This window comes from Myotis myotis, unplaced genomic scaffold (genome assembly GCF_014108235.1).
Source record: "Myotis myotis isolate mMyoMyo1 unplaced genomic scaffold, mMyoMyo1.p scaffold_m19_p_2, whole genome shotgun sequence".
NCBI lineage: Eukaryota > Metazoa > Chordata > Mammalia > Chiroptera > Vespertilionidae > Myotis > Myotis myotis.
In genome coordinates this window covers 119142127-119214215 of record NW_023416324.1, presented here as the reverse complement: position 1 = coordinate 119214215, position 72089 = coordinate 119142127, and positions in this window count along the sequence as shown.

The window sequence follows — 72089 nt, the reverse complement described above, 5'->3', positions numbered from 1 at the left end:
ATTAGATTCCACATACAAGTGAAATCATATTTATCTTTCTTAGACTGCCTTATTTCACTTAGCATAATACTCTCTAGGTCCATCTATGCTTTTGCAAATACTTTTTTTTTCTCTTTTTACAGCCAAGTAGTATTTTATTATGTAAATTACTACAGCTTTTTTATTCATTCTTCTACTGATAGGTACTTGGGATGCTGCTTCCAAATCTTGGCTATTTTATAATAACACTGCAATGAACATAGAGGTACATATATACGTTGATCAGTGTTTGAGGATTCTTCAGATATATTCTCAGAAGCCAAATTGCTGGGTCATATGGCACTTCGTTTTCTAATTTTTTGAGGTAACTCCATACTGCTTTCAACAGTGGCTACACCAATATCCATTCCCACCAACAGTTGATTTATTGATGAGAACCATGCTGACAGGTGTAAGATGATGTCTCATTGTGGTTTTTTCCAATAAAATGAAGATTTTGTATTGTTGACACTATTACAGATGACTCCCCTCTCCTTCTGCCCACCTCCACCAGGCCATCCCTGGCCTTCACCACACTGCGGTCTTTGTCCATGGGCTATGCATATGTGTTCTTTGGCTATTAATTTGTATTACTCTGATGATTAGTTAAGAGTGACATTGAGCATCTTTTCATATGTCCATTGATCATCTGTATGTCCTCTTTAGAGAAGTGTCTATTCAAGTCCTTTGTCCATTTTTAATTGGATTGGGTTTTTTTTTTATTGTTGAGTTATGTATGTTTTTTATAAAATTTGCATATTAAATCCTTATCAGATGTATCATTTGTGAATATATTCTCTCATTCAGTGGGCTATCTTTTCATTTTTTTGATAGTTTCCTTTTCTGTGCAAAACTTTTTAGTTTGATGTAGTCCCATTTGTTTATTTTTTTTTCTTTTATTTCCCTTGTATGAGGAAATATATCAGAAAAAAATATTGCTAAGAGAAACGTCTGAGATTTTTCTATTTTTTCTTCTATCCTTTTATAGTTTTGAGTCTAACTTTTTATCTATTTTGAGTTTATTCTTATATATGGTGTAAGAAGGTGGTCTAGTTTCATTTTTTTTTTGCATGTATCTGTCCAATTTTCCCAACACCTTTGTATGTTCTTGGCTCCTTTGCTAAATATTAATTCACCATAAAGACATGAGTTTATTTCTGGGCTCTCTATCCTGTTACATTGATCTTTATAAGTGTTTTTATTCCAGTACCATGCTGTATTGATTACTATGTCCTTGAAGTATAGTTTGATATAAGGTAGTATGATTCCTCCAAATTATTCTTCTTTCTCCAGATTGCTGTGGCTATCTGGGGTCTTTTGTGATTCCATATAAATTTTTGGAATATTTTGTTCTAGTTCTGTGAAATATGTCATCGGTATCTTGATAGGAATTGCATTAAATCTATAGATTGCTTTGGGTAGTATAGACATTTAAATGATGTTGATTCTTCTAATCCATCAAAAATTGTATATGCTGCCACTTATTTGCATGTTCTTCAATTTCTTCAGTTTCTTATAATTTTCTGAGTACAGGTCTTTTACATCTTTGTTAAATTTATTCCTAGGTATTTTTTATATAATTGTAAATGGAATTGTTTTCTTAGTGTCTTTTTCTGATAGTTCATTATTGGTATGCAAAAATGCAACTGATTTCTGAATATTTATTTTATATCCTGCTTCTTTGCTGAATTCATTTATTAGTGCTAGTATTTTTTATTTGGTGGGATCTTTGGGGTTCTCTACCTATAGTATCATGTTATCTGCAAATAATGAGAGTTTTACTTTTTTCTCTCTAATTTAGATATATTTTATTTCTTCTTCTTGTCTAATTGATATGGGTAGGACTTCCAGTACTATGTTAAATAAGAGTAGTGAAAGTGGACATGGCTATCTTGTTTCCAATCTTAAGGGAAATACTTGTAGTTTTTGCCCATTGAGTATGATGTTGGCTGTGGGTTTGTCATAAATCATCTTTATTATATATTTTTTAAAATATATTTTATTGATTTTTTTACAGAGAGGAAGGGAGAGGGATAGAGAGTTAGAAACATCGATGAGAGAGAGACATTGATCAGCTGCCTTCTGCACCCCCTACTGGGGATGTGCCCGCAACCAAGGTACATGCCCTTAACCAGAATCGAACCTGGGACCCTTGAGTCTGCAGGCCGACGCCCTATCCACTGAGCCAAACTGGTCAGGGCCATCTTTATTATATTACAGTATGATCTCTCTATTCCCACTTTGGTGAATTTTTATGCTAAGTGGGTGCTAGATTTGTAAAAATGCATTTTTTAATCTATTGGTATGATTATGTGGTTTTCATCCTCTATTTTTTATGTGGTGTATCACATTTAATGATTTGCAAATATTGTACCAACCTTGCATCCCTAGAATAAATCACACTTCATTATGGTGTATGAACTTTTCAATGTATTTTTTTAATATTTTTAATTTATTTTAGAGAAGACAGGAGGGGGAGAGATAGAAACATCAATGAGAAAGAAACAGCACTTGACTGCCTTCTGCCAGCCCCAGTAGGTATTGAGCCTGCAACCCCAGCATGTACCCTGACTGGGAATCAAACCAGTGGCCTCTTCATTCCTGGGTCTATGCTCAACCACTGAGTCACACCAGGACAGTTTGTTTATATTTTGTTAAGGATTTTAGCATCTGCCTTTGTCAGGGATATTGGCTTATAATTTTCTTTAATTGTTGTGTTTTTGTCTGGTTTTAGAATTAAGGCAATGCTGGCCTCATAAAATGACCATGGGGATCTTCCCTCCTCTTGACATTTTTGGAATACTTTGAAAGGATAAGTGTTAGCTCATTTTTGAAAATTTGTAAAAATCACCTGTGAAGCCATTCATTATAGGACTTTTGTTTGTTGAGATTTTTTAAAATTTTTTATTATTGCTTCAATTTCATTAGTTGTAATCTGTCTATTCAGATTTTGTGATACTTCCTGATTCAGTTTTGGAAGATTGTATATTTCTAGGAATTGTATCTATTTTGTCCAGATTGTCCAATTAGTTGGCATATAGTTATTCATTATATTTCCTTACAGTACACTGTAGATTTTTGGGGTCAGGTGTTACTTCTCTTTAATTTCTGATTTTATTTATTTGTGTTCTCTTTTTTTCTCAATGAGTCTTGTTAAAAGTTTATCAATCACATTTATCTTCACAAAGAACCAGGTCTTGGTTTCATTAATCATTTGTATTGTTTTTTTTAGACTTTATTTTAAAAAATAATGTATGCCCGGATCTTTATTATTTCCTTTCTTATACTCACTTTGGGCATTGTTTGTTGTTCTCTGTCTACTGACTCTAGTTCCTTTCAGTGTAAAGTTAGGTTGTTTATTTGAATTTTTCTTATTTCTTGAGGTAGGCCTATAATACTATGATTTTCCTCTCATAACTGCTTTTGCTATGTTCCACAGACGTTGGGTTGTTTTATTCTAATTTTCATTTGTTGCAAGGTATCTTTTAAGTTTTCTCTTGATCTCATAGTTAACCCATTCATTATTTAGTAACATGATATTTAGCCTCTATGTCTTTATGTGTTTTTATTTTTTTCTTGTGATAGATTTCTAGTTTCACACCATTATGACCAGAGATGCTTGATATGATTTTAGTCTTCTTACATCTATTGAGACTTATTTCATGTATTAATATGTGGTGTACTCTGGAAAATGTTCAATGTGCACTTGAAAATAATGTATATTCTTCTTCTTTAGGGTGAAATGTTTTGAAGATATCTGTTAAATCCATTTGATATATTCTGTCACTTAAGGCCACTGTTGTCTTGTCTTCCAAAATGCTGATTGATTTTCTGCTTCATCCAACCTACTATTTATGCCTCCTAGTATATTACTCATTGAAGATATTGTATTCTTCATTTCTGAGTTTTTAAGTGTCTTTTTTCATGCTGTTGTAGTTCTCACCAAGTTCCTTGAGCATCCTTATAACCATTTTTTTTAACTCTATATCTGTAAATTGCTTACTCCATTTCATTTAGCTCTTTATCTGGAGATTTCTCCTGTTCTTTCATTTGGGGTATGTTTCTTTGTCTCCCCATTTTGGTTGCCTCTTTATGTTTGTTTCTATGTATTAGGTAGGTCTGCTATAACATCCAGTCTTGATAGACCAAGTGGTGCACTCTTCTTCATCACCTGAGCTGGGTGCTCCAGGAATGCCCCGTGTGTGTTATGTGGGCTTTCCTGTTCTTACTGAGTCTTGATTTCTATTGGCCTGTTCATTTGAGGGGTCAACCCTCAGGCTGACTGACTGTATCAACCCTGACCAGAGTGTACACGCTGCTGTGCAGATGCTGACCACCTAGAGCATAATTCATCTCAATAGGGTGAGGTGCCTGCCAAGATCTCCCTTGCCAAGTTAATTGGATCCTGCTCTAATGTTGTCTAACCTTGGCCACTGAGTGTGCTGGTTATTGAGCCTCTTGGGAGCAACTTTGGTGCAGGCTAATGTCAGATGCTGCTTGTGACCGGCCCTGGGCAACCTGTTTAGAGTTACAAAGTGATCAGCAGTTTGTGGCTGCCTCCACTGGGTCTGGGTGTGTGTGTTTAGGACCAAGCTATGTACCAAGGCTAGCTTTTACCAGCACCAGCCTTGAGGCAGGTCAGGAAAAGTCCCAAGACACACCAAGATCCATATTCATCTGCCTCTGCCTGTTGGCTGTCCATTAGGCTCAGCCACTGAAAAAGCCTCTCATGGTAGTTAAGTTGCATAATGTAGGTTCTCAGTGAGTCAACAGGTAGGAGCAAGTGGTGTTTAGCAGACTGATACTAGTTCAAGCCATTGCCAGTGCTATGTCTGAGGCCTCTCAGCAAATGTCCCAGGGGATATTAAGTCTAGCCGCCACTTACTGAGTGCTTACATACCTCAGGAAGTTATCATGGTGAGGCCAGCAGAGTTTATCACGCCCACACAGACCAAGGTTTGGCTGTGAGAAGGGAGGGGCTCTGCACCAGTCAGGTGTGCAAAGGAAAAATGCCCTCGTCCTAGGGCCACACACCTCAGTCTTTCCCTGATTCTGCCTGGAGTCTGGTCTCAGCAGGGCAGGCCACCAGGGGTCAGGAGGATGGGGTCAGTGGCTCTCCTATAAGGGGGATGTTCCTGTCAGACTTGAGGGAAGGTGGAGGGAGTGGCTCCCACCCCAAAGCTACACCATTTAGTCTATCCTAGATTCTGCCCAGACATTGGCAGGGCAGGGTGGAGACACCAGTAGATGGGAGGGTTGGGCCTCCGGAAGCCCTGTGTTGGGGTGGTGCCAGTCAGGTTTACAGGAAAGTGAGGGAAATGGCCTTTTCCCCAAAACTTGACTTGGTCATGACACCCCCTGCTTCTTCCTAGACTCCTGTACCTCAGCTTAGGTAGTTGAAACCTCAGCAGGGCTCTAGCTTTGCAGGATGGGGTGTCAGGGAGTTCAAAGGGTTGGGCTATTGCATGCCCCCAGGATGATGCCCTATGGAGGGGTGTGCTTCACCTAAGAAAGCTGACCTGTGTGGTTTGGAAGAGAAACTCAGCTCAGGGATCCTGGTGGTTGTCCCTTCAGCTCTCTTCCCGGAGCCACAAACCCCAGTCTCTCCTTATGTGATTCTAGTCTGCTCTGCCCTCCCTCCATTTGTTGTGAATAAAATTTTATGCATTGGCCCTTTAAGAGGGTACATATGTCTTTAGAAGACTCCTTTCTCTCCCTGGCAATCAGAATCCCCAATGATTTTCTTAGCCAGATGTTATGTGGGCACCTCTTCCTGGCTCTGATGCTCTGTGCAGTGGAACCCAGCTTGGCGTTGAGATCCCACACTTTTCAAGGGAAACATTTGCAGCTGAGATATCCCTCTGGAATTTCAGCTGCCATCCATGGGAATGGAGTCAACCCTTTTTGCGTCTGTGCCCTTCCTACCTGTCTCAATATGGCATCTTCTGTACACCTTTGGTTATAAGATTTCTTTTAGCTATTCTTCAGTTGGTTATTCAGGTAGATTGTTCTATATTTTAGTTGAAGTTCCAGTTTGGTCCTAGAGGAGATGAGTGTATCATCCACTTAGTCCATTGCCATCTTGGATGCCCTAGCATTTTCTTTTTTTGAAAATAATAGCCCTTTGAATTGTTTCCTTAATAAAGATGCCTTTCTTGGTTTTGGGGATTTTAAGTGAACCAAAGAGAATCAGAGAGGGCTGACAGATAAACTGGAAAGATCTTTACTAAACTCAGCAGTTTCTGCTCTGTAAATGACCTAAAAATTGCAGCCATCCCTTACTGCCGGGGTTCTTGTTCCAGCATTAAGAAGAGTTCAGCAGTCTGTAAAAGAGGCTGGTGTAACTTAAGTAAGAGTCCAGAGACGAAATATAATTTGAAAAGCATTTGGGAGTCAGAAGAGCCTAGCTTAAGAAACTAAGATCTCCTCATCTCAGGACCCCATGCTTGTTATTAACACAAATTGTCCTGAGGGGAGGCAGAGATATACAATTCAAAGGGTAGGGTTTCATATACAGAGTCCATTGTCAGATTGGAAGAATTAGCCTAGGGCTGTTCAAGTGTTTGGCCAGTAGGAGCAGTAGAAGGCAATAACACTTAGGTTAAGATGCCCTGAGCTGTCTGGCAGCAAACAACCATCCCTTTTCAGGTTTGGGGAAATGCCTGTAGCCATTCCCAACAGGTGACAACATATGTGACTCAGCCCTTGTTGAATCCCCAAGTTCCATCAACATTTTGATGAAACTCTTGCAATTATGACATGCTGAAATTGGCTTCCGGCACCTTACACTGTAAACAGCAATTCTACAGTGGGTTTAAATAAAATGAAATGTGAAGAGATGACATTTGGGCTGCTCTGCAGAAAATAAATGATGCCACTATGTTGGCTTCTGCTAACAGGACCCTATGACCTTTAGAAAAGACTCTGATGTTTGCTTAGAACAATAGACAGCAAAGAACAATCCTATATAATAAAAGGGTAATATGCAAATCTACCGAATGGAGGAATCACTGGAATACCCACGGCCCCTCACCCAGGCCGGCCCCACCCAGAGCCCTCTGCCTCAGCTGGCCCACACCTGATGGCCCCCATTGGGGTGGGCTGGCTGGACCCCACCAGTGCACAAATTCGTGCACTGGGCCTCTAGTACAATATAAGGGCAAAATTATTGGTGAGTATGCTAAAAATGAAAGTTCAGTGAAAATCTGTAAAAAAAAAAAGAAGTTTATACTTCTAAGGAACCAGCACTGTAGAGTTTTCTAGGAATGATGGAATTGGTTGTGATAATGATGACAGTAATATTGTTGATTACTGATTACTTACTATGTGCCAGTCCAAGGCACTTTGCTAAGAATTTTACATGTGTTGTGTCATTTAATTCTCATAACAATCTTTTATGATTGTTATTATTATTGTTTTTTTTTTTTAATAATGGTAAAAAATAAAAACTAAGTTGTAAGAGATTAAGTAACTTACCCACAATAATATTAGTAATTCAGGTCAAAACTAGATTTAAAATCCAGAGTGGATTCTAAAACCTGTGGTCTTAATAGTAGACAATAACTTAAAATTTAGGGGCTAGGTATAAAAACCTTTATTAAACAGGAAGTTCCAGTAAAAGGATTCAGTTTCCAGAAATTAGTGATTCACAACTGGAATGGTTTTAACCCCCTTCCAGAGAACATAGAGCAATGTCTGAAGACGTTTTTGGTTGCCACAATTGAAAGGAGGTGCTATTGGCACCTAGTAGGCTTAGGTTATGGATATTTCAATACACCCTACAACTCAGAGGACAGTAACTCACAGCTAATAATTATCTGGCCCAAAATGTCAAGTGCTGAAATAGAGTAATCTTTAACTAAAGTATCAGGGCCAATTGCATAGTTTGTGGGGCCCAGGACAAAATAAAAATGTAGGCATCAGGCCCAAAAGCAGAAATAAAAGGGTTTTTTTTTTTTTCCTTTTTTCCCTCCCCTAATTAATACTATGTTTCCTTGGACAGATTAGTGACTGAGCAACTGCAGATCCCCAGAGACATCCAGGGCTCCACCCTGAAACTGAGCCCTGACTTTGAGTTTCTATTTGCCCACCATAGACTGCCAAGGGAGAAGGGTGACATAGGTTGCTGGGCAGAGATGAGGGAGTAGGTAGCAGAGAAACCCATCCTAGGGAGGCAGAGAAGCATTAGGAGTCAAGTACACAGTGAATCAAGGCTCTAAGCCATTGAAGTGTTTGCTTCAATTGTTCTAGCTGACTTTACTAACAAAACATAAGTTCAAAGATGGTTATTCAAATTTTCAAGAAGGCTACCACACAACATTACACACCCAGCACTCCCCCTCTGAATCCAGGTCCCTGTGTGTGACTGCATTGGTTCATCACCCATGAAGTTGGCTCTGTAGACTTATAATGACACCTGGAAGTGATGAAAGAGGTGACTGCATGGCTGGTGCAGAAATCTTAAGAGAGCAAGTTTAAAGGATCATATAGGAATTGCTTTTTAAATCCAATGGTTTAGAAACCACAGCAGGAAATCAAAATTTGACTGTCAAAGTCTGTCCTCGTTAGGGACATCAGAGAGCAGCAATCTCTTATAGGGACCAAAGATAGATGGAGAGGAGAGCAACAATAAAAAAGTTAAACTAGGGTGTTAACAAGGTAGGATAGAAGGTGGCAGTCCCTAGAATGCATTTAGTGACAAGCTGTGAGTCTGAGCAGAGATAGTAGAGATTCAGAATAGATCCAGGCAGGAATGGAGGCTTTGGAAGATCTAATCTGAAAGATGGTGCAGTGATGGCTTTATAAGCTTGGATAATGATACTTTGGGTCATTCATTCCAGGATGCCATTGGAAGCAGGAAAAGGGGCAGAAATATTTGATTTCTTTGGCTTGATTTGATGCTACCATAAATAAAATGTTAGTGTTTCTCAGAAACATATTGTGATAGACACAATGATGCCCCTCCTCCCAAATGCCCACACTTTGTGACTATGTTACCTTACATGGTGAAGGGGGTATTGCAGGTGTGATTAAGGTAACAGTCATTGAAATCAAGAGATTATCCTGGATTATCCAGATGTGCCCAATCTGATCACATGACTACTTAAAAGTGGAGAACCTTTTTTGTTTGGCTACAGTGGCCAAAGAGATGCAAAGAGAGAAGGATTTGCCCATGAACCAAAGGATCAGGTTCCCTTAAAATTTGGAAAGTTCAAGAAAAAAGATTCTCCCCTGGAATCTCCAGAAAATGCACAGCTCAGCTGACACCATGATTTTAACCCAAATGGAACTATGTCAGACTCTGCTCTACAGAACTCTAAGATAATAAATTTGTCTTGTTTATAGCCATTTAATTTGTTTTGGCAATAATAGGAAACTCATACGCATGTACTCAGCTTTCGTGGTAGACTGATAACTGTGAGAACATATGGAATCATGGAAAATTAGAGCTGGGGTGATCATTGAGATAATTAAATCTAACACTCTCATCTTATAAGAAAGCTGTTGTTTAAAGGAGGTCATCGGTGTGCCAAAGGTCACACAGCCAGATCCCTGCCAGCCAAATCCTTGCCCTTTCTACTGTGCTATGTATTTTCTGATAACAAGGTTCTTGGGCAGGAGGGCAAGCATAGATGTATATAGATGCAGAACTCGCATTATCAAGAGAAAAGCTATAAAAGTCAGGGAGAGCATAAAAAGAAATGAGGGAAAGAAAAGAACCAAGTGAGAAGTAAATCTTATTGGTTCCAAGACAAGTTCCAGTTAGAACTGGAAACACTTAAAACATAGCATGCAGGGGGAAAAGATGAATGGGCCCCTAGAAACAGAGTAAAGCATGAAAAATGTTCAAATGAGACGGGAGGGAGAAGCCCTCGCCTGTGTTTCTGCACCATCTAAATCAGAGTAGCTTCCTTTTTGTAGTTGCTCCCAGAGTTAACGTCTCCTTGATAAACTAGGTGGTGAGTCTGCGAGGTGGCTGGTGTTGCGGACCTGCGTATCTCATTAGTCCTGTGAAGGGCAACAGGGGAAGATGTACTTTCCCTCAGAGAAACAGTGCTGCCCTGGAAGAGTAATATACACCCCCCCCCCCCTCCGCCATGGCTGACCCCAAAATAGACCTTTTCCTCTAATACCAAGTCTCAAAGGAGAGCTGCCTTTCTCACGACATTCTTTATGAGCTTTCTCTTGGTTAGAAATTAAAGAAAAATATGTCAGATACAGAATCTAGGAACAAAGTATAAAAGATGACTCTCATAGATTACTAATAGTGATAGTGCCATTGGAAATACCCAGAAAAGAGCAAATTGTCAGGATTTAAAAGGTCACTGGTATCTTCCATCATGAATGTCTTGCTCTTATTAGCAATGTAATTTCTTTTGTAGTAAAGCACAGCTGAAAAATCCAGTGGCAGACATTTTTTCAGTGCAGATTCACTTTGAAATAGAATCACATTCCTATCCATGCAATTGGTTCTCCACCTCTTATGATTAAACAGCCATAGCATTGGTATGAAGACGTATAGCATAAGTAGAAAAGTAATCAGAATTACTATGTTAGATTATTTTGGTGACATATAATAATTGTGCAAGTCAATATGCAGACTTTTAAAGTACAAAATATTATCTTTGCACATTTCTATCTTGTCAGGTCCCCATTCAGGTACCTCATTTGCCATATGCCCATGCCTTCCTTTTACTCTCTTTTGTAGCTTCTCTATAGGATGCTTCTCTAGATTTCCCCCCATCCCACCCAAGGGTAGCAGCAGAGACCAGGTACTAGTAAAAACTTATTCTGCAATTGTAATACAACATCTAGAAAAATCTGTGCCATCTACTTGGAGAATAAAAGCTTTCTTCTGAAAGGCCCACCCCCATTTTGCCCAACACCAAACACACCTATTCACAGCCCAGAGCTGACACATCTTATTGTGATGTTGTCAACTATTAATTAGATGACAAGTGACTCATCTCTATTGCATTCTAGGAATCAGATTTGATATAAAAGTAAAAACCTTCCTTTTTCTTCCCCTAATCAGCTTCTCCCTAGATTTCTACTAACTCCTTTGTCTCAGGTTATCTGTGATACAAGTATGGAAATGACATAAGCTCTTATTCAAAGTTGTTTCTTTTTGTGTGTTTGGTAGTTGATTATAGGTCTCCTATATATTGTTGAACTAGGTGAAGATGCCTTTTATTATTATTACCCTTAATCAAAATATGTGTTGTTTTTAAGTTGTAGTTTTGTTTTTAGATGCTAATTTACCTCTGAGATTGATTTTAGGACAGTGTACTTAATAAAGGTTAAAAATTGTTTAACTGTGTTTTCAAGGATTCAATTAATTTTGTACTCTAAATTTGCTCTCAATCTTACTCAGAAAGTGACTAAATCTATATCATTTAGTTATAGTATTTACCAGACACCATGTCTTTGTCTTAGTATAAGGTAGAAACCTAGGTATAGAGAGGTTAATAAATTTATCCATGATAAAGTAGAATCATCCTTCAAATACATGTCCATCAGAATAGAAAGCTCATGCACTTAACCATTTTACTACATAGCTCACAGTCATCCTTTATAAAAACTTAGGATCTTACCCTTAACATGTTTAGATATAACACATACATTTTGAAACTGGTACCAAAACAAGATAAATAGCCAAGAGTAAAGAAACAAAAATGATGTGATAAAAGAGAAAAAAATATATATTTTTATGATTTAAAGATAAATTCAGCTCAGATCTGTTCTCAAGTTTCACTCTTTCACTTGCTCATGTCTACTGATGAAGAGACTATTAGGAGAAACTCTGCTATCCCTGCTCAATGTGAAGGTGCATACATTTTTCCAGGTCATTGCAGGTGCCAAAGTCAGTTCAGAAACAAAGTTTTGACTCTTCCTTTACCCTTTCTTTAGGAATATAGTGTCAAAGAGAATTCTCTCCACGTTGACTTTGGAGCCAGGTAAATTCACTTACTACACACTAAAGCTTTGCATGTCAACTTGACTGGCCACGGGGTGCCTGGATTAAACATTATTTCTGGGTGTGTTTGTGAGGGTGTTTCCAGATGAGATTAGCATTTGAATCAGTGGCCTCAGTAAAAGTAGATTGCCCTCCTAATTGTAAGGGGACATCAAATAATCTACTAAGGGCCTGGATAGTACCAAGGGCAGAGAAAGAGGTGATGAAAAATATATTATATAAATATATATGATGAGGATTATATTATTATTACATTATTTTCTTAAATTTTAATATAAAATTAAGCATCACACTGGAAACAACCTAGGTGTCCATCAATATATAAATGAATAAAATGTGGAATAAAATGAATAAAATATATTATTCAGCAATAAATATGAATAAAATATTGCTATTTGTAACAACATGGATGGACCAAGAGGGTATTATGCTAAGTGAAATAAGTCAGAGAAAGACAAATACCGTATGATTTTGCTTATACGTGAAATCTAAAAAACAAAGCAAATGAACAAACAAACAAACAAAAAAACAGTAATAGTCTCATAGAAACAGAGAACTAGATGATGGTTGCTAAAGGCAGGGTTAAGGGGGCGGGCTGGGAAGGGGAGATTGGGGGACAGGGGAATGGGTAAAAAGTTAAGTGCCATGGAATTGAGTTTGATTCCTTACCCAACATTTTCAGTGAGGCACTTTTGACCATGGGAGCAAAAACGCAACAACAAAACAACAACAAAAACCCAACAGAGAGGTTGCATGCAGCTTTCACCTGGTTTTCCCAATGGTGTCATTTGGCATAGCTACAGTACAATAATATCACGGCAGAAAGTTGTGCAATCCACAGCTTGCTCAAATTTCACCAGAAAAAAAAAATAAGCATTACACTTACTAATAGGAATGAAAGATAAATTGATGATCAAGATACTCTGGCACAAACTACTTTTCAGAATTACAAAGTAGGCATGATTTGTGGGAGAGGAAACAAATATTTTCCTGAGGAAAATGCCCCTAAGTAATGATGGATTCTTTTTATAACTTCAATTATGTAGTAGCTCGCTTCAGGCTTCACATCTTTCTGGAAATCAGGAAACCTGAACTATATTGATGTATTGATCCAGCACTCATCTTAGTAGCTATATTTAACATTTCCTTCCACAAGGAAGAAACTGTTTATATTTCTGCAGCATTTTGTGACTATATATACTGTGAAAACCCTGGCTAAACAACTGCTTTCTGTTTAGAAATAGGAAATATGTTTTAACATGGGTTCAAAATGCCAAAGAGAAAGCTCTGAGTAAGAGTTCTCCAACAACACTTGTGCATTTTACATATTTATATTATAGTTTTTCTTGCACTTAAAGAAACAAGTATTCCTCTTGTAAATTCCTCCGTTTAAAAGATTAATATCATAGAATCACAATTTCTTAGGGAATACATTCTAATCTTGTTATTTTTATAAGAAAAATGAGAAAAATATTTATCTACCCATCTTTAAATTATTAGACAAGTGACTATGATAAGGACTCAGTGTTGATTACGTTTTGGTCTTAAGTTGAGGAGGAATATAGGGTGCAACCTGGGGGGGGGAGGATGCTAGCAATCTGAATCTGTGCCAGTGACCGGTATCCTAGTGTACGCTCTTTTTAGCCTATAATTAAGTCACTGCCCCTTCGGTCGGCAATAGTCTGTTTTCCTGGGTCCCAGTTTGCAGGGGCCATGGGCCGGGAATTTGGAAGTTTGGCCGGGGGAGGGGGGGGGGGGCGTCGCTGGCATTTAGATACAATGTAACTTCCCCATTCTAACTGACTCAGGAAGGGCTTTGAAAAACCACCACAAAAGCCCAGTAGTTAGGAAACAGATAGGAAACAAAGAAATGTAGAAATAGATATAAAGGGTGATCTCATTGTTAGTTGTTCAGGCTTTGGATCTTCGAATCCCCCTGAGCCAGCAGCGCTGCTTTAAATAAAGGGTTTTTCCCGAATCTCCAAGTACTCGTGTATTTTCCAGTCCCTTGGTAAATTCTGCAACAAAGTCAGCCTTGTTAGCATGGGGCCTCTTTGGGAAACTATAAGTTTTATCTGTATCTGATACTTGTGGACGAAAGGGGCCACATGCTGACCTGACAAGCTCAGGAGAGGCCTGCATGGCAGTTTTGCAGACTCCGGAGACCTAAAGTAACCACAAAGGATGGTCTGAAATTAAACCTTAACTAAAAGCAGTTATGGTGGGCAGTTATGTCCTAAGCCGATATCTTCACTGATAAGGTCAACCTTTACTGTAAGTGAGCCTATCTGTCTTTTTGCATCTATGATAACATACCCTTGAAATGTCTGGGTAACTTGTGATTTCCCTGTATCTGGAGCCCCTGGGGCACAACCAGGTGTGCTAAGCCCAGGACAGATGCAGCAGATTCTTTCATTTATCATGTTAATTGTTCCTGCACCCACCTAAGTATGTGTCCATCATTTTACTTTTTATCCTATCACAGAGGTTTCCCCGCTTCGCTTAATCCCACCTCCTTAAATCTGTCACCAATGAATTTCATGTATAAATACGGATGTAAACTTGCCATTCTCCAGAGCACTATCTCAATTCATTGAGGTTCTGCTTCCCGGCATATGTCGACAGTTTGGCTCAAATAAACTCACAAAAATTCTTTACAGGTTTCAATGGTTTTTTTACGTTAACATACTGAATTACATGCTTCACATGTAACTGAGGCCTAGGAAGAAAATTTCTTCAAGATGACATAGAAAGTGGAAAAGTCATCAATTGCAGCCCAAGCACTGGATGGCTTTTCCAGCCATGCCTCACATATGAACTGGTCACTCTGGGATTAACTTGCAGTTCCCAGGGAGTCTCTGGTCAGTCTCCTAACTGACCAGGGATGTGATCAAGAACCCTATTCAGAGAGTTTGTTTTTCTCACAATATCACAAAATATATCCTGTGCAAAAACAGGAGCTTGAACACCATATTTTCAACTAAGAATCTGATAATAATTAGAGTCCAGAAAGACAGAACACTAATTCTGATTAATCTGTTTGAGCATAGAAGGTGGCCTAGAGCTGCAAACAGTAACTGGCCAAATGTATTCAGAAACAGTTCATAAATATGGACCCTGAAGCCATGTTGCAAACACTGATTCCACCACTGTCTAGCTCTTGCCTAATCTCTTTTGCAACTGAATATTGTTAGGTATTACTTAGGAATAATATGTATTTATGTAAAGTATAAAATGAGCACCAGTTTATTAACTGCAAACATGGATAACTTAACTCACCCTCTTGAGAACTTCAAGTTCAACCCACTTATATGTGATTTTCAGATCAATTGGATCACAGCACAGTCCAAAAAGTTATGTCTACAGTTTTTTTTCTTATCATATGTTCAAATTACCTGGATTTTTCTATACTTATTTTTCATATTTGAGATATCTATGTGTCAAATAATTAAGTATAGTTTTGATAACTGTCATGATCACAAATTCTATATGTCTACTGGGTAGTACACAGAGGGCTAGCTATATCTAATTCATCAGTCATCTAGATTTAAAAAATTGTCTCTCTTTAAAAAATTGTCATATATGTGCGTGTGTGTGTGTATGTGTGTGTGTGTATACATTTATCTTATAATGAGATACAGTAGTTCCCCCTTATTCAAGATTCTGCTTCCTGCAATTTTAGTTAACTGTAGTCAACCACAGTCTCAAAATATTAAATGGAAAATTATAAAAATAAATAAATTTGCTAAGTTTTAAATTGCATGCCATTTTGAGTAGTGTGATGAAATCTCTCACCATCCCACTCTGTTTCACCTGAGACACGAATCGTCCCTTTGCCCAGTGTATCCCGCATGTCACCCGCAGCCCCTTAGTCACTTAGTAGACATCTTGGTTGTCAGATCCACAGTCAAGGTATCCAGGTATCAGTGTGCTTGTGTCCAAGAGACCCTTCTTTGAGTTAATAATGGCTCCAAAGCATGAGAGCAATGGTGCTGGCAATTTAGATGTGCCAGAGAGAAGCCTTAAAATGTTTCCTCTAAGAGAAAGGTATGAGTGTACAGGGGAAAACATGGTGTATTCAGGGCTTAGCACTATTCACAGTTTCAGGCATCCACTGGGGGTCTTGGGGCATATCCCCCACAGACAAGGGGCAATTGCAATGCAGTCGATTTATTGAAAACTATTGAACTGGTTGTTGTCTGTAGACACTTCTTTATTCTAACAATGGCAAGGTCAAATAAAATCAGTAGATAATAGCATGAGGAATGTTATACTGTATGATTTGAAAATCAAATTAACTTGCACCTATTGCAAATAATCTCATTGCTTGTCTCATTAAATAATTCTACATTTATGGGAGAAACACTGAAGGAAAAACTTAGATGTATGTTGGTATTTTCATCACAGTCATTCATCACCATAATGAGTAACCAAAGGCCCTTTGAAAAGAATATATATGGCATTGCATAGATTCCAAAGCATTTACTTCTTGTGTAACACACTTTGAGAGGCATAAATATGAATGTTATGCTAATTTGTCTGCTTTTGACCTAGAGTTTATTTAAAATCCTAGAGGATTTTTAAGAGGCTATTGCTTCATTATATTAACTTGCAAAGCAACGCTAACTTCAGGCTTTTATTAGGATGAATTAATCTAAAAAATTATTTGAAGAGTGAATCAATACAAGGTCTTCAAAAAGTATCGCTCAATTTAAGCATTAGTTGTGAGCTGCAGTAATAGCTTAAAGCTAGAGTCAAACAGTCCTTAATTTAATTCGCTACTTAACTTCTTACTGGCTGTGTGTCCTTCAGTATGTTATTTACACTGTTTTAGTCCTGAGTATACTCAGTAGTAAATTTCAGTAAGTGATAATATCTATCTCCCTGATTGTTTTGGGGATTAATATAATAATTATTCAAAGATTTAAGAACAGTCTCCTGCACATAGTAAGTACTCTATATAGTTACTATTAACTATCTCTTAATAATAATTTTCAGAACCTGAATTCATTACTGGGATTGTGTAGAGCAAAATACAAACCATTATTCAATTCAGAAATTTTTCTCTGTGAGCAATCATGATGTTTTAACAATTTGAGGATATGGTGGTTTTTTATAAGATTATTTAAAATATTCAAAATATAAGCATTTTCAAATAAAATTTATCATTGACTTTCACTGAATGAGGTCCAGGATAAGTCCTGTAGTTAAGATAAGGTTTCTAACATCAGACACTTATGGCCTAGTTTTGCAGAAAGGACATGTATAGACCATAACAATAAGCATTACAAAACAATGAATAGCAAGTAATAATTAGAAAAAGAACAAGTGACAAGTGACAAAGAATTTTAGAGAAAATAAATTATTATGAACTCATGGAGATGCTAAGCCTTAAACTTACCTTTTAAGAAAGGGTAGAATTTTAGTTTAGAGAATTTCAGAGAAATTAATAAAATTTAAATTTATACATGTGTGGGTCAATAGGAATAAGAAGTTCAAAGATAAGAATTTTATAATGTATTTGGTAAACTAAGAATGGACTTTTCATTTAGAACAGAGTTCTTTTTTAAAAAATATATTTTTATTGATTTCACAGAGGAAGGGAAAGAGAGATAGAAACATCAGTGATGAGAGAATAACATTGATCAGCTGCCTCATGCACGTCTCCCACTGGGGATTGAGACCACAACCCAGGAATATGCTCCTGACAGGAATTGAACCTGTGACCCCTGCCCACCCCCCCAAGTCCTCAGGGCTATACTTCATCTACTGAGTCAGATCAGCCAGGGCTAGAACAGAGTTCTTATAGGAGAGAAGAAGGTGAACATCTTTGGGGAGTTCTCAGATACTAGGAAAGAAATATAACTTGATATACTAAGCAATAGTGTTAATTAGCTAACTTATCCAAATTAAAACATAAACTTAAGAAAGCCATGGGAGATGTAAATATAAAGATATATATTTACATGGATCTTCTTTACAGATTTTTGGACTTGTTTGCCATTTTTGGACATCACATAAATAAATTATATTATTGCATTGTCATCCAGCTATCAACTTCGCATACATGTGGCTATCTTTTTGTTTTTTCTTTCTGCCCTTCACCAATCTCTTTATTAGCTTTCATAACAAATTAATTAGAGAGCATCATGGTACTTTGGGTTTTACTTTACAGTGCCTACAACTTACTGAGAAGTTTCATCACACACAGTCTTCCTTTTCTGCCACATCTCCATGTTGGAGGCTAGCTCTCTGTGCATTCCTCCTTCCAACACACACACACACACACACACACACACACACACACACACCCACACACACACACACCCACACACACACATGCACACACACCCCTTGGCTCTGCTAGTTCCTTCCTCTTTGCTTCTTATCTTTTCTACCCTTCCTTTCCCAAAAACATCCATATTCCCTTCCCTTTTCAAACAGAATATTCTTCCCTTGGTCTGCAAGTGCCAGTTTGACCCAGAGGATGTCAGTTCCATTTTACAGTTTTCATAGCATTTTCTAAACAAAGGCTGCCTTCTCTCTTTTCCTAAGATTCCTGCATTTGTTACAAAAAGGCAAATATTTCCTCTGAATTAGTTTATAAATACAAACCGGCATTCAACTGCTATTAAAATGGATAAGTGAAAAGATAAAAATATTTATTAGAAGTTAAGTCAAAAACAGTTATGGAACAATGTATAGATTCACTTTTTGGTAGAATACACATATATTCACAAAACATCTCACAGCAATTACAGAAAATACTAATTTATCATTATGAGGAAGATATGAAGGGACTTTCTCTTATTATTCACACTCCTAAATTATGTTGAATTTTTATAATAGGTATATATTAATTTATGGTAGAAAATGGCAATGTTTTCATTTGAAAAACAGAGTACATACATTGAATTTTTCAAAATGAATCTGACAAAGCAAATGTGGTATGCAGTTATATCTTGAGCAAATTATAGAAACATTCCATTGTATTAAGTATACTAGAAGCCCGGTGAATGAAATTTATGCACTGGGATGGAGGGGGGTCCCTTAGCCAAGCCTGCGCCCTCTCATAGTCCAGGAGCCCTCACAGGAGTGGGCCTAAACTGGCAGTTGGACATCCTCCCACCACCACTACTGCCCTCACCAGCTGTGAGCCCGGATCAGGGCTTCTGGATGAGTGGCGCTCCCCCTGTGGGAGTGCACTGACCACCAGGGGCAGCTCCTGCATTGAGTGTCTGATGTTATTGAGTGTATGATGTTATTACACTGTGTATAATAACATCATATCAGAGTCAGGAGTGTTCCACTGAGTATGTGACACATAATTTGTGGCCTAAATATGACCTAGGACTTATTTTGTAAACAAGTCAGACTAATAGTTATGGCAGAGGAATACTTCAAAAAAGGAGGCATGAAGAAGCTTGACTCATCAAGAGAATGTCAAGAGTAGTTTGGAGTAGTGGTAGGGAATGAAGTTAGTTGAGAACAAATTCATGAAGACCTTTGAGGAACATGCAAAAATTTTTAATTATGTCCAAAATAAACCTTTCCTTCATTTTTATAAAACTGTCACTACTATTTATCCAGATGATGAAGAAGGAAAAACGTGAGATGAATTTTTTCCTTCACCCCAAACTGGCCCTATACTCATTACCAAATTCTATCAATGATCCTACCTTCAGCAAGTTTTCAAGATATTTTCTCAATCTTCACTGATAAGATCTTACTTTAAGACATTATCTTCTTCTGGAAACTAAAATGAAACTACCGTAATAGTTTTTCTTTTTTCTCCAGCTTCTGGCCCTTGTGATCTGAGTTTATGTAATGAAGGAAAGGAGCTAGCAAGAAAAGAAAAGATGACACGATAGGGAGAAAAATAATAAAAAGTGAAGTAGCAGGAGATGAAATTTAGAACAGAGAGAGACAAATTTGTCAGATATGGAAGCTCCCTATTCTCTGAAATGACTGGAAAACAATATGGATGAGTTCAGAGGAGCAGTCAGTTCTCTACAACATGACATGTATGTTCCTAAAAATCAGTGGATGTATTTATTAGAGTTCTCCAGAGAAACAGAAGCAATAGGATGTATATCTATTTGTACTTTATCTCTATTCCTATTCCTATCTCTCTATCTATCTAGAGAGGAGAGGGGAGGGGAGAAGAGATAGATACTGCTTTATTTTAAGGAATTGGCTCAGAATAATGGAGGCTGGCAAGTCCAAAATCTGTAAGTCAGACTGGCAGCCAGAGACCCTAGGGAGAAGTGATGTCACAGCTCAAGTCCAAAGATGGACTGAAGGCAGTTTTACCTCTTTTTCAGGGGACCTCAGCTTGTCTTCTTTTAAGATCTTCAACTGATTTATGAAGACCCAACTATATTATAGAGGATAATCTGCTTTACTAAAAATCTACTAATTTAAATGCTAATCTCATCTAAAAGATACTTTTACTGCAACATCCAGACTAGTGTTTGACCAAATATCTGGGACCATACTCTAGCCAAGTTGACACAAAATTAGCCATCCCACAAGGCTATGCAAAGTCATATAATCAAAACCGTGGGAATTATGGAAAAAGTGGGATTGAGAGTTTAACATTCAAAATTCATCAATGACACAAAAATATGCATACTTTTAATGGTTAAGAAACATATACATACTACAATAAATATGACACTTTACCTTAAAACCTGGTTTATTTATGGAAGTGGATGTGGGAAGGGTTTCAGTTTGTGCGTCATTGTGAAGTGATAGAAGGAGGGTTAGCTAAAATTGCCCAGAAATTAGTAGTGCCAGATGTGGATGGGTGTGTTTATAACACACAGTGGGGAACTAAGCTGGTAGATGTTTGAGGTAGATCTTTGTAGGTGCGTTTTGCTTATTACTCTGCTGCTCAGTTCACTTTGGTGCTGCTTTCTGTGTTTATTTAGTGGATGAAATCAGAAATCATAAAATTTGAGTTATATTTAAATTGTGTCTTAATTTATTAATTGTATTGGAACAAATTCCCATTTTTTAAAAACAGAAAAAAACTTTATTTAAATATATGGTAAGAGGTAGCAGGATGGACAGAATTAGCAGAATTCATGTTATCATCAGTGTTCTTTACAAAGAAGTGTAATTCATCTGCTGAAAAGGAAAGTGATGGGCAGGAGAATCTGATAACATATAGAGATCTGCATTAAACACGTTACGTGCTGAGGAGGTAGTCAGTAAGGATATATTGAAAGAGAGAATAAATGAGTAAGTAAAGGAATGTTATGGTAAATGAAAATCAGAGTAATTTTTGCATGAGGCATCGGAATTCTAAATTGGCATTGATTGTCTACCTGAGTTAAAAGAGAGATCCTTGCATTGATTCAAGGTGGGGAATCATGAATATCCTAGACAGAGAAAGAGTTGGTACACTGTATGGATCCAGTTGGATAAGAAAGAAAGTAAACCTGGAAGAAGAATAACAACAGAAAAAGAGAGGGAGAGAGAGAAGGCAGGAAAGCAGGGAGGGAGAGAATATGGAATAAGAGGTGTGAAGACAACAGACATCTTAATGAGGACACAAGAAGATTGAGTGGAGATAAAAAGCATGGCAAGCTGAAAGGGTTTGAATGTGTGGCCTAGGATAGCTAGGATTCATCTCGCAGGCTTACTGTACATCTCAGTTATAGCTCTAAGACTAGTGTTAGACCCTCTGGTGGGAACCGTGGCTGCTAGTATAATTCCTGGGTCTTGGGCAGTGTTGTCTGGGAAATTGGGTGGGAATAAACTTGTGGTGGAAATACTCTATCTGAGATGTGATGGGGGAATTAGCATTTTTTTATTTACCATGAGAGTACCATGAAAATCATAAGCAATCAGGTTTAGGTTAATATAACAAAGCACTTCCCAATACTTTGAACTATAAGACAATGTAATGGTCTGCGTTGTGATGTATTGATACCATTAATAACCTGGTTATTATTAATGGAAAGGGAGCAAAGGGGAGACTACATAATATAGGCATGCCATTTATACAGCTTTGCCAGAAAGCTACAATTTAATACCCTATAAGTCTATTACCAGCAAGTCAATGGGGAAAAGGACTGGATGAAGGCAGTTTAGACACATGCCCAGTAAGGTCTGTGTGACTTGGGAAGATGCTTACCTGTCAGTCATACCTGAGAGAGAGTCAGTGGCCAGAATAGGTGTGGCCACTTCCAGCACACAAAATCTGAGCTGGTTAACTCCTGAATAAAGAAGGTTCTCTCTCTAGCTCTCTTGCTGCTCACCCCTGACTGCTGGCTTGCAGGACTGCCACGCTCTGCACTCACCCACATGGCCCAGAGCCCCGTGGATTCCACATAATGGACTAATGGATTTTAACTAGCCTGATGCTTCATAGGACCTGCCTCTACCATAGAATGCAAACTCTGGACACTGGCTTTGCTTTCAGCTTTGTTAAAGCCTCAGCTGCACTTTTTTTCAGGACTGGTTTAAAGACAGAGGGAATTTGCAAGCCAAGGGATGTAACTCTATACAAATAAAAATCATCTACTCTCCCATGTGAGTCTTAGAAAATTCTTTTCCTGAAGATATCACAAGAGTCCCACTCCCACTAGTGACAGAGAAACTCCACCCAGCCAATCCGCTGACAGCAGTATGATATGCATTTGTCTTATAAGACTAGGGAACTCATTAGTGCTACTTTTGTTATTCTTGTTATTAATGCTTACTAACAATGAGATGTTGTCAAAAGTATTCGTCAATTACTGGAGAAATTGGGTTAGAAGAAGTCAAATGCTCTGATTTTTACATTTTGTGGTGTTATTAAATAGTTGGATCACAATCAATTAAATCATTCATATATTTTTATTTTTTCTTACTTGGATATATATATATTATATATATATATATATATATATATATATATATATATATATATATATATATATATATTACTACTACTAGGGGCCCAGTGCACAAATTTGTGCACCTTGAAAGAAACTGCGGACCACGAGGCTGTGGTGGGCACCGGGGTGGGTCTTGGCCCATCCTCCGTGCCCCCGCCCAGCCCCTCCCACCATGGACCCTCGTCCCCTGTCTGCTGGTAGCCTCGCTCCTGCTGCCACTGCTCCCATGCGCTGATGGTGCTGAACCCCGCTCACACCCACTGACAGTGCAGAGTGATTGGGGCTGGTGCCAGCAGCAGGTGCAGGTGGGGTTGGCACCATCAGTGAGTGTGAGTGGCTGCTGCTGCCCCAATTGCCCTTTAGGAGCGGGGGGGGTTGGGGGGGTGGAGAGACCCTTACGGGTGATCAGGTCCAGCAGCCGCAAGTCACACCAGAGTGATCGGGACCCGTGCCAGGAGCCAGCAGCAGCAGTTTGAGCAGTGGCTCCAGCTGAGGGTGTGAGCGGAGTTGGGCCTGGCAGTGGGTGCGAGCAGTGGCTCTGGTGCTGGCAGTGGGTGCAAGTGCACCGTTGCTGGCAGCAGGTGCAAGTGCTGGGTGGGACCGCAGCAGGTGGGAGCAAAGAATTTTCAGTACCACCAGAGGCTCGCCCCAATGGCAGCGACCGGTGCCCCGCTTTGGTCTGGTGCCCCCACTCACCTGCACCACCATCCCGCCGTGGCCACGCCCACCATGTTCCACTCTCTGCCACCTGCTGCCGATGCCCGCCATGTTCTGCATGTGTCCCCTGGTGGTCAGCACACATCATAGCAACCAGTTGTTCGATTGTTCAGTTGTTCCACCATTTGGGTCTATTTGCATATTAGCCTTTTATTATATAGGATACTTTGGCTATTGGGGCATGATTTCTTTGATATGTAAAATAAAAATAGAGAATATTTTCTGATTTCTGCAGATGGACTCAAGAGCTGCATTTAATGTCTGAAGGAGCATCTAGCATTATTAAACCTTGAGCAAGTTCTATTCCACTTTCCATAGCTTAATTAGCACTGAGGATTTCCATCTGTCTGGATGTTAGGCCCCAGGTCTTATTATAATGTTACTTTTCCAAATTGTGAAGTTCGAGAAACACCTCAAATGCACTTTGCTAACACTGCCCACAAACAACTATAGTTTTACAATCATCTGGGATACTTGTTTAAAATACAGAATCCTGTGCCCTAGTCCAGGAAATCTTTATTTAGTGGATTTGGGTTAAGAAGCAGAACCTTTAGTTTTAATCAGATTGTAGAGATTCCAATGCATATTGTCTGTGGGCCATAGTTTGAGAAACATCAGCCTGGGATGATCAATCTTAAAAGTTGATCAACTTAGTCTTATATCAGTTTGATTGATACATTTTCATTCAATCAACTCATTTGAACTAAAATATAAGTTAAATCAGATGACACTGGTTATAAGAATAAGCATAACCTCATTATATGGCCTTAGATTAATATTTTAACTTTCTGATGCTCAATTGTTTGATCTATAAAATAATAACTATATTTGTTCACTGTGTTGTTTAAAGAAAGAACTATTAAAATATTATAAAACAAGTTTTAAATGCAAACACTTAATGGCAGAATGCTTTCAGTGTATTATGGAAATGAAATAATTAGTATGAGGGAATTGATTTCAGTGTTATATAAAAGTATATATTTCTGCTCAACAAGGAGTAGCTTCAATTCTGATATGATTTGATCTATTTTTATACTGAATATGCATCACTGTAAATAGGTCACAGCAGGAAGACAGATTAAGACCATTTAAAGGAAAATAGTAACTGTAGAAACTATAAAAAAGAAATTTGCAATTGCATTAAGAAAGCAGAGCTGTCTCCTTTTCTTTGTTTACTCAGCCACCAGTATAACCACCCTAGATTTTATGTACATGAAGTTAACCCTTGAATCACCTGATGTCTTCTTCCACATTCTTAAAAAAAAAAAAAAAAAAAAAAGTAGGCATTTTCTTGCTGGTTTTAATATTAGAACTAATTGTGAGCAAATGTGAGGCCAAATGCTCCATAATTATTAAACTGAAACCATAATTGCCAATAAGTATAATTTATTTATTTTTGTTTCAATTTTTAAAAATCTATATTGTTAAAAGTATTACGTATGTCCCTTTTTCCCGCCACCCATCACTGGATCTCACCACCCCACTGTCTATGTCCATGGGTTATGCATATATGCATAGAAGGTCATTGGTTGATTGTCTTCCCTCTACCCATCCTTTCCCACCTTCTCTCCGAGATTCCACACTCTGTTCCATGCTTCCATGTCTCTGGGTCCACTCCTTTCCTCAGTTTATTTTGTTAATTAGATTCCACATATGAGTGAGGTCATGTGATATTTGTCTTTCTCTGACTGACTTATTTCATTTAGCATGACACTCTCTAGGTCCCTCCATGCTGTCTCAAAGGGCAATAGATTTTTCTTTATTATGGCTACATAGGATTCCATGGCATAAATGTACCACAACTTTTTTTTTATCCACTCATCTACTGATAGGCACTTAGGCTGTATCCAATTCTTAGCTATTGTAAATTGTGCTGCTATGAACACAGGGGTGCATACATTCTTCCTGATTGGCATTTCTGATTTCTTAGGATATATACCTAGAAGTGGGATCACTGGTCAAATGGCAGTTCCATATTTATTTTTTTGAGGAAACTGCATACTGTTTTCCACAGTGGCTGCACCAGTCTGCATTCCCACCAACAGTGTACTAGGGTTCCCTTTTCACCACATTCTTGCCAGCACTTGTTATTCTGTTTATTTGTTGATGGTAGTCATTCTGACAAGTGTAAGGTGATACGTCATTGTCCATTTAATTTGCATCTCTTTGATGACCAGTGAATTTGAGCATTTTTTCATATGTTTCTTGGTCATTTGTATGTCAACTTTGGAGAAGTGTCTATTTAGATCCTTTGCCTATTTTTTAAATTGGATTGTTTGTCTTTCTTTTGTTAAGTTGTATGAGTTCCTTATGTATTTTGGATATTAACCCTTTATCAGATGTATCATTGCCAAGTATGTTCTTTAAGTTGTAGGGTTAAATAGTTTATTATTAATTTTTTTTGTTTTGTGAGGTAGGCCTGTAGTGCTATGAACTTCCCTCTCAGGACTGCTTTTGCTGTGTCTCAGACATTTTTGGTTGTTGTGTGCTTATTTTCATTTATTTACAGGAAGTTTATTTTTTTCCTGATCTTGTTCATAACCCACTTATTGTTTAGTAATATGCTATTTAGCCTCCATGTGTTTGAATGTTTTTGGGTATTTTTACTGTAGTTCATTTCTAATTTCATTCTACTGTGATATGAGAAGATGCTTGATATATGATTTCAATCTTCTTGAACTTGTAGAGACTTGTTTTGTATCCTAACATGTGGTCTATCTTTGTGAATGATCCATGTGCACTTTAGAAGAATATATATTGTGCAGCTTTGGAGTAAAATGTTCTAGAAATGTCAATTAAATCCATCTGATCCAGGGTGTCCTTTAAAGTCACTGTTTCCTTGCCAATTTTTTGTCTGGAAGATCTATCATCTGAAGTCAACGGGGTGTTAAAGTCTCCTACTATGACTGTGTCATTGTCAATCTCTTCCTTAAAGTCCTCTAGAAGTTTTTTATATATTTAGGTGCTCCTATATTGGTGCATATATGTTTACCAGGGTTAAATTCTCTTGTTGGATTGATCCCTTGAGTATTATATAGTGACCTTTGTTTCTTTTGTGATGGCCTTCATTTTGAAGTCTATTTTTTCAGATATGAATATTGCTACTGCAGCTTTTTTTTCTTTTTCATTTACATGGAAAATTATTTTTCATCCCTTCAGTTTCACTCTGTGTGTGTCTTTTGTTCTGAGATGGGTGTCTTGTAGACAGCATATGGTTGGGTCATGGTTTTGTATTCATTCAGCTACCCTATGTCTTTTGATTAGAGCATTTAATCCATTTAACTTTAAGGTTATTATTGACTAGAGGCCCAGTGCATGAAATCTGTGTATGGGTAGGGTCCCTAGGCCTGGCCAGTGATCAGGGCTGATCAGGGCCTTCCAGCTGCTGGCCAGGAGCTTCCTTCCAGCTGCTGGCCAGGGCCTTACTTCATTCCACACCGCCCCCTTGTTGTCAGCACACATCATAGTGAGCGGTTGTACTCCCATTTGGTTGAATTCCTGAGGGGACAATTTGCATATTAGCATTTTTTATAGAGGATAGGTTCTTATTTATTGTCATTTTAACTTCGTGTGCCTCAGTTTCTCTCTCTATTTCTTCTTCTCATTACAGCATTCCCCTTAGCATGTCTTGTAATGCTGGCTTGGTGGTGATGTACTCCTTTAGCCTTTTTTTTTTTGTTTCTTTTTTTTTCTGGGAAACTCTTTATTTCACCATTTATTTTGAATCATATCCTTGCTGGATATAGTATTCTTGGTTCCAGATCCTTGCTTCCCATTACCTTGAGTACTTCATGCCATTCCCTTCTGGTCTATAGAGTTTCTAATGAGAAATTAGGGGTCAGCCTTATGGGAGCTCCTTTGTAGGTAACAGTTTGCTTTTCTCTTGCTGCCTTCAAGATTCTCTTTGCATTTAATTTTTGGCATTTTAATTATGATGTGTCTGGGCTATTTGGGTTCTTCTTGCTTGGGGTTCTCTGTGCCTTCTGAACTTGTGTGATCTTTTCCTTTATCAGGTTATGGAAGTTTTCTGCCATTATTTCTTCAAACATGTTCTCTATCCCTTTCTCCCTTTCTTCCTCTTCAGCACACCTACTGTGTGAATATTGTTACATTTCATGTTGTCCCACAGCTTCTTTGAGCTGTCCTCCTGCTTTTTAATTGTTTTTTCATTTTGAGTGATTTTTTTTTCTACACTGTCTTCTAATTCACTGATCTGATCCCTAGCTCCCCCTAATTCCCTGTGTATTCCTTTCACTGTGTTCTTTATTCATGTTATGTCAATCTTCCTATTTACTATATCTTTTCTCTGCTGTTGAGCATCTTTGCCATCATTCTTCTGAACTCTTTGTCTGATAAATTTCTTATATGCATTTCATTTAGCTATTCTTCTGGAGAATTCCCTGTTCTTTTCTTTGGGGCTTGTTTTTTTGTCTCCCCATTTTGGCTGCCTGTTTGGATTTGTGACTATGTATTAGGTAGATCTGCTATGCCTCCCAGTCTCTAGTGCAGGACAGCGTCAAATGCTGTTTCTGACTAATTTTATCAGGCAAAGACTCAAAGCCTCCAAAGACCTGCCTCTGCCTGTAGACTGATTATATTCAGACTTGAGTAGCCTCAGAGTATTGCCCAGAGGTGGGTCAGAGGTTTTCCAATAGGATGGGCCAATTGCTTCTGCCTGGAAGCTAATAATTATTCTCAGTCTCTTAATGGGCCTCACAAAGTCCACAGGGTAGGGCATTGGGTTTTCCTACAGGGTGGGGAAACTTCCTTTCCCCAGGCCCAAACTGCCTGGATAACAAAAGTCCACCTGAGAAAGTTGTCCTCTGCAATATGAGGGAATGACTCAGAACAGGAAATCGTGGAGTCTGCCTCCAGAGCTGTAACCCCAGAACCCCTAATCATGGCTTCTGCTCACACACCTCAAGTCCCCTCTGCCCTTCCTCTGCCAGAGCACAAGGTGAGTGGTATTAGAAAATTTCTGTGTGTTGGGCCTTTAAGAGGGTGCCTGAATTTCTAGCCATCTCTCCCTGGCAGACAGCAAACCCACTGCTTTTCACTGTCAGATGTTATGTGGGTGCCTTTCTCAGTTCTGGTGCTTTCTATTGGGAGCCCAACTTGGGGATTAGACCCAAGAGTTCTCAGTGGTAACCCCCCACAGCTGAGATATTTCCCTGGAACTTCATCTGCTGTCTGTGGGAGTCCAGCTGGCCCTTTTGCATCTCTGCCCCTCCTACCAATCTCTATGAGGTCTCCACTTTTTGTCCTCAGTTATCAGGGTTCTCTCCAGCAAGTCTTCCATTGATTGTTCAGAAAGTTTTTCTGTATTTTAGTTTTAATTCCAGTTTGGTCCTCGGGGCATGTCCATGCAGCATCCACTTACTCTGCTGACATTTTTAATTTTCCCCTGCAAGTATAATTTAGAAGATAGTTAAGAATTAAGACAAAAAAAAAGGAGGGGGCAGAGAAGGCAAAACATGTAAATATGAGAAGATATGTGTGAAGAAATATGGGAAAACATGCAATATTAATATTTTTGATGGATAAATATTGAATTGTACTCATGAAAGTATGGGATTATTATATTTTAACAGTTCCTTTTTTAGCCAATGTACTGGAATTAACAGTTTTCTACCACACAGTTCTTCTTTCACACCATTCCAGTCATGCTGCTGTCTGTTTTTCATCTAATACACCCTCAAGCTCTTGTCTCTGGGTCCTTGAACTTGCTATTTCCTATCCTGGACTATTCTTCTCCCAAATTACTGTGTGGTTCATTTTCATAGTTTAATCAGACCCTTCCACAATATCATCTCCTTGGTGAGGCCTTCCTTAAACATCCTACTTAAAATAATGTCTCAGTCCTGTGTGCTCTAAGGGAGCTTTGAACCTCTTAGAGAGATTTTTCTGACACAGACATACAGTGTATCATTCATAAATGCCTGCCTGCCTAGTATTCTGAGACTACCAGGGAGAGTTGGGTCTATAATGCCAAAGAAGGTCATTCAATAGGGAATGAGAAATGATCCAAATACATCCAGATAAGTTCTTGTGGTCAGCCCTATTAACCTGGAGAACTTTTCTAGACTGTACATTAAGACCAGGTGAGATTTAAAAGATGTTTTCATGACGTGGCTGCAAATGCCCTGAATTAAGGTGGATTCTTAACAAAAAGTGTGAGGTGTAGCTTGAATCAGCAAAAAGGGGCAAATACCACAGCTGCAGCAGAAAGCAGTGTGGCTATAGCTGTTGAGTCAACGGGTCCCCAAAACTGACATAAACAATGGCAATAATGATGACTTTGCCACCTGATGTAGGGATTTAAATGGACAAACAGAATCAAAAAGTTATTTTTATTGAGCCAGGAGCAGTGCCAGCTAGGCTCAAAACCACAGGTAAATGTTCCATGCTGTCTTACTCTGTTGGGATGGCTATAACAAAATACCACAAACTGGGTGGCTTAAAAACAATGTGAATTTATTTTCCACAGTTCTGGAAGCTGGAAGTCTGAGATCAGAATGGTCAAGGGATAAGTCTTTTCTGCACTGCAGACTTCTGGGTGTGTCCTCATATGGTGGAATGGGCTAGGGAGCTCTATAGGGTCTCAGAAGCACTAATCCCATTAATAAGGGATCCAACTTCACAATTTAAGCATCTCTCTAATACCTCTTAATACCCCCATATTGGGCATTAGGATTTCAACATAAAATTTGGGAGAACACACATATTCAGATAACAGTACTTCCTTACTGGCACAGAGCCACTTTCTCCTCACTGATTTCTAAGCCAACTTTAACTGCTTTAAGGAGAAAGAAAATTGGCATGAGACCAAGGTTTCCCTGACCCCAAGGGGAAATAAAGGCTATGATCATCTATTTTAATATGTTAAGGAACTCCAAGCAGAGGTAGGGCATGAACTTTTATGGTTGTGTTGGATACAGAAGGCAAAGTTACCATGCTACCAGGTCCTGTGTGGGGAGCACTGTCTTTCAACTGTTGGTGAAGGTTAACTAAGGAGAGCTGTTTGTGGGGCCATTGGAGCCCATTCAGTTTGCAAATGTGGTTTCTCCTGCTGAGTGTATGTAATTCTCCCAATCTTGAAGAGCCACATGTAGGAAGTAGTAGTTGGACTTAAATATTGCTCCCCATCCCAGTTAAGCCTTTTCCTGAGTGGTCCAACAGAAGCTATTGTTGTAATGCACCCTGCAAATCACACAAGGACGCCTCAAGAAGTCGAATTAAGAAGTCACATTTATTGCAAATCTGGGACTACGAGGGGGCATTTCACTCTCCCAAATCTCCCAGTACCCTCCCCAGCCCCAACACCAGATTTATATAGGCAAAGATCACAAAGGTATTGATTACATCCCAGGGTTTGGAATGAGGAAATTGGTTTGCAAAAAAGCAGTTTACAGAAGCAGAATTAAGCATGTTAGTTAAATTATAGTTTTGGGTCTCTGGATCACTGAATCAACAGAAACACATTGCCTGGAGCCATGGGTCTTGGGACCACTGAGTTGACAGGGACACATTATCTGGAGCCCTCCGGTCTTGGGATAATTGTGCTGTCCTGGTTTCCAGGTACAGAAAAATGTGCTTTCTAAAACCAGTATGACCACAACCAATGGGGTAGTCATGTTACAATCAATAAGGTATTCAATCGAATGGGATGATTTATATAATTCAGAAAATCAAAAATAACTTTTCTATTATTAAACAAAGCAAATAAGTATAGAAGCCAAACAGCAGGGTTAAAGTTAAGCTATAGTTTCTACCTGAGATGATTGCTACCATACTTCACTATATAGAATTCCAGGAGAAGAAAAGAAAATCAGAGCTTTGAACAAGGACATAAAAATAGCCAGGGTAATATGAAATGCAGGATGTTAATTAACATAACAACCATGCATGGACAGTTAAAGGGAACTGGGGGATTATGGTCAATTGAATTGAATTGTTTCTCCTATAGATCAAGCTATTCTAGACACAGTTATACATGTAGCGTGTTGCACAGACTGGTGGTGCTTAATATACTTACTTCCTGTCTTGAATATTGACAATACCTCCTTTTCTATTTCATTGGCACTAAAGGATCAAGATCAGTTAACATATTATTTTTAATGACTTTCATACTGAGCTTGGCCACTTAAAGGTCTTAAGCAGGAGAGAAGTATAATTGTGAAAAAAGACTTCCAGTTAGATGAAAAATTCAGTGGAGAGACTGATGCAAATTTCCTGGAGGTCGATCTTCTCTAGGCCACTAGAATAAATGTGCCTTAATTATGCATGGGCATATGAGCTATGTAAAATTCCTCCCACAGGTAATGCCACCCTGCCTTAGAATCCCCTCATGTTTGCCTTCTTCAGGAAATATCCACTGCTTGCTTCCTTATTCCTTATGCCTTTAACCCAATATACACTATACCAGGGGTGGGCAAACTTTTTGACTCGAGGGCCACAATGGGTTCTTAAACTGGACCGGAGGGCCGGAACAAAAGCATGGATGGAGTGTTTGTGTGAACTAATATAAATTCAAAGTAAACATCATTACATAAAAGGGTACTGTCTTTTTTTTCAATAGTTTTATTCATTTCAAATGGGCCGGATCCGGCCCGCGGCCGTAGTTTGCCCACGGCTGCACTATACCCTCTCCTCCAAGTTTAACTCCAAACTAAAAACATGGCCTCTCCTCCTCTTAATTTTTTTTTTCTAATTTGACCTAGATGGTTTTTTTCCCAAATGTTTTTGTTTTGTTGTTGTTGTTACTCTCTTGTCTAGCTCACAAATATTAATGTTTGCTCCTATAAGCCTTTCTTTCTGGAAGTACAGTTAGACAAGAAAGAGAGGTGATGACAACAGAATTAAGGCAATAGAAGTAGGAAATGGAAATATGTAGGCGGTGAAGATGTTGTTTTAATGCTGATGTTCTGAAATGGACAGACCACAGTGAGAAAACCTGAGAAAGGGGAGAAGTGAAAGAATATAAAAGGACTCACAGGATTCTAGGTCTAGTAACTGATAGATACAACAGAGTGCCGTTTTCTGAGATTGAGAATACAATGAATGAGCAAATTTGGGATGGAAAGAGGGGGATGATTAGTTTCGTTTTGACCTTGTAAGAATAGACAGGCTTACATAGTCTTCCCCTTTAGCTATAGCTGTTTCTGTCATTGGATGTACTAAGCACCATACATTTTCTGCAAGAACACTGTTATTTTCAAGATATATAGAAAAATACTGCAAAAGTAACCCACTTGGGAGGACTGTCCTTGTCCCACTTTATGCCCAGAGTTTTGTTCTTTGAGGTAATCTGCTTATGTGCACTTTCTAAAGCTATCTATTTCTTTTTTAAATATACCTTTATTGATTTCAGAGAGGAAAGGAGAGGGAGAGAGAGATAGAAACATCAATGATGAGAGAGAATCATTGATCAGCTGTCTCCTGCATGCTCCCATGGGGATCGAGCCCACAACCTGGGCATGTGCTCGACCGGGAATCAAACCATAACTTCCTGTTTCATAGGTCAATGCTCAACCACTGAGCAACATCAGCTAAACTAAAGCTATCTATTTCTTTCCTTTTTTTTTTTTTTTTAATCCTCACCTGAGGATATTTTTCCATTGAATTTTAGAGACAGTGGAATGGAGGGGAAGAGACAAAGAGAGTGATGTGAGAGTGATGACCAGGGCTGGGGATCGAGTCTGTAACCGAAGCATGTGCCCTGGACTGGAATTGAACCCAGGACCTTTCAGTCTGTAAGGCCAGATGCTCTGTCCACTGAGCAAAACCAGCTTAAGGAACTATGTATTTCTTGAACTTGATTCAGCAAGGTTATCCAAAGATAACTTATTCATTACACCTTATATTTTTCCAAAAGAACTTTATGTAGGGCAACAATCACCTCTTCTGAAACAGTAACTCATAATGAGATGTTGACTTGACTTTAACATCTTTGTAGCATATCTCCTTAACACCCACAACACTGACCTAAACAAGCTCACTTGAAATTGTGACTAGCACTTATATAATGAAAGTTAATTTTCTATATTCTTTTATCTCAACAAAATAGTATAATGATTCTAAAAGAAAAACAGATAATGTACTTTTAAATCAAGTTTATAGACTTTATTTAATAATTTAAAATATTAATACTTTCAGTGTATTTATTCATGTCTAAACTCTATCTTTTATCCATAGATCTATAGTTCCTCTATTATAAATAATCAATTATTCTTAAGGGCTCTCAATTCATTTTATGTGCTGTTTCGTATAGAGCAGTGTAGTATTTAGGGCAGGTCTTTCTCCTCCATTGTCAGTGGTCTAAAATGTCCTTGAAAACAGGGACTCTAGTTAAGTTAATCAGGACTTATTTTTAGTTGTAAATAAAAGACAAAAATTCATCTCAAATTATTTTAATAAAGAATAAAAATAGAATAAACAAGTTTTGTCACACCTAAGGAGAAGTCCAAGGTGTATAAACTAGTTTCTGGTATAACTAGGTTTCAGTGTTTGACAGATGATACCATTCTATATCTTTTAAAAAGTTTATCTTTATTGTTGAAAGTATTACAGTTGTCCCTTTTATTCCCCATTGACCCCCCTTCCTCCCCACTCTTATCCATCCCCAGGCCTTCACCCCACAATTGTATGTGTCCATGGTTTATCCATATCCTATATCCTATCTAATAAAAGACAAAAAGGGTAATTGACAGTACCTTCGCTATGCTTCCCATTGGCTAATCAGGGTGATATGCAAATTAACCGCCAACTAAGATGGCGGCTGGCAGCCATGCAGCTGAAGCAAGCAGGAGGCCTGCTTGCTCCAGCGATGGAGGAAGCCAAGGTTCCCTGCCTGCCGCGGCCCGGCTCTGAGCTCTGAAAGCAACAGCTCTGAAAGCAACAAAGTTTCAATTATAGAAGCTAAACAAACCCCAGATACCTGCTTTCAGCAGGCCATGGCCTCAGAGCTGGAGTGAGCAGGATGGCAACAAAGTTTCAATTATAGAAGGCAAATAAATCCCAGAATAAAAAAAAAAAAAAAGATAAAAAGGAGAGGCTGGGAGCTTCAGTCCCCGGCCAGCCTGAAAACGGCCCTCAGCCTCTCACCCAGACTGGCCAGGCACCCAAGCAGGACCCCCACCCTTATCCGAGACACCCTTCAGGGCAAACCAGCCGGCCCCCACCCATGTACCAGGCCTCTATCCTATATAATAAAAGGGTAATATGCAAACTGACCCTAACAGCTGAAAGACTGGGAATGACTGGTCACCATGACACACACTGACCACCAGGGGGCAGACGCTCAATGCAGGAGCTGACCTCTGGTGGTCAGTGCGCTCTCACAGGGGGGAGCTCTGCTCAGCCACAAGCCAGGCTGATGGCTGCCAGTAGAGCGGTGGTGGTGGGAGCCTCTCCTGCCTCCTCAGCAGCACTAAGAATATCCAACTGCAGCTTAGGTCTGCTCCCTGCTGGCAAGTGGACATCCCCCGAGGGTTGCTGGGTTGCCAGAGGGATGTCTGATTGCCAGCTTAGGCCCGATCCCCTAAGAATTGGGCCTAAGCCAGCAGGTGGTCATCCCATGAGGGGTTCCATACTACGAGAGGGCACAGGCCGGGCTGAAGGACTCCACCCCCCTGGAGTGCACAAAAATTTAGTAAATATAATAAAAGCCTAAGTGGCATTGCTCAAAGTCATCACAAGATGGCCACTCCCATGTCATCACAAAATGGCCACCACAAAATGGTCACCACAAGATGGCAGGCAGGGGAGGGCAGTTGGGGGCAATCAGGCTGGCAGGCGAGGGCAGTTGGGGGAAACCAGGCCAGCAGGGGAGAGCAATTGGGGGCAAGATCAGGCCAACAGGGGAGGGCAGTTGGGGGTGAGATCAAGCCAGCAGGGGAAAGCAGTTGAGGGTGATTGGGCCAGCAGGGGAGCAGTTAGGAGGCAATCAGGAAGGCAGGCAGGCAAGCAGTTAAAAGCCAGCAGTCCCAGATTGTGAGAGGGATGTCCAACAGTCAGTCAGACATCTCCTAAGGGGTCCCAGATTGCAGAGGGTACATGCCTGGCTGAGGGACACACCCTCCCCCTGCATGAATTTCATGTACCAGGCCTCTAGTATGCATATAAGTTCTTTGGTTGATCTCTTCCTTTCCCCACCCCCTCCTTTCCTTTGAGGACCATTAGTCTGTTGCATGCTTCCATGACTCTGGATCTATTTTGTTTGTCAGTTTATTTTGTTCAATAGATTCCATATGTAAGTGAGATTATGTGATACTTGTCTTTCTCTGATTGACTGATTTCACTTAGCATAATACTCTCCAGGTCCCTCCATGCTGTCTCAAAGGGTAAGAGATCCATTTTTTGTTTGCTGCAGCATAGTCTTCCATGGTATAAATGTACCACACATTTTTTTGTTTTTGTTATTTATCTACTGGTGGGCACTTGGGCTGTTTCCAGATCTTAGCTACTGTAAATAATACTGCTATGAACACAGTAGTGCATCTGTTCTTAATGATTCGTGGTTCAGGCTTCTTAGGATATATTCCTAGAAGTGGGATCAGTGGATCAAATAGGAGTTCCATTTTTAATTTTTTGAGGAAACTTCACACTGTTTTCCATTATGGCTGCACCAGTCTGCATTCCCACCAGCAGTGTCCTAAGGTTCCCTTTATCCACATCCTCGCCAGCACTTGTAGATTTATTGATGATAGCCATTCTGACAGGTGTGAGGTATTACCTCATTGTCATTTTAATTTGCATCTCTCTGATGATCAGTGATGTTGAACATTTTTCCATATGTCTCTTGTCCATGGGTATGTCTGCTTTGGAGAAGTGTCTATTTAGGTCTTCTGCCTATTTTTTGATTGAGTTGCTTGTCTTTCTTTTGTTGATTTGTCTGAGTATTTACATATTTTAGATATTAACACCTTGTCAGATGAATCATTGGTCTCCCTTTTGATTTTGTTGATGGTTTCCTTTGCTGTGCAGAAGCTTTTTATTCTAATACTAGAGGCCCGGTGCACAAAAATTTGTGCACTCGGGGGGAAGGGTGGGTCCCTCAGCCTGGTCTGTGCCCTCTCTCAGTCTGGGACCCCTCGGGAGATAACAACCTGCTGGCTTAGGCCTGCTCCCGGGTGGCAGAGGACTGGCCCAATACCTAGGTGCAGCACCTGGTTGGGCTCAGAGCAGGGCCCATTGGGGAGTTGGGGTGCCGCCCCCTGCCATGCACAGAGCAGGGCGGATTGGGAGGTTGTGATGCCACCCTCAGTCATGCTCAGGGTAGGGCCGATTGGTGGGTTGGGGCACCGCCCCCTGTCACACTCATGGGAGGGTCGATGGGGAGGTTGCGGCGCCACCCCCTGTCATGCACAGAGCAGGGTCAATCAGGGGGTTGGGGAGTTCCCCCCTGTCACACACAGAGCAGGGCCCATCAGGGGGTTGGAGAGCTCACCCCTGTCACTCACAGAGCAGGGCCCATCAGGGGGTTGGGGAGCTCCCCCCTGTCACTCACAAAGTAGGGCGGATCAGGGAGTTGGGCACCGCCCTCTATCACCCACAGAGCAGGGCCGATCAGGGGGTTGGGGTGCTGCCACTGTCACGCTCAGGGCAGGGCCGATGGGGAGGTTATGGCTCTACCCCATCACACACAGAGCAGGGCCCGTGGGGAGGGGGATTGGGGCGCCGCACCCTGTCACACACAGAGCCGCAGGGTGATCAGGGTGTTAGGGAGCTCTCCCCTATCAGGCACAGAGCAGGGCTGATCAGGGGGTTGGGGTGCCTTCCCCTGTCACGAAGAGAGCAGGGCGGATAGGTAGGTTGTGGCCCCGCCCCCTGTCACACACAGAGCCTCAGGGCAGTCAGGGGGTTTGGGCGGTGCCCCGTCACGCTGATCCCAGTGCCGGGAGGCATATTACCCTTTTACTATATAGGATAGAGGCCTGGTGTATGGGGGGGGGGGCAGATGGTTTGCCCTGAAGGGTGTCCTGGATCAGGGTGGGGGTTCCCACTGTGATGCCTGGCCGGCCTGGATGAGGGGATGATGGCTGTTTGCAGCTGGTCACACCCTCTTCTGTGTGGGGGTCCCCACTGGGGTGCCTGGCCAGTCTGGGTGAGGGGCTGAGGGCTGTTTTCAGGCTGGCGGGTGACTGAAGCTCCCAAACGCTACTTTTTTAATTTTTTTTTTTTATTCTGGGCCAGCTTTAGCTCTGGCTCCAGCTCTGATGCCTCTGCTGCTGAAAGCAGGTATCTGGTTTGTTTGGGTTCTATAATCGAGACACTGTATCTACTCCAGTTCTGAGATCCTGGCCAGCTGAAAGCAGGTTTCTGGGGTTTTGTTTAGCTTCTATATTGTTACAGTGTTTCAAACTGCAAGCTCAGAGGCTGGCAAGACAGGCGGGGAACATTGGAGTCCTCAGTCACTGAAGCAAGCAAGCCTCAGGTTAGCTTCCAGCTGCCTGGCTGCCAGCCGCCATCTTGGCTGGCAGTTAATTTGCATATCGCCCTGATTAGCCAATGGGAAGGGTAGCGGTCGTACGCTAATTACCATGTTTCTCTTTTATTAGATAGGATAGTACCATTTGCTTATTTTTTTTCTTAGATTTTCTTGCCCTAGGCATTATATCAGTGAAAATTTTGCTAAATAAGATGTCTGACATTTTGTTGCCTATATTTTCTTCAAGGATTTTTATGGTTTTATGACTTACATTTAAGACTTTTATCCATTTTGAATTTATTCTTGTGTATGTTCTAAGTTAGTGGTTTAGTTTCATTTTGTTGCATGTAGTTGTCCAGTTATTCCAAATCCTTGTATAGAATAGATTGTCTTTACTCCATGTATGCTCTTGTCTCCTTTATCAAAAATTTATTGAGCATAATGGCATGGGTAGATTTCTGGGTTCTCTGTTAAGTTCTATTGACCTACATGCTGTGGCTAAGAACTCCAGTACTATGTTGAACAAAAGTTTTTGAAAGTGTACAATCCTATCTTGTTCCTGTTTTTAGGGGAAATGGTTTTAGTTTTTGCCCATTGAGTATGATGTTGACTATAGGTTTGTCATATATGGCCTTTATTATATTGAGGTATGATCCCTCTATTCCCACTTTTCTAAGAGTTATTATCAAAAATGAGTGTTGAGTTTTGTCAAAAGCCTTTTCTGCATCTATTGATATGATCATGTGATTTCTGTCTTTCAATTTGTTTATGTGATGTATCATGTTTATTGATTGGTAAATATTGTACTAACCTTGCATCTTTGGAATAAATCCTACTTGGTCATGGTTTATTACCTTTTTAATACATTGCTGGATCTGATTTGCTAATATTTTGTTGAGGATTTTAGCATCTATGTTCATCAGGGATATTGGCCTGTAATTCTCTTTCTTTGTAGTGTCTTTATCTGGTTTTGGAATTAGGATAATGCTGGCCTCATAAAAAAAAAAAAATCTTGGAAGTGTTCCTTTCTCTTGGATTTTTTGGCATAGTTTGAGGAGTATAGGTGTTAGTTTTTCTTTGAATGTTTGTTACAACTCTCCTGTGAAGCTATTCAGACCTGGGCTTTTGTTTGCTGGGAGGTTTTTTTTGTTTTATTACTGGTTCAATTTCATCAGTTGCTATTAGCTTATTCTGATTTTTTGCTTCTCCCTGATTCAGTTTGGGAGACAGTATTTTTCTAGGAATTTGTCCATTTCATCCAGATTGTCCAGCTTATTGGCATATAGTTGTTCATAGTATTTGCTTACAATCCTCTGTATTTCTGCAGTGTCAGTTGATATTTCACTTCTTTCATTTCTGATTTTATTTTATTTTTTCATTCTCTCTCTTTGTTTCTTGATGAGTCAGGCTAAAGGTTCATCCATCTTGTCTATCTTTTCAAAGAAAAAGGTCTTGGTTTCATTGATCTTTTGTATTATTTTTTAGTCTCTATGTCATTTATTTCTGCTCTGATCTTTATTATTTCCTTTATTCTCCATTCTATTATCTTTATCTCTTGATGCTACCTCTACCTGGCTTCACTTGTATAAAAGCTACCTCCTTGTGATAAACATACACCTAGCAATATCAGTCAGACTAGGAGGTGGCCTTCTGATAGCTTGGTAGGAGCTCTTATGCTATTGACCATTTCCTGAATTATCACTTGCTTATTGTTTGAGCTAGGATTGCTTCCACTGGGATTACTTCCACATTAATTGTGTGCTGAGAAGATTCATTTTGGATCCATGGGAAATGTGATTTCAGATACAACTGGTTTTAGGGCTCTTTCAGATTCCTCAGGACTCTCATCATTTTTAACTCTGTTTTCTTCTGAGTTTTGGTTTCATATTTATTTCTGCAACCAGATTTTCTCCATGTAGCTAGTGGAGATGGCTGCTACCATTGGCCACAGATTCACATTCCTCCACTTTGCAAGTCCATATTGAAAAGAATGTTTCAGTTTTACCCTCATATCTCAAACAGAGGGGGAATTTTAAATTGGCGCTGCTTTGGTCAAACACCTGTCTTTGAACTAACCAGTGTGTCTAAGAGAATGGGCTCCATGACTAGCCAGGCCTATATCATATTCAATATTGAAAACAAAAGAGCATAGATGGGGGATAAAATACAACAGTCAGCCCAAAAATTTACAAAATGTGTAGAATTTTCATAGAAAGAATAGTTGGATAGGCTGTATAGTTAGAATATTATGTTCAAAAGTATTAAATAGTTCAATAACTATTTTAAAAATCTACTTTTTCCAGATTTTATGCTAAGTACTGAAAGCACAAAGACAAATAAGAATAGCACAATGTGATGAAGACAGATGTAAACATGAACTCAGGACACTGAGGGGACCAAAGGGGCACTTAATCCATGGGCAAGAGACAAAGCCATAGGGAAGTCCGGTAAGGCTTCTTGGAGAAAGTAATTTCTGAGATGAATTAGAAAGGCTGAATCAGAATTTGCTAGAAGAAAGACTGGAAATAGGAGAAGGTATGTGGTTAGAGCATTGGTTGTTGGACCTAAGGGTCTTGGGTTCAATTCCAGGTCAAGGACTTAGGCCTGGGTTGCAGGTTCAATCCCTGGACCCAGTTGGGGAGCATTTAGGACAGTGGTTCTCAACCTTCCTAATGCTGCAACCCTTTAATACAGTTCCTCATGTTGTGGTGACCCCCAACCATAAAATTGTTTTCGTTGCTACTTCATAACTGTAATTTTGCTACTGTTATGAATCGTAATGTAAATATCTGATATGCAGGATGTATTTTCATTGTTACAAATTGAACATAATTAAAGCATAGTGATTAATCACAAAAACAATATGTAATTATATATGTGTTTTTCGATGGTCTTAGGCGACCCCTGTGAAAGGGTTGTTTGACCCCCAAAGGGGTCGCGACCCACAGGTTGAGAACCACTGATTTAGGAGCATGTGTCTCTCTCACATTGACGTTTCTCTCTCTCTCTCTCTCTCTCTCTCTCTCTCTCTCTCTCTCTCTCTCTTCCCCTCCCTTCCATTCTCTCTAAAAATCAATGAAAAAAATATCCTCAGATAAGGATTAACAACAACAAAAAGTATGATTGGTACAGATCTGTTACTATAAAGGTGAGAGCAAGAGAGAAAAGAATCTAGAAAGTTAAACAGGGAGCAAATATGGTGTTAGATTTTGCTCCATAGGAAATGTATTAGAAGTGACTGTTCTTTACATACATAATTTTGGTAATTCTGAACAAAGAGAAGACAGAAGAAATAACAATTAGATGGTAGTTGCAGTATGCCAAGCCAGAGGCCAAGAAGGCCTGAGACAGAAAAGAGTCAGTAGAAATGAACAAGGCAAAGATTAGGGGAATATTTATTGGAATAATTTGATAGGACTTATTGATTTTTGGGCATGGGAAGTGAGGGGAAAAAAGAACCAAAATTTCTCCCAGATTACTTGCTCAGAATATTGAATGTATATTGGAAGAATAACCAGGTAAAAAACGATGAGATTGAGGCATTACAGACCTTCTGGGTAGAACTATATATTCAACTTGCTCTTGGATATATGAGTCTGAAACTCAGAGGGTAAACTCAGTTGGAAATAGAGATCTGTGACAAAATTACTTAAAAAATGAGTTTACTCAGAGAGAACCTATATCATAATATAATGAGTAAAGCAATAGACTAGGAAGAAATAAATACTACTGTTAAAAGAATGGGTAAAATAATAGAAGTCTGCCAAAGAGAGAAAGTAAGAATAGTTAGGGAGCAGAAAGAAAATCTAAAGAATGAAATATCAAAAGACCATAGACTATAAAACTTGAAGATTATGAGGCTAATCAACAGATAAAGAAAGCAGAGCCCTGGCCAATGTTTTTCAGTCAATAGAGCATCAGCCCTGGCACCAAAGGGTTTCAGGTTCAATCCTCCACCGTTGGGGCACATGCAGGAGGTAACCAATCAATGTGTTTCCTCTCTCTCTCTCTCTCTCTCTCTCTCTCTCTCTCTCTCTCTCTCTCTCTCTCTCTTTCTGTCTCTCTCCTTACCTTGCTCCTCCTCACTCCCACCCTCCCACTCTCAAAATGAATAGGAAAAATATTCTCTGGTGAAGATTAACAAGAACAAACAAAAACACACAAAACCACACACAAACAAAGGAAGCAGAATGATCCAGGAATATAAGATAGGTGTGATGTTTCTAAGATCAGAAATCAGAAAACACTGCTAGGCCTCCACTGAATTTGGATTAGAGAAAGAATGTATAGAGTTCCCCATCTCTAGAGCTGTGTGATTTTTCAGAAAGTGCTTAGCTGCCACCTTAGTTGCAGTTTTGCCAGGAGGAGAGAGAGAGAGAGAGAGAGAGAGAGAGAGAGAGAGAGAGAGAGAGAGAGAGAGAGAGAGATTGCAGGAAGGCATAAAAACAAACAAACAAAACCCCAAAAGCCCCATAGGTGTGCTTATATATAACGGCTCACAGATCATATAATCATTTTGAGATACAGTCTGAATAGGGACAAAATAGAGGCGAAAATAAAATTGAGCAATCATAGAGTTCATAAAGGGCTCACAGAGGAGAATAAAATGGAGGGAACAAAGCACTAACGGCCTCTATGAGGTAGAAGTGTGAGTGGAGGTACTCAGGTGTGGAGCAGAAAATCAAATGAATAGTGGTCAGGCAGTTGGCTATTTGAGTTTCAGAGTTCATGTTAAAACACCTCACTAGATGAAGGTGGCTTGGAAGATGGTTGATGGATGGAGAGAACAGTTGAGGCCACAGAATTGAAGAATATCTAGACATTTCAAGGTAAGTTTATCAGATCCTGTATGCATGAACTATATGTAAGGAAAGTGTGCGTTTGATGCTGTGCAATTATAACCTTTTCAATGAGAAGGTCAAGGTAGATTTTGTCATAATTCCCATTTAAATTACTAAATGATCTTGGGACTTTTTTTTTAGATGCCAAATGCAAGGAACATTAAAAATTGCTTTTTATTGCCTGGCTGGGGTGGCTCAGTGGTTGAGCATCAATCTAAGAACCAGAAGGTCAAGGTTCAATTCCCAGTCAGGGCACATGCTTAGGTTTTCTGGGAAATCCCCAGTATGGGGCATGCAGGAGGCAGCCAATCAATGATTCTTTCTCATCATTGATGTTTCTGTCTTTCTCTCTCACTTCTTTCCTCTCTGAAGTTAATGAAAAAATATGTTTAAAAATTCTTTTTATTCAGACATAGATATTAATAGATTAACTCTAATAGAATTATGGTACCATGGTATTTTAAATGATTTTTATATAAAATTTTATATTACTCAAAATATTTTTATCATTTATTTGTCATATATAATTCATATATAATTTCTATTTTAGAGAAATTATATCATTTGTATGTAGTTTTTAATTACCTACTCTACCCTTATCTTCATATTTTGGTGAGTTATTTCAATAGTTTTGTAAAAGATATACATATTATTTATAAATACATGTAAACAAATTTAGCATTTAATATATTTTTCTGTCTTTATCTTCCATTAAAAGAAGTTAAAGAGGCAATAACACACAATGGGGTGAATACAGTCTCTGCAATAAATGGTGCTGGGAAAATTGGACAGATACATGCCAATAAAAAGAAACTAGATTATCAACTTACACCACACACAAGAATAAACTCAAAATGGATAAAAGTCTTAAGTGTAATTCATGAAACCATAAAAATCCTAGAAGAAACCATAGGCAGAAAAATCTCAGACATCTCTCATAGCAATATGTTTACAGATACATCTCTGAGGACAAAGGAAACTAAAGAGAAAATAAACAAATGGGACTACATCAAAATGAAAAGCTTCTTCACAGCCAAAGAAACCATCAACAAAATTAAAAAGGATTCCACTGCATGGGAGAACATGTATATTTGGCAATGATACATCTGATAAAAGGTTATTCAAAATACATAAGGAACTCATACAACTTAACAAAAGAAAGACAAATAATCCTATTTAAAATTGGGCAAAGACCCTAAATAGACACTTCTCCAAAGAGGGCATACAGATGGCCAAGAGACATATGAAAAAATGCTTAAATTCACTGATCATCAGAGAGATGCAAATTAAAATGACAATGATGTATCACCTCACACCTGTCAGAAGGGCTACCATCAACAAATCAACAAATGACAAGTGCTGGAGAGGATGTAGTGAAAAAGGGAACCCTAGTATACTGCTAGTGGGAATGCAGACTGGTGCAGCCATTATAAAAAACAGTACAGAGTTTTCTCAAAAACTTAAATATGGAACTGCCATTTGACCCAGCGATCCCACTTCTAGGACTATATCCTAAGAAACCCAAAACACAAATCAGAAAGAATGTATACACCCCTATGTTCATAGCAGCACAATTCACAGTAGCTAAGATCTGGCCCAAGTGCCCATCAGTAGACAATTGGATAAAAAAGCTGTGATACATTTATACCATGAAATACTATGCAGCAGTAAAAAAGAAAGGTCTATTACCCTGTGAGACAGCATGGAGGGACCTGGAGACTGTCATGCTAAGTGAAATGAGCCAGTCAGAGAAAGACAAGTATCACATGATCTCACTTGTATGTGGAATCTAATAAACAAAATAAACCGATGAACAGAGTGGAACCAGAGACATGAAAGCATGGAACAGACTGAGGAATCTCAGAGGGAAAGCGTGGGAGTGTAGGTGTGGGTGAAGTGATCAACTAAAGAACCTGTATGCATATATGCATAGCCCATGGACACAGACAATAGGATTGTGAAGGCCTGGTGTGAGGGTGGGGCAGGCTAGAAGGGGTCAATGAGGGTAAAAGGGGACATATGTAATACTTTCAACAATAAAAATATTTTTAAAAAGAAGATTAAAAAGTATTCTAATTTTATAGATTAAATAAAAGCTGCCAGTGTAGTCTCTGCTCTAAGAATAAGTATGGAATACTAATTGAAATTGAGAATTAATAGAATTGCTAATAATTAAATATATATATTTAGCAAAAATTAATATAAGTAACAGTTTTTCTATTATTTTGGTTATTCTATTTTCCAGCATGCATATTAATAGCCAACAGTGCTATGCATACTGTGTCACTAGATTAATAAACTCAGATGTTTGCCAAATAAGTAATTATTTCATCACTATATATACTTGTGGAATTCGGGAATTTAACACAGCTCATATTTGTGCTGTAGGAATTTCATTACAGATATTTAAATATCATATTCCAGAGGTATTTTAGGCACTATAGGTCAACGGGGGTAAATGTAATACTTTAATGCAATAAAGATTTAATTAAAAAAATAATGTTACTAGGTTTGTTAATGCTGATTTTATGGCTACTTTACTTTTTTTTTTTCACATGGCTTTGATTGGCCCATCCAAAAATGGTGCAGTTTAATCTTTTTGTGGTTATGTAAGGTGTTAATAAAGAAGCCAAAATAGGGCCTTTACTGTGATTGTTTCTGTGAATTTTGTTCCAGTGTGATGACACGTGAAAACATAGTAGCAGATTATTTTAAATTAATGGAAAGAGCATTGGCTATACGAGGATGGACTTCTGGTTTTGTGTAAGCCTTCTCAAATTAACATTTGTCAAGTGGAGTACAGGGTGCTGGATGGTAAACCCATTCAACAACAGACCATAAGAGAAATTGAAGTGGAGAAGTTTATTACTCACAGGGCTGAGAGGAAATATCCAGCAAACCTTGAATGGCTGCAAGGGGAGGTCAAGTCAGAGTGCAGACAGAGAACGCAGGACCTGGGATACATGACTTATTAGAATCCAGTGGGTGGATAGGTTTGAGGTCTTCAAAATTGGCCAGGTTAAACCAAAAGTACAGGTTTTTGTTCAGTCTCACGGTGGTCTTGTCTGACACACACAAGGGGAAGGTGCCAGAAGGCAGGGAATCACAAGCGCTCTTGGGGAAGTCCTATCAGGAACTTACATTTTCTTGCCACTCTGCAGGTGTCTCGGGCACCTAGGGCATGTGACTGTATAAGGAGGAAGTCAATTTAAAGTCCCTGCAGGCTGCTGGGCCAATTAAGACATATGCCGAGTCAGCAACACCATGGAGTACTTGAGCTAACCTCTGGCACTTTATTTCAGGGACATTGCTTACCTACTTGAGTAGTTCTTTCTTCATATGTAAAATATGGATAATAACCTTTATCTCCTATTGTTATTGTGAAAGTTAAAAAAAGATCTTTGTAAAGCACATACATATTAATATAGTATCTGACCCATAATAAGTACTTAACGTGCTCTGGAATTACACTTTACAATTTCTTAAATTTTTATGACTAGAAGCTTAGATCAACATTTAAGCTTTCTAAAGGTGGCCAATAGTTTTTCTCCATTTTCCTTAATCGGTCGATGCATAATGAATTTGTCTTTGGAAAAAAGATTGTAATTTTGGGGGGTGACAGAGGACAAACACTGCTTTCTTTGTATTTAAAGAAAAAAAAAATCTAAATTTGAAAGTAAGAGATTCAGGACAGACTTATTCGCTTTACTATAGTAGCAAACAGCTCCAAATGTCAGTGGTGTTTTTTTAGAGCCAGTTTTGTTCACACCCGTGTTGCACGCAGGCTGGAGCTCCACGCCGGCCTGCAGGATGACCGCCTCGCTGCTCCATTTATTTTCCTGTAAAACACAGGCTTATACTTTAAAGTGTTGATGTGGTGAGCATCAGAGGTCTGCGTGCAAGTCATTAGGGTGGGGTACTTTCTTCCTACATGGAAGAAGTGACAATATTTAAAGTTTATTGTAATCTGCCTTCTCATTCACAAGTATTTATTTAATCTCCCTGGTGCACTCAAAACACGTGTACACGCACCCCCAAAGAGGAATTCCCAAAAGATTCATCTAATCGCAACATCAAGCTCTAGTTCTGGGACCTCATGACGTCTTCCACATCAAGTATTATGATATAGAACCCCATGATCCATAAAGACAAATCATTTACCTCCTCCTCCTGTGAGCATAAATAAGTCATCTTTTCTGTCAAAGAACAGCTTAGACAGCTGCCATGTTGGCCGCATGACTTGCAGCTCCCCTGTGGCCTGCCATCTTGAAGACAAAGGCCAGCCCCTCCCTTTGAATTAGCCAATCTCGAAAGACTGTGCACCTGAGCTCCAATCAAGAGTGAGGGACAGGTCACACAGTCAGGGAATATAAAGTCGAGCAGACCATCTGCTCTGTGTGCGTGGGCTTCCAGACCATGTGCATTCGGACCCTTCTACGTAGAAGTAAAGATATTTGCCTTGCTGCCTGGCTCCCAAGTATGTTTTGTGTTTACCAGGACCCCTGAATTTGGGGGCTCGCCCTATTTCTTACACTCCCACTGCAACACCCATATTCAGTGCTGGAACCACGAGAGGGTAACTACATCAGGTACTCCCTTGATAGAGTAAGAATGGAAGGTTCTTAGCAGTCACTGATGAATAGTCATTTGAAAAAAATCCCTCTGGGAGAACTTGCATGGAATTCTGACCTTGACAGCGGCAATCTGTTTTGAATAGGCCTAGTTATCTTAGCTGGGAGTAGGACATAGGCCACTGACCTCCATGATGCTTGGTTGTACCCTATAGTAGTTTCTAATATTATTCTCCTTGATTACATCATAAGAAATTTGAGTAGAATATGTTCTCTATTTAGGTTGAGAAGTCTAAGACTACCTTTTGCCTGAAAAATTTAGGAACCAAAGATCATTTTACATTTTGATCAGTCACAAACTCTTCTAGTAGTGTTCATTTTATCATTTGACTGCAGTTAGTTTTGCATGCCAATGGCCAATCTATACTCTCTGGAGCATTTCTCTTTCTAAAGATTGTAGGGATATGTTCAACCCTCCCTGCTTCTGCAGGTCCACATCCTTTCTCTTTGTGCTCTACCATTCTGTCTAACTGAAAGGACTTCCTGGGGGCACCTTAATCCAATCAGAAGTTTTAATGAAACCTTTGAAGAGTTCACCCTTGTTTTGATCTGTGCACCAAAACTGCATCTAAATCAGCCTTTATTACTTAGAGATGAATATTTGCATCTTTCAATGAGTCTTAAAATAACCTAGATTCTCTTTTTTCACTTATACTCGTTCCTGAAAAATACTGCATCTGAGAGCACCTCTTTCTTGTCATGCTTTGTTCAGTGCAGCAAATAGCAACCAAGGGATATCAGCAATGGTAAATTTGGTAAGGTCTTGTCTAAAGCCACAGACTTATTACATATGTTAGTTGCCATCCAATTTGTCTTACAATTGCATAGGATGAGCTGTCATTTTTCCAGACTGCAATAACGGTTTTCTCAATACAGACACCTAACCTCAAAGCCAAAGCCAGGCAGTTTAGAGTTTTGTTATGTCCCCTACTTTTAGGTATCAAATTTTGTATTAGGCAATTATCCTGAAATAACAATCCTCAAACTCAGTGGCTTACAATAAAAATATTTATTTTTTTGTTCACATTAGTTATATGCTGACTGCTGTGCTTTGGTTGCTGCTTAGCTCTACTCAGCTCTGCTCCACAGTCTAGGCTGAAGGAGCCCCTGGACATTCCAGTTCTCATATCTGAAAGACCCCAAGAGCTTGTGGTAACTTGGATGCCTCTTCAAGCTTTTCCTGGAAAATAGATAAGACACCTCTGTTCATGTTCATTAAGCATGTCAATTGAACTAATCCTAATTCAATGGAATGAGGAGGGATTCTCACACAGAAAAGAGGCAGGTGGATTTCTGCAAGCAATACAGAATCTGATTCCTACACTAAGTTGATTTGTTCTATTTAATATTACTTAAAATTCTTTTCATCATGGACAAAGTTGCTCTTCAGAATTTATTCAGTGGCACACACAGCAGAGGCAAGGTGAAATAACAAGAACACTTACTATGTTCTCTAAATTCCAGGGCTATTCTAAGAAACTTACAAATATGTCACTGCTGAGTTAGGTAAGATTATACCTATTGTTTAGAAAAAGGAAACAAGCTAAGAGTGGTTTAGTGACTAATACTCTGTGGTATAGCTAGTTAGGAGGAGACTCAGGATCTAAACCTAGGTATGTTTTGACAACAGAAATTGTGCTTTTTAACCACTATGTAACCAGGCCTATCAAATTCACTCTCATCCAAAATAGTTTCCACTTGGTAAACCACTGTAGAAGTAACTATGATATGGGAAATGTTGATAATGCAGGCCATAACAACTAATATTAAAAAGATAAGATGTGTCTACAAATCATGAAATAAAGAAGAAAATATCAGCAGTTTTTTGGTCTGAATTAATAGGCTTTCATATCTACAGAGCTCCTACTATTTGAAAAATTGCAAATTAGAGTAGCCATAGCTGTAAGTCCCAAACATCTGTAGTTATCAGTGTCATATTCAGACCAAGAAAGAAAGATAAAAGAAATTATGACTTAAGAATTATGTTCAATAAAATCAGCAATTTTGTATATCTTTTTGGCCAGTTATTGCCTGCAACATTTGTTTTACCTTTAATGTTTGTATTTCTTGATAGAAAATAATTGTTTAATTAATAAAATAGCTGCTTTAAAGAGACAGGATAATCTGTTTCAATTTTTTATTCCTGGGAAAAAACTTGGATAAATGGCATTTTCATTGCTCTCAATTTCTATTTGTATATTTCAGTCTATTCTAAGTGAAAGCAGGCACTTAAATGCACCATAAAATTGAAGATAGACCCTCAGGAAAAGACTACTCATTTACATGCAGCCCATAGTGCTTTTTGTAAGAACATGTTTGACTTTGCACTTTTTCTTGATAGCAAATGGGAACTGAATAAGTGTAGTGTGCAGAATTCAGTTGACAGCTTAAAAACCTTAATAGCATTTAGGTTCTTTTTATGCTATATATTCCTAACAATGCAAATTTTGTAGGCAAGTAAAATCTCTGGTATTTTAAAGAAGTTAATTTGCATAATTTAATATTTCAAAAAAGTGGTTAATGTGACACAACCAGAATATAGCAAAAACATTTTAAAAGAAATGGCCCACTTAGTTAGTGCTCATTAAATTAAATTCAAGTAAAAATTGATTACTTTGAATGTGTATGCTAAAGGTGTGAATAACACTTTTTCTAATAAAGAATTACTGACCTATTGGTTGAAAAATTACTTAAGGATACTATAAGAAAATAAAAAGTGATAATATTTTTTTGTTGTTAAAGATGAACCTATAAACCATTTCATTTGTAAAATCAGAACAAAGAACAAATCTAAATATAGGAAACAATTACAAATGAACTTCGGTTCTCTGTCATGAAATATTTATGAGTAAGTCCAAGCTCTCCATAAATTCTAATCCTCATCCACAATATATGATCTAAAGACATCTAAGTGATTATCATACATATGATTGCATATGAATGTCTCTTCATTATCTTAATTGAAGCCAGACATCATTGCACAGTAAACATTTAGACCTGCCCATAAATGCTCTGAAGTCAGTGGAAGTATGCTTGGAGTACCTGGAGAGCCATCATTGTATGCTGAAACCAAACTCAATGCCCTTGTCAGTCTCACAATTTGCATCAAAATCTTTTTGGGCAATGATCTTTGAACCCTTTTACAGAAAAGTTGACTGCACCACATAATTATGTAATTCTTGGCTACCTGTGGAAAACATCTACTCATTTTGAGAATAGTGGACTGATAGCTTTGGAATGATCACTGGTAATCACAAAAGTAACTTTGTTTTTGAAGCCACTTTAATTTCTTTGTGAACTGGAAGTGAGGTTCCAGTGGCTTGTTTATAACTAATAAAATAGTTTTGACTTTTGGACAGCCCCTAGCAACTTTCATCAATTCTAATTCCCCTTTCATCAGCTGCCTTTCATTATCCAAAGTTGCTGGTAGCACATGTAAATTTGAACACTTTATTTTCTGGGTTTGCATAGATTGTCTTCTCAAAGGAACCACAGTATGCTACCCCAAGTTTATTTCAAACTTGTCAGCACAGTAAAATCCTGGCTCTCTTTGATTGAGGGAATTCACAATGATTGTATTGTTTCTATACTTGACCCCATAGAAGTGTGATGTAAAGAAGTGTTTTGGACCATCTGAAGTAATTGTCATCAATGCATCCAGTTATCAACTTTGGGTTATAAAGGAAAAATGACTTCAATATGATTAAGGCACTAAACATGTTTGTTTTTTTAAACTCCTTTTTGAGATTATTGTTAATTCACAGGAAGTTGAAAAAAATAGTATAGAGATTATCTGTAACTCTTACCCAGTTTCTTTCAAAAATAACATCTTGCAAAATTATAGAACAACTAGAGGCCTGGTGCACAAAAATTTGTGCACTTGGGGGGTGTCCCTCAGCCTGGCCTGTGCCCTCTCACAGTCTGGGACCCCCTCGGGGGATGTCCACCTGCTGGCTTAGGCCTGCTCCCTAGGGGAGCAGGCCTAAGCTGGCAATCAGACATCCCTCTGGCAGCCTGGGAGCCCTTAGAGGATGTCCACTTGCCAGTGGGGAGCAGGCCTAAGCTGCAGTCGGACATCCTTAGTGCTGCTGAGGAGGTGGGAGAGGCTCCTGCCACCACCGCTGTGCTGGCAGCCATCAGCCTGGCTTGTGGCTGAGCAGAGCTCCCCTTGTGGGAGTGCACTGATGACCAGGGGGCAGCTCCTGCATTGAGTGTCCGCCCCTTGGTGGTCAGTGTGTTTCATAGTGACCAGTGATTCCCAGTTGTTCTGCTGTTAGGGTCAATTTGCATATTACCCTTTTATTATATAGGATAGAGGCCTGGTGCACGGGTGGGGGCCAGCTGGTTTGCCCTGAAAGGTGTCCCAGATCAGGGTGGGGGTCCCACTGGGGCGCCTGGCCAGCCTGGGTGAGGGGCTGAGGGTCATTTTCAGGCTTCCCACAGCCCCGTCAGGTTGGGGGGGTCCTGCTGGGGTGCCTGGCCAGTCTGGGTGAGGGGCTGATGGCCGTTTTCAGGCTGGCCACGTCCCCCAGCGACCTAAGCTCCCAGCCTCTCCTTTTTTTTTTTTTCAGTGCCTCCTTGAGTGGAGGCTAGGGCAGGCTAGAAGCAGGTATCTGGGATTTATTTATCTTGTATAATTGAAACTTTGTAGCCTTGAGTGGAGCTCAGAGCTGGCCAGGGCGGGTGGTAAGCTTGGCTTCCTCCTTTCCCAGGGGCAACCCAAGCCTCCTGCTCACTCCAGCTCCATGACTGCCGCCCTCTTAGTTGGGTTAATTTGCATACTTGCTCCTGTTTGGCTGGTGGGCATGGCCTGTGGGTGTAGTGGAGTGGTGGAGTGATGGTTAATTTGCATGTTTCTCTTTTATTAGTGTAGATATCATAGCCAGAATACTTACATTCACAAAATCCAACATTTTAAAAAATTTCCTTGGTATTACCTGTGTTCAGTTGTGTTTGTGTGTACGCAGAAAAAAAAAAGCATTTAGACTTATGCAAAATTTTAAATATATTTTATTGATTTTTTACAGAGAGGAAGGGAGAGGGATAGAGAGTTAGAAACATTAATGAGAGAGAAACATCGGTCAGCTGCCTCCTGCACACCTCCTACTGGGGATGTGCCTACAACCAAGGTACATGCCCTTGACCAGAATTGAACCCGGGACCCTTCAGTCCCCAGGCTGACGCTCTATCCACTGAGCCAAACCAATGAATCCTCCCATTTTATACTTTTTTTTATCAAGACTGTTTTAGTTATCCAAGCTATGTGTCTTTCCATATAAATATTAGAATAAGCATGTCTATGTCTATAATAACATATCATAAATTATGTAACTTAGCCTGTTTTAAGGAGATAGAATGTTTTAAGGCATAGACTTATGCAATTTTATCACATATGTATATTTGTGTATCCATCATTATAGTTAAAATACAGAACAGTTCCATCACCATGATTCCTCCTGTTACTCTTTTAAAATGACACATCCCTTCTCTCTCCCCCATCCTTAAGCCTTGGCAATCACTAATCTGTTCTTTATTTCTATAACTGTGTCATTTTAGAACATAATATAAATGAAATTATAGAGTATGTAAACCTTTGGGATTAGTTTTTTCACTCATTATAATTTCCTGGGGATATATTGAAGTTGTAGCGTTACCAGTACTTGGTTTCTTCTTATTACTGAACTAGAGGTCCAGTGTACAAAATTCATGCACAGGTAAGGTCCCTAGGGCCTATTGGGGCCTTCTGCATGCTGGCCAGGGCCTCCCTCCATTCCGTGCTGCCGCCTGGTGGTCAGCGCACATCAGTCATAGCAAGCAATAGAACTCCTGGTCTCTCAGTCAAACTCCCACAGGGATACTTTGCATATTAGCCTTTTATAGTATTCCATGGTATGGATGTACCACAGTTTGTTTAACCAGTCACCTCTTGAGGAAATATAGAATCTTTCCATTTTGGGGATATTATAGGTAGTGCAGATTTTTGTGTGAACATAAATTTTCATTCCTCTAGGGCCGTGGTCGGCAAACTTTGGCTCACGAACCACATACGGCTCTTTGGCCCTTTGAGTGTCGCTCTTCCTAAGCCTTAGGAGCACCCTAATTAAGTTAATAACAATGTGCCTACCTATATAGTTTAAGTTTAAAAAATTTGGCTCTCAAAAGAAATTTCAATCGTTGTACTATTGATATCTGGCTCTGTTTACTAATGAGTTTGCCGACCACTGCTCTAAGGTAATTCCCAAGAATGCAATTGCTGAGTCAGATGGTGATTGTATATTTAGTTTAAGAAACTGACATACTGTTTTCCAGAGTGACTCTACCATTATACATTTCTATGTATTCATGAATCAATTTCTTTTATTCTTCATCAGCATGTTGTATTGTCAATTACTTTTCATTTTAGCCATTTGAGAGATATCTAATAACAACTCATTGTTGTTTCAATTTGATTCTCTAATGACTAATGATCTTGAAACTCTTTTCATGTGCTTACTTGCCATTTGTGTCTTTTTTTCCTTCCTTCTTTCTTTTTTTACTATTTAGTTTTGAGAGTTCTCTTCATATTAGTATTTTGTAGAATATGTAGTTTGTAAAAATTAACTTATTCTGTAGCTCATCTTTTCATTCTTATAACAGTTTATTTTAAAGCAAAAGTACTTAATTTTGATGGAATCTGATTTGTATGTTTTTGTTTCATTATACTTTGGTTTCAAGTTCAATAACAAGATAGCTAGCCCTACATGCCAAAGATTTTTTTCTAAAAGTTTTAGAGTTTTTATTTATATCCATGATTAATAATGAGTTTCTTTTTGTTTAAGGTATAAGGTTAAGATTGACATGTATGGAAGTCCGATTATTCCAACATGATTTGTTAAAAAGCTATCCTTCCTCAATTAAATTGTCTATTCATAGGTTTTCTATTCTGTTTCATTGATCTGTGTGTCTAACCCTCTGCCAAAATCACATTGTTTTGATTGCTATAGCTTTACAAGTAGGCCTTAATATCATTGGTAAAATGAATTCTCCCATTTTATACTTTTTTTTATCAAGACTGTTTTAGTTATCCAAGCTATGTGTCTTTCCATATAAATATTAGAATAAGCATGTCTATGTCTATAATAACATATCATAAATTATGTAACTTAGCCTGTTTTAAGGAGATAGAATGAAAATATAAATTAAGATTATTTGGGGAGAAATTGAAGGAGAAGAAATAGGAAAAGAAAATATGGGGAAGTTCTCTTTTGTTTATATATATCTGATGACAAAAGACTTGTAATTAAATAATGTGACTTAGTGTTACAGATATGACAGAGCTCACTGGAAAGATTGTAACTGTCACTATTATAATCCAACTATTTCATTCTTGTCATCTGCTTTGTCTCATGAGTAACCCTTTGGAAGTGGTCATAGAGATTCTCAATCTACCTGAGATCTATACGCTTAGAACTGAAACACTTTTTACTTTTAAAAGTGCTTTATGTTCTTTTCTTTTGTTTTATTTTTTTAAGAAATAAGGCAAAACTAATCTTGTTGACAACACTAAGCTTTATTCATCCTAAATTGAAAGCATGCTGTGTATGATAGAGATAAAATCTGAATGATCAAACCTTTGCACCAACTCATCTCTTAATTGTCATGTCATAGAAAAATCTCTTGTCCTTAAGTATACACCTCAAGTGTATTTAACCCTTATTAGATTTTCTGCATAAACCTAGATTTTTATTTAACTTTTTATCATTTTAAAATATATTTTTATTGTTGATAGTATTATAGATATCTCTCAATTTTCCCCCTTTTCCTCTCCTCCCAAGTTCTACCCCACCCCCCTCCCACCCCGCAGGTCTTCAATTCCCTATTGCACGTGCCCTTTGGCTAAGTGACCGACCATCCATCCATCCAACCATCTGACTGACTAGCTGGTAAATGTTGACTCACACATGCGCAATGCATATAAAGCTCTCATGTGTTTTGATCTGTCATTGTAGATCGTGAATTTGGCTGTTTTTGTTGACGTTCTGAAACTGAAAGAAAGTGGCGTCATCAACAGAATATGTCTGAAGACCAACTATTGGCACAACGTACCTCTGAAGCTGAAAGAAGCCAGCGTCGCTGACAGAATTTATACATTTTACTAATTTTATTTCATCTCTGACATTTCTATTATAGAGGAAGGACGAGTAGCAATATTAAAATATTTCTTCTAATTAATTTCCTTTCAATGTGCCCTAATCCGTGCACTGGGCCACTAGTAAGTACAGTGGGGCCTTGACTTACGAGTTTAATTCGTTCCGTGACACGTGATGCTGGGCTGATGTTGTGGCGTTCACTGTGATGTTTGCTGCGCCAACTAGCGGTGGGGCATCTGAAGCTGGCTCGTAACCCGAATTTAGCTCTCAACTCAGAGCAAAAAATCGGCCAAAAGACGGCTCGTATCTCGAAAAACTCGTTAGTTGGGACACTGTAAGTCAAGGCCCCACTCTATATAAGTTCTGCGGTTTATCTCCCTTGTCAATCTCTTCCATGCCTCTCTGCTTCAGGTCTTATGTTGTTGATCAATTAATTTTCTGTATTAGATTCCACAAATAAGTGAGTTCATGTGATATTTATCTTTCTGTTTGTCTTATTTCACTTAGCATAATATTCTCCAGGTCCATCCATGCTGTCCCAAAAGGTACTATTCCATAGTGCAAATGTCTCACAGCTTTTTTATCCATTCATCTACTGATGGGTACTTGGGCTGTTTCCAAATCTTAGCTATTGTAAATGGTGCTGCTATGAACATAGGGGTGGATATATTATTTCTGATTGGTGTTTTGGGGGTTTTAGGATATATTCCCAGAAGTAGGGTCCCTGAGTCAAATGGTAGTTCCATTTTTAATTTTTGGAGGAAACTTCATATCTTTTCCATAGTGGCTACACAAATCTGCATTCCCACCAGCAGTGAACTAGTGTTCCCTTTTCTCCACATCCTCATCAGCACTTGTTTTTTGTTAATTTTTTGATGAAAGCCATTCTGACAGGTGTGAGATAATATCTCATTGTGGTTTTAATTTGCATTTCTCTGATGATTAGTGACTGAGCATCTCCTCTTTGGAGAAATGTCTAGTCAGGTCTTCTGACAATTTTTAATTGGATTGTTTGTCTTCTTATTGTTGATTGTATAAGTAATTTATATATTTTGGATATTAACCACTTATCAGATGTATCATTGTCAAATATGTTCTCCCATTCAGTGGGTTCTCTTTTCAATTTGATGGTGGTTTCTTTTGCTGTGCAGAAACTTTTAATTTTGATGTAGTCCCAGTTGTTTATTTTCTCCGTAGTTCCTTTGCCCTTGGAGATGTATCAGTAAACATATTGCTATGTGAGATGTCTGAGCTTTTACTGCCTATGTTTTCTTCTAAGACTTTTATGGTCTCATGACTTACATTTAAGTCTTTTTTCACCTTGACTTTATTCTTATACTGGTAGCCCATCGCGCAATATCACGCACAGTAGGCGGCCCACCACTTCCACGGGAGCTGGCGGAACCGCAGCGCGCGGCCAGGAGCTGCACTGCTTCCACGGGAGCTGTGCAGCAGAAGCCACTGGTGCCCACAGGAGCCAGGAGGGAGCTGTGTCACTTCCATGGGAGCCGGGAGGATCAGCGCCCATTCTGCGGGAGGCAGGAGGGAGCCGCGCTGCTTCCGCAGGAAGCGGGCCTGCCCTCTCTTCTCTGGGCCTGCCTGTGCCAGCCCCTGTTCCCGTCCACGTCCATTCCGGCTCCAGGGGGCCAGCCCAAGCCAGGGCGCAGTGGCTTGCCCACCCCTGTCTCTGTCTCGGTCTCCACTCCGAACCTCACCTGTGCACGCAACCTCTGCCTGTCTGGTCGTGACCCATTACGACGTTCTGGGCTAATTCGCATATTTCATATATATATATGGTGTAAGTTGATAGTCAAGTTTTATCTTTTTGCACGTGTCTGTCCATTTTTCTCAGCACCATTTGTTGAAGAGACTATCTTTACTTTATTACATATTTATGCCCTCTTTGTCAAATATTAATTGACCATAATGGTGTGAGTCAATTTCTGGGGTTTCTGTTCTCATCCATTGGTCTATATGCCTGTTCTTGTGCCAGTACCAGGCTGTTTGGGTTATAATGGCTTTGTAGTAGTTTGATAGCCAGTATTGTGGTCCCTCCTAAGAATAGTGAAAGCGACATCCTAGTTTTGTTCCTGTTATTAAGGGAAACACTTTCAGCTTTTGCCTATTGAGTATTATGTTGGCTGTAGGTTTGTCGTGTATGGCCTTTGTTATGTTGCAGTATGATCCCTCTAATCCCACTTTGCTGAGAGTTTTATTAAAAAATGGGTATTGGGTTTCATCAAATGCTTTTTAAAAAATATATTATTTTATTGATTTTTTTACAGAGAGGAAGGGAGAAGGATAGAGAGTTAGAAACATCGATAAGACAGAAACATCCATCGATCAGCTGCCTCCTGCACACCCCCTATCTGGGATGTGCCCACAACCAAGGTACATGCCCTTGACTGGAATCGAACCTGGGACCCTTCAGTCCACAGGCTGACGCTCTATTCACTGAGCCAAACTGGTTAGGGCTCATCAAATGCTTTTTCTGCATCTGTTCTAATGATCATGTGATTTCTGGCTTTTAATTTGTTTATGTGATGTATCACATTTATTGATTTGTGAATATTGTACCAGTCTTCCATCCCTGGAATAAATTCTACTTGAATCATGGTATATGATATATTTAATATATTGTTTGATCTGAGTTGCTAATATTTTGTTGAGGAATTTAGCATCTATGTTCATTAGGAATATTGGCTTGTAATACCCTTTTTAGTGTCTTTATCTGGTTTTGGAATTAGGATAATGCTGGCTTCATAAAACGAGTTTGGATGTGTTTCTTCCCCTTGAATTGTTTGGAAAGTTTGAGGAGGATAGGTGTTAGTTCTTCTTTGAATGTTTAGTAAAATTCTCCTGTAAATCCATCCAGACATGGACTTTTGTTTGCTGGAAATTTTTAAATTACTCTTTCAATTTCATCAGTTGTTATTGGCTTATTCACATTTTCTGATTCTTCCTGATTGAGTTTTGGAAGATTGTATGTTTCTAGGAATTTGTCCATTTCACCCAGGTTGTCCAGTTTGTTGACATATAGTTGTTCATAGTATTTGCTTACAATCCTTTGTATTTCTGGGGTGTACATTATTATATCACCTCTTTCATTTCTGATTTTATTTATTTGGATCCTCTCCCTTTGTTTGTTGGTGAGTCAGGCTAGGAGTTCATCAATCTTGTTTATCTTTTCAAAGAACCAGATATTGGATTTATTCATTTTTTGGTACTGATTTTTAGTGTCTATGTTTTTTTCTGTTCTGATCTTTATTATTTTCTTCCTTATACTTCCTATAGACTTTTCTTTCTGTTCTCTTTCCAGTTCATTTAGATTTAGGGTTAGACTAGAGGCACAGTGCTCTAATTTGTGCATGGGTGGGGTCTCTCAGCCTGGCTGGCAATGGAGGCCTATCAGGGGGCCAGCCCAGGAGGAGGACCCCAGGAGGTTGGCTGGTGGCGGGGAGGGGTTCTGGGCAGTTTGCTGGCTGGCCCCACCCCTGATCAGGATGGGGGGCCTATCAGGGGCAGGGCTGGCCAGGGGAGGGGCCAGCCAGGGGGAGGGGTTTCGAGACATTGCTGGGGGGAGGGGGTGGGAGGGCAATCAGGGCCCAGATAAGGCCGGTTTGCCACTGCAGTGAGCGTCATAGCAACCAGTTGTTCTGGTTGTTTCAGTCGTTCCACCATTCGGTTGCTGGGCTTTTATATATTTTGATAGTTTATTAGTTACTTTTCTTATTTCTTGAGATAGGCTTGTAGAGCTATGAACTTCCCTCTCCAGACTGCTTTCACCGTGTCCCATAGGTTTTAGGTAGTTGTGTGTTTATTTTCACTTTTTTCTAGAAATTTTTAAATTTCTTACGTGTTCATATTGTTAACTCATTCATTGTTTAATAACTTGAAATTTCGCTTCCATGTATCTGAGTGTTTTGAGTTTTATTGTTATCATTGATTTCTAACTTCATGCCATTGTGATCTGAGAAGATGCTTGTTATTATATCAGCCTTCTTGAATTTGTATAAACTTGTTTTATGCCCTAACATGCAATCTATCTTTGACAATATTCCATGTGCACATGAGGAGAGTGTATATTCTGTTGTTTTGGGGTAATAAGTTCTGTAAATATCAGTTAGATCCATGTGATCTAGTGTGTCATTTAAGGCTTCTGTTTCCTTGTTGATTTTTTGGCTGGAAGATCTATCCAGTGATGTCAGTGAGGTGTTAAATTCCCTCACTATAACTGTATTGCTGTCAATCTCTCCCTTAAAGTCCATCAAGAGTTTCTTAGTGTATTTGGGTGCTCCTATATTGGGCACATATATGTTTACCAGGGTTATATTTTCTTGTGAATCATTCCCTTTAGTATTATGTAGTGGCCTTCTTTGTCTCTTGTTATGGCCTTTGTTTTGAAGTCTATTTTGTCTAATATGGGTATTGCTACTCCAACTTTTTTCTCCTTTCAAAATTTTTTTTTAAACTTATTTTATTTTTTTAAATATATTTTATTGATTTTTTACAGAGAGGAAGGGAGAGAGATAGAGAGTTAGAAACATCGATGAGAGAGAAACATCAATCAGCTGCCTCCTGCACATCTCCTACTGGGGATGTGCCCGCAACCCAGGTACATGCCCTTGACCGGAATCGAACCTGGGACCTTTCAGTCCGCAGGCCAATGCTCTATCCACTGAGTCAAACAGGTTTCGGCTCTCCTTTCAATTTTAATGGAATATATTTTTCTATCTCTTCACTCTCAGTGTGTGTATATCTTTTGTTCTGAGGTGGGCCTCTTTTAGATAGCATATGTATGGGTCATGTTTTCTTACCCATTCAGTCACCCTATGTCTTTGACTGAACCACTTAATCCATTTACATTTAAGATTATTTTTGATAGGTATTTATTTATTGCAATTTTTTTATGGCTATGATCCCCTCTCTCTCCTTTTATTTTTCTTAGAGCAGTCTCTTTAACATTTCTTTCATTGCTGGTTTGGTGGTAATGTTCTCTTTAACCTTTTTTTTTGGTCTGAAAAGCTTCTTATTTCACCTTCACTTTTAAATGATAGCCTTGCTGAATTCAGTAGTCTTGGATTTGCCCTCCCCCCCCCCCTTTTTTTTTCATTACTTTGAGTACTTCATGCCACTCCCTTCTGGCCTGAAGTGTTTCTCTTGAGAAGTCAGTTGACATTCTAATGGGAACTCCTTTCTTTGTAATTTCCTCTCTCTCTCTTTCTCCCTTTAAGATTCTTTCTTTGTTTTTAATATTTGCCATTTTAATTGTGATGTGTCTCGGTGTGGATCTCTTTGTGTTTATCTTGATTGGGACTCTCTGTGACTCCTGAGTTTGACATTTTCCTGCACCAGGTTGGGGAAGTTTTCTGTCATTATTTGTTTACATGGGTTCTCTGTTTCTTGCTCATCCTCTGGCCCTTCTAGTATTCCTGTAATGCAGTTGTTACGTTTCATGTTATCCCAGAGTTTTCTTAAGCTGTCTTCCTCCTTTTTTATTATTTTTTGCTCTAATTGTGTATTTATTTGAACCTTGTCTCCCAAATGACTGATTTAGTTCTCTGGTTCATCCAATCTACTTTTAATTCCTTCTAGTGTGTTCTTCATGTCAGATATATCATTCTTCATTTCTGTCTGGTTCTTGTTAATGGCTTCTATTTCCCTTTTCATGCTGGTGTAATGGTAATTAGCACTAAGTTTTTCAAGTCTTTTTATAAGCATTGCTTTGACCTCTATATTTGATAAGTTGCTTGCCTCCATTTCATTTAGTTATTTTTCTGGAGATTCCTTTCTTTGTCTCATTTGGGTTTGTTTCTTTGTCTCCCCACTTTAGCTGTTGCTTTGTATTTGCTTCTATGTTTTAGATAGAACTACTATCCATACTAGTCTTTGTGAAATGGCTTTATTTAAAAATTGTTTTGAGGGGTCCAGTGGTGTTAGTCTCTTTCTTCACCTGAGCTGGATGCTCTAGAAATGCCCCTGTGTGCTTGCTTGGGCTCTCCTGTCATAATTTGGACTTGATTGTTGATGTCCCATTTGTGGAAAGGATCTCCCCTCTGACTTGCTGCCAGTGTGGTTCAAACCCAATGTTGCCATGCCAGCAATCCAATGGCTGGGAAGTCCTTAGCCCTGAGGCTGGGTCTACCTTGAGTCTCACACCTTAATTAACTCTTTACTGAGCGGTACTTCCTTCATCCATAGAGCTGGTCCCACAGTTGTCAGCTGCAGGCACTTGTGGTCCCACTGGCTTTTGCCTTGCTGAGCAGTCTGGGATTGTATCCCCAGCAGGGACCAAAACTGTGGTTTCTAATTACTTCAGGGAAAGACTCAAAGCCTCCAGAGAACAGCCTCTGCCTGCAGACTGGATTCAATCTGGAGTAGCCTCAAGCAATCACCTACAGGTGGGGTGAGAAGTTTTCCAATGGGTGGGGAAATTGCTTCTTCCTGAATGCTAATTGTCATTCTTAGTCTCTTAATGGGACTCAGAAACTCCAAATGGTGGTACAAGTGATTTTTAATAGGTGGGTCAATAGGTGCTGTCTTTAATAGGTGCTGTCTTCCCCCCAGCAGATTAGCAAAGTTTTGTCTGAGAAAGATGACCTTCACAGAGTGAGGGAATAATTCAGCACAGAAACTGGGCTGTCTGCCTTTGGCACTCCAATCCCAGATCCCCTGACCCTGACTTATGTTTATACAGCTCCAGTCCACTATACCCTCCCTCTGCCAGAGCCCTACATGAGTGGCTGCTCTCAAAATGTGTGTTGGCCCTTTAAGCGGGTGCCTGCATTTCCAGCTCTCTTTCCATGGCAGACATCAACCTGCTGTTTTTCATAGCCAGATATATGTGGGCACCTTTCTCAGTTCTGGTTCTCTTTGCTGGAGGGCGAGGGGGGCAGCATAGGGATTAGACCCCAGAGTTCTCAGTGGCAAACCCCTACCACTGAGATATTTCTCCAGACCTTCAGCTGCTGTCTATGTAATCCCTGTCAGTCCTTTCATGCTTCTACCCTTCCTTTTAGTCTCTAGGCTCATTTTCTGTCCTTGGTTGTCATGGTTTTTTCCAACTAGTCCTCAGTTAATTTTCAGAGTGGTTCTTCTATATTTTAATTGTAATTCCAGTTTCATCCTTGAGTATGTCTGTGAGCTTCCACTTACTCTACTGCCATTTTTAATCTCCCTAAAACAAGATTTTTAAAGCAGATACTTTAAAAAAGGAATCCAGTATTGCAAGACTCAGGTTTCTGGGCTCTATGATATATTGATTAAGTACAAAAAATAGTCAAATGAGCTTACTTCTGTCTACTAACCTACATTGCTTCCTAAAAAATGTAGGAGAAATGAATTACAGTTGGTGAAGTGATAAAAGAGAATAACTTTGACCATCTAATAGCACTTAATCTAACTGAAATCTTGGTGGCCAACAGACAATAAAAAATCAATTAGTCCATTGTGGGCCATGTGGGAGAGTGCAGAGTGTGAGAGCCCCACAAGCCAGGAGTCAGGAGTGAGCAGCAAGAGAGAGAAATCCCTTTGTTCCAGAGTTCAGTGTCTTAGATTTCACATTCTTACAGTGGCTATACCTATTTGACCATTGACTCTTTCCCAGGCATGACTGACAGGAAAGCATCTTCCTACACCACCCAGACCTTACTGGGCATGCATCTATTGTCCAGTCCCCTCTCCCAGTGATCTGTGGGGAACAGACTTAGAATGTGTTAAATTGCAGCTTCCTGGCAAAGTTGTACAAATGGCATCCCTATATGATCTAGTTTCCCTTTTACTCCTTTCCTGTTAATAATAACCTGGTTATTAACAGTGTCAATATCATTATAAAATGAGTCTAAAGAAAAATGATAAAAATTATATTTGTGGCTATGAAAATGCTGGTCAGTCTATACTTCGAAGGACACATAATAATATAGACAAATATTTAGACAGGACATTTTTGGTAATAAGTCACTGAAACCCAGTTCAGAGTTGCACAAATAAAAATAAAATAATGGAATTTCACAGGTATGAATCTGACCTCAAGCATAGTAAGACTCAAGAAAATATGTGTTAATCTTATATCTTTACTGTGGATGGGTTACCTCTTGTTTTGGGGACTTAAGGATGTTAAGAGACTGCAACCCAAGGAAGGGAGCTTTTTTCTTTCAATGTTCAAATGAAAGTCCAGGAAAGTTCTGATTAATCTTTCATGGTTCATTTTTGGACCATTGCCATGTCCAGGGGTATGTTATTGCTATAAATGAGAGCAGGATTAGAAGTCAGGAGAAAGGAAGTCATGGAGAGAGAATCTTGCAGAACTGATGAACAACAATTTCCATAGCCTAAAGCAAGTAACTTTAATTTTTAATAAATAATTTTCACTCTGTCAAAAGATGATATTTAGTTAAGTACCTTTTAAAATATGAAATGTTCTGCTTTTGATTATAAGCTTTGTTTGTCGTTGGGATGTGAATAAATCAGATATTTAATATTCTTCCAGCTTTTGAAAACTCATTTTTGTTTTTAGACAACTTCTTAATCTCAAGAAGGCTTTTAAGAGCACATTTTGTTCAGGGCTTTTACTGAATCTATTGCTTCCCTGAAAATTCTCATTCTTTTCTTTTTATGTCTCCTCTTTGCCTGTCTTCTTATGCATTTTTATTTTTTTTGAAAGAGGTCTCTCTACAAGGTCACTCAGTGATTTCAGAAGTCTCCAAGTGAAGGATTTAATTTTTTCAAATGTAAATGGAATTTAGGACTAGCTTTGTAATTGGTTTATTTTGCTTCTGTTTTTTTCTATCCACATCCTAACTTCATATGTTCCACATCATTTTAGGTGTTAGTGATGTCATGAACTACAAACTAAAATTTTGGCAGCAATATAAAGAAGGAGCTAAATCTCTAATATACCTTGAATCTATTTGCAATTGCTAAACTAATATTTGGTAGGTGATATGAGATCTAAAAGTCTAAAATATACTTACTCAGAAATGAACTCATTTAACTTATAAATTACCTTATGTTAAAAAAAATAAAAGGCAATGTGCATTCTGATAATTCATGGTGGGAATTGATGTTAGCAGAATATTTGTCTTGCCTAGATGAGAGCTTCCATTTTATGCTATTTGAGGTTCTTGGTTCAATTTTTAAAAGAAAAAAAATACGTGAATGATCAAGCACATTATATAATTACTAGAGGCCTGGTGCACAACATTTGTGCACTGGGGTGGGAGGAGTCCCTCAGCCCGGCCTGTGTCCTCTCATAGTCTGGGATTCCTCGGGGGATGTTCGGCTGCCGACTTAGGCCTGCTCCTGGAGTCAGACATCCCTCAGGGGCCCTTAGTGCTGTCATAAAGGTGGGAGAGGCTCCTGCCATCACTGTTGCACTTTCCAACCATGATCCTGGCTTCTGGCTGAGCAGTGCTCCCCCTTTGGGAGCGCACTGACCACCAGAAGGCAGCTCCTACATTGAGCGTCTGCCCCTTGGTGGTCAGTGTGCATCATAGTGATCGGCCATTCCACTGTTTAGTCAATTTGCATATTAGGGTTTTATTATATAGGATGGTACTGTAAGATAGCATAATTAGAAATATACTTTGACCAATATAAAATGTTGAGTACAGATGTATGCAAGGCTTCTTACATCAGAACTAAGAGCAGAAATACATATGGAGAGGATTGTAGCAGAAACCATGAAGTCCCTGTTTGAACAAAGACAATTACAAAGTCACAGCCTGGGTGGCCAAGATCCTCATGTTAGTAATACCATTCATCCCAAGATAAATCAATACCATCATAAACACTGGTAAAACAAGAAGGACAATGACAAAGAATAATACTTGCAACAATTAGAATGCTGTCCAACATTGCTCTTCTGAAGGACAGTATTTGGGTTCCACAACTTAGTTTATGTAGTTATTGATAATAAATGCAATGTCATTAAAGGTCCTACTGTATGCCAGGATTTTAGTTTGAATAGCTTGACATTTTTCTTTTATGACTACTCTATATTGTAGGTATTAGCTGATAGATGAAAAACCTGAGGTACTAAGTAGTTAAGTAGTTTGCTCATACATATCCATATATAACTCAGAGGTGTTAAATTATAAGCCTAGGACTCTCTGACTTTAAAACTTGATACATTAAATATCAAACAACAGCTTTCATATTTTCAATATCTATCAAGTCTTCATCAATGATAAGTTTTACAATAAGCACAGGTATTTCACATTCACAATACTTGAATTATACAATGAAATCCTACTTGAAAGTAACTATTTTTATAGCAAATAAATTGAAACACATCAGCTATTTCTCTCTTCAAACAAATTACAATTAGTCCAGTATCTCTTTAGGCAAAATAGTGAAAGCTCTAAAGAGAAAGATGGCCGACATGCCAGAGAGGGTCAAAAGACAGTTGAATAAAAGATCAGACAGCAACTCAGAACTGGCTGTGGTTTACTGTTCAGCACCATTAGAATGTGGATTATCTCTTTCAAACACTTAATGGGATGTAAATTGCATATAAGATTTCTTTGCCTCAATAAAAAGCAGCCCAACAATGAGGTTTTGTACAAAAAGTAGACAGTGAGAATGTGATAAAAGAAATACTTTGACAGATCAGCTAAACATCACATACTACTGAAGGAGAAAGATTTAATGTATATAAAAGAGGTTTCAGTCCTGGTGCTAATGGATCATAGTTGTGCATTAAGAAGTATCTAACCGTATGATATTTTGATTTGTTATGGAGACATTTATGGAAGGAAGGAAGGAATGAATATCGGACCTATGTGTTCCAATTTGGGATGAAATTATTTGGTATCTGAATAGAAAAAGAATGATTCAAGTCAGTAAAGAATGAAATAAGACTTATTATCCAAAGATAGAAAAATAACAATACAAAAGATGTAGACAAGGAGTAGCTCATTGTTCAATAATGAGAAGCAGCTTTTACATTAGGGCATTCAAAAGGTCAGAAGGGGTCACTCCAGCTCTAAATATCTTGATTCATAAATAAGTAAACATAAAGGTTTAATAAAATAGTTAAACTATTCTATTGCAATATGTAACTGGATGATTATTAGCCTTGCTTTTCTTTCTTTAAAGAAAGGGAGAGATAATGATATGTTACAATTTGAGAAAATGTGGTAATTTACATTTATATTTGAAGGCTGCTTTCCAACATGCTTCTCTCTTAAAGGCTCCCTTACCCTTTCACCAACAAAATAAACAAAAGAGAAAAAGTACGTGCTTTAGAATTGAAGCAATCAATGCTGTATCAGTTTTATTTTCATTATATGAAAAGTGCTGGATAGCAAGAATGAGGTTGCAGATTATATATCATAGTCAAACAACAATCTGCACTTTACATATACATGTATATATTTTTGTTTAAGCTTCTTGCTTATCCATTATTACAGAAAATAAACTTTTAGTGGAATTTAGTATTAATAATCACACTTGTAAGGGACTGCTCAAGTTAGGGCTTGATCTAGTATTTCCACTTGATTGAACATTGAGTGTCCTTTTCTTTTCTCTTTCTTTCTTTCTTTCTTTCTTTCTTTCTTTCTTTCTTTCTTTCTTTCTTTCTTTCTTTCTTTCTACCACAAGGATGTTAAAAATATTTTATTTTTATGAGTGGCAATGAGACAATGGGCCAAGAAGGAGGACAAGAAAGAAGTAAAGCAGGAATAATTATTGACTTTTGCAAATGCTTTGAAATATTGTTAAAAATCTATTTGCTTTAGTCTCATTTACAAAGGGAAAGTCATCATAGAGGAATGACTCCCTTATGTGACAAATCATTGCCTAAAGCACTTTATAATTTATTTTCAGTGTACTCACATTAATATTTCAACAGCAGTTATCTCTTAGAAGAAAAGAAATTCAGAACTGAGCCCAAATCTTTGCCATTAGAAGGTTGTGGAGAAGAGGAGGAACAAGTAAATGAGACTGAAAAGAAGTAGCTATTAAGAAAGGAGAAAAACCAGAAGAATGTAAATCAAGTGGAAAAAAAAATGTTTGGAGGAAAAGATCAATTAACTCTGTATAATGCTACTAACAGGTAGGGTGACTGTACCATTAACATCCAAATCAGATTCTCTGAAAATTAAATTAGACACTATTGATTATACTAGCGAAAAAGTATAAACCAGAACTTTCCAGTGCATATCAGGTTATTCTACTGGGGGGACAAGTAACAAGAGGACTGGAGAAGCCACTGCTGAATGTAACAATATGATTTGTGATATTAATGAGAGCAGTGTTAGTGGGTGTCATAGGTGAATATGTGACTGCAGTTGGGTTAGGAGAGGAAGAGAAAATTAGAGACAAGAAATTCGGCAACACTCTAGAGAAATTATTCTGAAATGGTGACTTAAGAAATCAAATTGCAGCTGTGAGGGAAGTGGGGGAAATAAAATGTTTGTTATTGAAGATGGGAGAATTAACAGTATGTTTGTGTGGTGGTTGATGATCCAATAGGAAAAATACAAATTGATGATTATAAGAGAAAAAAGAGAACTGCTATGGCAAAGTCCTTGAGTAAACTGAGAGAGGTTGGGACATAGAGCACACGAGAAGGGATTGATTTTAGATAGGAGGGATATATGACCCATGGTAATAGAAGGAAAGACAGGTCCAAGGATATAGACACTGCTTGGTAATAAACATGGTGATATAAATTTGTAGGAATCCTGTTTTGTATGCCTTCTGTTTTCTGAGTAATATAGGAAGATATTGGCTGAAAATAAGCATGGAAGAGAAAATGATTTGGGTTTGAAAAAGAAGGGGGAGCTATAAAACAATTGTTTATGATATAGAAGCCTTAATAAGCTAGGGTCATACAGCATTAAGTGCACACAAAATGTTCATCATCATGGATTTATAGAAACATCAGTCAAGGTGGTTATTGAATTTTTCTACAGCTGCATTGACACACAGACACAAAACAGGTGAAAAATTGGTTGGGCCAAGCAAAAATGAAGAGGGAAAGGATCAAATAAGTACAAAGTGCATGCAAGAGATAGACCACAGAATTTTATCTGGTCAAAGAGAGCTATGTATCCCTCTTATCAATGTTAAGTGACAGTGAAAGTGTGATAGGTCAATAGATTAGAGGTTTTTATGTAGCTGAAAGATCCTTAGTATTGAAATATTAGAGGATGTGAAGTCAAAGTGAAGGGATGGTGTTCAAACAGTAAGATTCATGAAATTGAGATTATAGCAAGATTACAATTATTAGTAGAGACAAGGTTAATGGTATGACTATTTTTAAAATTCTTTATTGTTTAAAGTATTACATATGTCTCATTTTTCCCCATTCACCTCACCCTGGAAACTTCCACCCCCCAGCACATGCCCTCACCCTCCTACTGTCTATGTCCATGGGTTATGCTTATATGCATGCATACAAGTCCTTTATTTGATCTTTTACCCTCCCTTCCCCTGCCTTCTTTCGAAGATTGGCCATGCTTCTATGTCTCTGGATCTATTTTTGTTCATCAGTTTACGTTGCTCATTATATTCCACAAAAGAGTGAGATCATGTGATATTTATCTTTCTCCAACTGGCTTATTTCACTTAGAATAATGCTCTGCAGGTCCATCAATGCCGTTCCAAATAGTAAGAGTTCCTTCTTTTTACAGCAGCGTAGTATTCCATTGTGTAGATGTACCACAATTTTTAATCCACACATCTGCTGATGGGCACTTAGGCTGTTTCCAAATCTTAGCTATTGTAAATTGTGCTGCTATGAACATAGGGGTGCATATGTCATTTCTGATAGGTGTTTCTGATTTCTTAGGATATATTTCTAGAAGTGGGATTACTGGGTCAAATGAGAGTTCCATTTTTAATTTTTTGAGGAAACTCCATACTGTTTTCCACAGAGGTAGCCCAGTCTGCATTGCCACCAACCTCGCCAAAACTTGTGAACTGTTGATTTGTTGATGATAGCCATTTTGACAGTTGTGAGATGGTACCTCATTGTCCTTTTGATTTGCATCTCTTGGATGATTAGTGACTTTGAGCATGTTTTCATGTCTCTTGACCTTCTGTATGTCCTCTTTAGAAAAGTGTTTACTGAGGTCCTTTGCCCATTTTTTGATTGGGTCTTCCTTTTGTTAAGTTGTATGAGTTCCCTATACATTTTGGAGATTAAACCCTTATCAGATATATGCAGTGGGCGCTCTTGTTGTTTTGTTGATGGTTTCTTTTGTTGTGCAGAAGCTTTTTATTTTGATGTAGTCCTATTTGTTGATTTTCTCCTTAGTTTCCATTGTCCTAGGAGCTGTATTGGTAAAGATATTGCTATGATTTATGTCTTATAATTTGCTTCCTATTCTTCTAAGATTTCTATGGTTTCCCATCTTACATTTAATTCCTTTATCTGTTTTGATTTTATTTTTGTGTATGGTGTAAGTTGGTGGTCTAGTTTCATTTTTTTGCATGTATCTGTCCAATTTTTCCAACAGCATTTATTGAAGAGACTGCTTTGCCTCCATTGTATGCTCTTGCCTCCTTTGTCAAATGTTAATTGAGCATGATGGCTTGGGTCAGTTTCTGTGTTCTCTGTTCTGTTCCATTGGTTTATATGTCTGTTCTTGTGCCAATACCATGCAGTTTTGATAACAATGGCTTTGTAATATAGCTTCATATCAGGTATTGTGATTCCTCCTACTTTGTTCTTCTTTCTCAGTTTTTTTCATTTATTTATTTCTGCTGCTGATATTTGGAGTCTTTTTTTTATTCCATATTAATTTTTGAAGAATTTGTTTTAGGTCTGTGAAATATGCCATTGGAATTTTAATGGGGACGGCATTGAATCTATAGATTGCTTTGGGTAGTATGGACATTTTTAAATTTTCTTTTTCTTTATTGATTAAGATATTACATATGTGACCATATCCCCCCATTGCCTCCCCACAGACATTTTAATGATGTTGATTCTACCAATCCATGACCACAATATATTCTTCCATTTGTTTATGTTTTCCTATATCTCTTTTTACAATGTCCTGTATTTTTTTGAGTACAGGTTTTTTACCTACTTAGTTAAGTTATTTTCTAGGTATCTTAATTTTTTTGTTGCAATGATAAATGTGATTGATATTTATTTATTTATTTTTTTTAGTTTCTCTTTCTGTGAGTTCATTATTGGTGAATAAAAAAGCCATAGATTTCTGGGTGTTAATTTTGTATCCTACTACATTGCAAAATTCACTTATTAAGTCTAGTAGTTTTTTGATGGAGTCTTTAGTATTTCCTATGTACAATATAATGTAATCTGCAAATAATGACAGTTTAACTTCTTCTTTTCCAATTTGGATGCCTTTTACTTCTTTTTCTTGTCTGATTGCTATAACTAGATCTTTCAGTACTATGTTGAACAGGAGTGGTGAAAGTGTGCATCCCTGTCTTGTTCCTGTTCTTAGGGGAAATGGCTATAGTTTTTGTCCATTGAGTATGATGTTGTCTGTAGGTTTGTCATTAAGTCTTTTATTATGTTGAGGTATGATTCCTCTATTCTGACTTTGCTGAGAGTTGTTATCAAGAAAGGGTGTTAGATTTTGTCAAATGCTTTTCCTGCATCAATTGATATTAATATGTTATTTTTTTCTCTCAGTTTGTTTATGTGATGTTTCACATTTATTGATTTGTGGATATTGTACCAGCCTTGCATCCTGGGAATAAATTCCACTTGGTCATGGTGTATGATCTTTCTAATGTAATGTTGGGTCCAATTTGCTAGAATTTTGTTGAGGATTTTAGCATCTGTGTTCATCAGGGATATTGGCCTGTAATTATCTTTCTTTGTAGTGTTTTTATCTGGTTTTAGTATTAGGGTAATGCTGGCTTTATAGAAAGGCTTGAAAGTATGCCTTCCTCTTGAATATTTTGGAATAGTCTGGGGAGGTCGATTTTGGTTTTGCTTTAATGTTTGGTAAAACTTCCCTGTGAGGCCTTCTGGACCAGGGCTTTTGTTTGCTGGAAGTTTTTTTTTTTTATTATTATTACTGTTTCAATTTCATCAGTAGTTATTGGCCTATTCAGGTTTCTTTATCCTTCCTGATTGAGTTTTGGAAGCTTGTATTTTTCTAAGAATATGTCCATTTTGTATACATTTTCCAGTTTGTTGGAGTAGAGTTGTTCATAGTATGCTTTTACTATCTTTTGTATTTCTGTAGGGTCAGTTGTTAGTTCACCTCTTTCATTTCTGATTTTGTTTATTTGGGTCCTTGCTCTTTGCTTCTTGGTGAGCATGGCTAGAGGTTCATCAATCTTGTTTATCCTTTCAAAGTACCATCTCTTGGTTTTATGTATCTTTTGTATTTTTTTTGGATCTCTATGTTATTTATTTCTGCTCTGATCTTTATTATTTCCTTCCTTCTTTTTACTCTGGGCTCTACTTGTTGCTCTCTTTCTAATTCTTCAAGTTGTAGGGTTAGGTAATTTATTACCATTTTTT